The sequence below is a fragment of the Panicum virgatum genome, chromosome 4N (assembly GCF_016808335.1).
Source record: "Panicum virgatum strain AP13 chromosome 4N, P.virgatum_v5, whole genome shotgun sequence".
Taxonomy (NCBI): domain Eukaryota; kingdom Viridiplantae; phylum Streptophyta; class Magnoliopsida; order Poales; family Poaceae; genus Panicum; species Panicum virgatum.
In genome coordinates this window covers 10,249,483-10,318,740 of record NC_053148.1, presented here as the reverse complement: position 1 = coordinate 10,318,740, position 69,258 = coordinate 10,249,483, and the positions used below count along the sequence as shown (strand labels likewise).

The 69,258-nt window shown below is 46.2% G+C and overlaps 7 protein-coding genes, 1 long non-coding RNA gene and 1 pseudogene across 10 annotated transcripts; 3 read left to right on the top strand and 6 right to left on the bottom strand.

Annotated features, from left to right (window-relative positions):
- Positions 1 to 24,999: 24,999 nt before the first annotated feature.
- Positions 25,000 to 25,844, bottom strand: LOC120668418 (16.0 kDa heat shock protein, peroxisomal-like). The gene has a single exon (XM_039948119.1). The coding sequence runs from the start codon at positions 25,641 to 25,643 to the stop codon at positions 25,209 to 25,211; it is 435 nt and encodes a 144-aa protein (XP_039804053.1). The 5' UTR covers positions 25,644 to 25,844; the 3' UTR covers positions 25,000 to 25,208.
- An 829-nt stretch (positions 25,845 to 26,673) lies between these two features.
- Positions 26,674 to 29,775, bottom strand: LOC120669867. Its single transcript, XM_039949742.1, has 6 exons — positions 29,617 to 29,775; positions 29,206 to 29,537; positions 28,443 to 29,094; positions 28,152 to 28,351; positions 27,786 to 28,030; positions 26,674 to 27,703 (listed from the first exon to the last, which is right to left on the bottom strand). Exons 2-6 carry the CDS (start codon positions 29,493 to 29,495, stop codon positions 26,907 to 26,909), a joined length of 2,184 nt encoding a protein of 727 aa, XP_039805676.1. The 5' UTR covers positions 29,496 to 29,537; positions 29,617 to 29,775; the 3' UTR covers positions 26,674 to 26,906.
- Positions 29,776 to 30,877: 1,102 nt separating this feature from the next.
- Positions 30,878 to 34,799, bottom strand: LOC120670993 (plasmodesmata-located protein 6-like). Its single transcript, XM_039951184.1, has 3 exons — positions 33,841 to 34,799; positions 31,644 to 31,745; positions 30,878 to 31,498 (listed from the first exon to the last, which is right to left on the bottom strand). Exons 1-3 carry the CDS (start codon positions 34,703 to 34,705, stop codon positions 31,488 to 31,490), a joined length of 978 nt encoding a protein of 325 aa, XP_039807118.1. The 5' UTR covers positions 34,706 to 34,799; the 3' UTR covers positions 30,878 to 31,487.
- Positions 34,800 to 40,397: 5,598 nt separating this feature from the next.
- LOC120671307 (zinc finger MYM-type protein 1-like) lies at positions 40,398 to 43,542 on the bottom strand. Of its 2 annotated transcripts, none has more exons than XM_039951605.1 (2): positions 43,102 to 43,542; positions 40,398 to 43,018 (listed from the first exon to the last, which is right to left on the bottom strand). In XM_039951605.1, exon 2 carries the CDS (start codon positions 41,841 to 41,843, stop codon positions 40,491 to 40,493), a length of 1,353 nt encoding a protein of 450 aa, XP_039807539.1. In that variant the 5' UTR covers positions 41,844 to 43,018; positions 43,102 to 43,542; the 3' UTR covers positions 40,398 to 40,490. The 2 variants fall into 2 exon arrangements, with proteins under 2 accessions (XP_039807539.1, XP_039807540.1); XM_039951606.1 differs by having other exon boundaries at positions 43,102 to 43,540.
- Positions 43,543 to 44,785: 1,243 nt separating this feature from the next.
- LOC120671462 (peptide-N4-(N-acetyl-beta-glucosaminyl)asparagine amidase A-like) lies at positions 44,786 to 46,604 on the top strand. Its single transcript, XM_039951796.1, has one exon. It carries the CDS (start codon positions 44,839 to 44,841, stop codon positions 46,492 to 46,494), a length of 1,656 nt encoding a protein of 551 aa, XP_039807730.1. The 5' UTR covers positions 44,786 to 44,838; the 3' UTR covers positions 46,495 to 46,604.
- Positions 46,511 to 48,256, top strand: LOC120669110 (annotated as a pseudogene).
- A 6,137-nt stretch (positions 48,257 to 54,393) lies between these two features.
- Positions 54,394 to 56,860, bottom strand: LOC120668999 (probable peroxygenase 4). Its single transcript, XM_039948821.1, has 6 exons — positions 56,554 to 56,860; positions 56,255 to 56,368; positions 55,325 to 55,410; positions 55,123 to 55,217; positions 54,875 to 55,000; positions 54,394 to 54,719 (listed from the first exon to the last, which is right to left on the bottom strand). The coding sequence occupies exons 1-6, from the start codon at positions 56,618 to 56,620 to the stop codon at positions 54,569 to 54,571; spliced, it is 639 nt and encodes a 212-aa protein (XP_039804755.1). The 5' UTR covers positions 56,621 to 56,860; the 3' UTR covers positions 54,394 to 54,568.
- A 276-nt stretch (positions 56,861 to 57,136) lies between these two features.
- LOC120668998 (probable peroxygenase 4) lies at positions 57,137 to 63,009 on the bottom strand. Of its 2 annotated transcripts, XM_039948820.1 has the most exons (6): positions 62,740 to 63,009; positions 62,367 to 62,525; positions 62,134 to 62,219; positions 61,031 to 61,131; positions 57,601 to 57,726; positions 57,137 to 57,507 (listed from the first exon to the last, which is right to left on the bottom strand). In XM_039948820.1, exons 1-6 carry the CDS (start codon positions 62,762 to 62,764, stop codon positions 57,348 to 57,350), a joined length of 657 nt encoding a protein of 218 aa, XP_039804754.1. In that variant the 5' UTR covers positions 62,765 to 63,009; the 3' UTR covers positions 57,137 to 57,347. The 2 variants fall into 2 exon arrangements, with proteins under 2 accessions (XP_039804754.1, XP_039804753.1); XM_039948819.1 differs by lacking the exon at positions 62,740 to 63,009 and having other exon boundaries at positions 62,367 to 62,704.
- A 2,218-nt stretch (positions 63,010 to 65,227) lies between these two features.
- Positions 65,228 to 68,665, top strand: LOC120669000. Its single transcript, XR_005672652.1, has 4 exons — positions 65,228 to 65,429; positions 65,532 to 65,779; positions 66,488 to 66,584; positions 68,400 to 68,665. It is a non-coding gene; the product is annotated as an uncharacterized LOC120669000 (long non-coding RNA).
- The last annotated feature ends 593 nt before the right edge of the window (positions 68,666 to 69,258 follow it).

Here is a 69,258-nt window from a genome sequence, read left to right as displayed (position 1 = left end):
ACAAAGCCCACAAGATGAGATCGAGATACTTCGGGCAAATAGAGATTTAAGGAAGGATTCTCCGTCCTATCCTTTCCCTCGAAGAAATCTCGAAGATAACGACGTCCAACGGGGGTGCAATCGTGAAAGGTATAAATTCCAGAGGACTCCAGAAGACTTGGGGAGAAAGGAAGACGTGAGGCGGCGAGAAAATTGGCCAGGCCGACCGGCCTAGGCGCATTGAGCCGGCCGGCCCAGGCCCTTTTTAGGGAGTCTCGGCCTCCCCTTCGACCTAGGGTTTCCTGAGGCTATTTAAAGACCCCTCCCCCAGGTTCACGCAGAAGATCAATTCGGGAGACGACGCCAAGGAGCAGAGAAGATAGAGGGACACCTCTCGGAGAGCCGATGGTCATGCTAGTTGTCTAGGTGCTTTCCTAGCCGACGTGGGAACCTTGCAAGGAAGACCACGTCGGAGTTCTGGAGCTAGGATCATCAAGATCAAGGTAGGGCCCCGGTTGTGATCTTGTGATGTACAATCATTCATGGTGAAGTTACTTATGATTCCGAATTTTTAGTGACCATGATCTCTCTTTCGATTTCGTTCTTTTCTTTGGGTTTACTTCATCCTAGATCTATTATCGACATAGATCGCTTAGCATGATCTTGTAGTCATGGTGGCTAGAGGTTCATGGCGGAACTACCAAAGGGGGTTCGACTTGCTTCAGGGTGCTTTCGTCCAAAGGGGGGCGTCGTGACAGGGCGTTGCTTTAGTAGATGGGGTATCGAAGGATCGGATTGGAGATTTTGGGTTTAAAGATGCTTTTCATTGAGATTCACATCTATCTTGCTTCACTACATCTAGCTGGAACTACAACATATGCATGATCTAGGTGATCTAGATTGGTTATCTCTAACTTTCTCTTGCTACCTTCGGTGTTTGCTGTTTTTAGTAGATTAGATTTGTTTTACACCACCTCAACACAAAGGATTCTCTATGTTAGTAGATTGTTTCTTGTATCTTTGGTTCTGTGGATTGATAACCCTTGGGGGAATACTCTAAGGGAAAAGCTACACGATCCCGTGCGCTTGTGGTATATAAATTGGGGTGCTAAGGAGCGTCAACAAGCTTTTCTGGCGCCGTTGCCGGGGAACCATCGATTTAAGATCCAATCTTACTTGCATTCGTAAATATTTCTTTTTCTTGATTTTTCTTTTTGACCTTTTTAGATCTCTTATTTTTTGTGCTAACTAAAAAAACGGATCTATTCCACGAAAATTAATCTAATCTAGAGTTTGCTTTATTTTTCTTTTATGTTTTAGATCTTGTATATTCATCTTTTAGATCTCGTATATATTTTTCTTTTCACTAACCCCTAACAGGAGATGGACGGGAGCCTCTCCAACAAACCCGAAAATTTTGTGGAGGATCCAGAAAAAAATTACAGGCAAAGGAGACGAGAAGCACGATCAAGGAAGCTGGAACTAGTAGATCCAAAAGAAGAAGTCGTCGGTTCATCGTCTTCACCTCAAGCGACTCCACCAACAAGTCCAAAGGAGGCGCCACTTCACCGAGGGATGGCGCTACCGGAGCAGGAGCGTACGATCGGAGAGCTATGCACTCCGGACATTCGGGACTTGCCGATCCAAAATCTCGACAACATCGGAGTTCCATTCGAGATCAAGAATTCAATCATAAGGATGGTGCCAAGCTCGCCCTTCACTAGAAAAGAATACGCTAATCTACATCTTCAAGCGTTCCTCCAACTATGCAAGGGATGACTCAAGATCAAATGAGAGCGAGGCTCTTTCCATTCTCTCTACATGGGAGAGCGCTACAATGGTTTCATTCTCTACCGGCACACATGGTGCAAAATTGGGAATCCTTGATGAAGGAGTTCATGACGGAGTTCTGCTCGCCGGGCAAGACCCAAATTTTGCGCAACAAGATTGCTACATTCGCGCAAGCCCCGAAGGAGACTATTGCGGAAGCCTATGAGCGCTTCAACGACTACATCCGCGCCGTACCTCATCACAAGTTCTCAAGGGAAGATGTGGTCCAGAAGTTCTTTCAAGGCCTCACTACTGCATCAAGGGGGATTATTGACGCATCGGCAGGAGGATCGATCATTGAGCTCACGCTGACTCAAGTTTTCAAGCTATTCAAGAAGGTGGCGGACAATGACGCATGGGCATCATCGGGGCGCCTACAACCACTCCAAGCCGTGGGCGCCGCGAAGAGTGTATTGCAAGTGGAACGTGAAGAAGTGCTAGAAGGGAAGATCGGCTCGCTCATGAGAAGGTTGGAGAAGATGGAAGTGGAAAAGAGAAAAGCCCAAGCTATTGATTTGAAGGCGGCCGAAGCAAGGTCTACATGTGAAGAATGTGGAGAATACGGCCATGTCCAAAAGAATTGCCCGGAGGAAGCCAAGATGCTCGACTACATGAAGAAGGGAGAATGGATCCCGCAACACAACTTCCGCTACGGGCAAGGTAGACCTCAATTTAATGCAAGCTCTTCCATTCAAAACTCGGTGCCTCTTCGTATACAATTGAAGGAGTTCATGGAGGAGCAAGGCAAGATCAACAAGGACACCGTCACCAAGGTCAAGGCTATGGACAAGATCTTGGAAAACATTGATGGCAAGGTGACAGAGGTCGGGAGCTCTAACCTTCAAGTACTCAACATGATGAAGATGCTAGAAACACAAGTAGCCCAGCTCGCCGGACGCCTATCTAGCAACGAAGGAAAATTGCCCGGGCAACCTCAAGGTCCGGAGACGGCAAAAGCAATTCAAACTCGCTCGGGAAAGGAGACCGAAAAACCCGAACATGCGGCGGGAGCAAGGAAGCCTAAGCCAAGAGTTGAAGTGGAGACCATCATCAAGGAGAAGGCACCTACTCCTACGCTAGAGATAGTCACCGAAGAGCCGGAGTTTGAGCTAGATGATATAGACACCAAGATTCTACCGCCAAGGCCACGATACCGCAAAGGTAAACATGAAGATGAGCAATTCAATAAATTGTTGACATGGTACGCAGGTTGAGCATCAACATGCCGCTCTTGGATGCTCTACAAGTTCCAACATATTCTCGCTACTTAAAAGACATCATGGGAAACAAGCGCGAGATACCGCCAAGCACCGTCAAGCTAACCGAGGAGTGTAGCGCGGCAATCGCTAATGAAGCTCCTGAGAAGAAGAGGGACCCCCGATGTCCTACCATCCCGTGTTCCATTGGATCTCTTATGTTTGAAAGAGCACTTTGTGATCTCGGCGCAAGTGTGAGCGTCATGCCAAAGAACGTGTTCGAGAAGCTAAGCTTACCGGAGCCGGAACCCACCGCCATGTGCCTAGAGTTAGCGGACAATTCCGTTCGCTATCCTTTGGGAATCGCCGAAGACGTGCCCGTGAAGATTGGAGAACACTTAGTCCCCATTGACTTTGTGATTCTCGATATGGGAGAAGGAAGCAAGGCGCCTCTCATACTTGGGAGGCCTTTCCTCAAGACCGCAAGGGCGAACATCAATGTTGGCAAGGGGGAGATCAAGTTTGACATCAATGGCACCACAAGCGAGTTCAAGTTTCGTCCACGCTTCGAGGTATGCAACATGATCAATGTCAAATATGTTCCGCCTCACCGCCGTGTCATAGAGGAGAAGCTGAAGAAAGAAGAGGAGCCGAACAAGAAGGAAGCGAAGAAGGAGAAAGAAGTCATCGCGTCCATCGCGACAAAGAAGATCGCTGCACCCGTCAAGATAAAAGCTAGAAGCACGCCTGTGAAGACCAAAAAGATGACTAACGTGGAAGACAAACCCGCACCAAGGATTGTGCGGAAGTGGGTACCCAAGACTGCAGCGCCATCACCGAGCATTGGTCCGAAGTGAAGAAGAAGAAAGTCTAGCTATAGACTATAAACGAAGCGCTTTGCGGTTGGCAACCCGTTCGTCGAGTCAAGAATAAAGCTGCCAGGAGTTCAACCCGTTCGTCGAGTCAAGAATAAGATGCCGGGAGGACAACCCGCAAGAAGATTTGGGTAAGTGAGTCAAGAATTTTGCTACGCAAGAACATGATAAACTTTTGAACAATTGATCGTTCGGTCAAACAATTCGATTTGGATTTTATTCGCTCGGTCATTTCGATGTTGTTTCTTATTTTAAATCAATGACATGAGCCATCCTATGATTTATTTGCCTCTTCTTGAGAAAGCCACATCCAAAATTCCATACCTATTTTTGGCGACCGTCCTCTCCATGACGGCCAGACCAAGTTGAGATAAAAGACAAGAGTAGAGCCGCGCTATGTTTATATTATTTAAATTCTTGATGCGTAGGTTCACTCAAACATAGAGAGAATTTTTAGTTTCATAGGACTAGAATTTTCCTAACTTTAATTGTTCCTTTTTTTCAAAAATTTCTCTCTCATTTTGGCAAAAATTAGAACCTAAACCCAAGACCCACGGTTGAATTCGAGATTGTTCGCTATCAATTCATGAAAGTGAACGGTTCCGGTGCAACCAAAATTGATGTAGTCAGAAAATATTTTTCGACTTACAAATGTAAAGATGTTTTGATTCCCCTCTGATTATTCATTTAAGCTCATTGCATGCTTTGAGTTAATTATGAAATTTCGAAGTTAGAGGAGGATTCAACATCTAAGCATAATTTGGAGAGGGTTTATGTGCTTGATTAACATCTATTGATCAAAGTGAGTTCACGGGAAGGAATTGTGCTCTCTACCTACCACCACATGCAAATGATCCAAAGAAGGGAGCAGCCATGCATGAGAAGGACATGAAATTTTCAGCAAAGATGGCACCATGTGATGAATGATGAAGTATGGGACAAAGTGAATGACACAAAGTGAAAAAATAATGTTGCAAGTGGACAACAAGGACAAGGAAGGAGTGGTGCATGGGTTTTGGATGGTGCAAAGCATAAAAGATGTACTGGACAGAGGCAAGAAATTGCGCCAGGAAGTCACCAGAGAAAGATGAAGTGGAGGAGGGCCAGGAACACCCTAGGCCGGCCGGCCTGGCCACTTTTTACGTCCCCTGGTGCTCCCCTTTCACAGGTATGCTCCTCACTCAATTCCTTGTTCGTGTTCTTCAAGTTCTTCACCCAGAAACATAAGCTAGAGCTCTGAAAAATTCGTCCACCAAAATCAACTCCAAAAATCTTAGAAAATTCAGCACAAATCCTAGTTTGCTCCGCTCTTCGATATATTGTTCTCCCACCGGCAAGAAACACCCGGTGTGTTTATTTTTGAGTGTGTGCAGCAAAGAGTTACCATGAGTGGCAACATGAAGTTCGTCACTGGGAGGAGAAGGACGTGTTCATCAACACCCGATGCATCGGCAAGTTCTTCACGGAGGCACTCGGTCTCCGGGTCTCCACGGAGCATGGAGGAAGATAACCCCGCACCGAGGAGCGACATGTTGCTCCTTGGTGGGATGAGAGACCCAAGAAGCTCCTCCATGAGATTCACTGAAGGGATGCCACCTCCTCCACGGCGTTCGACAAGGTCAACCGCACCACCGCCATACAAGCCCAAGCATTCCGAATATGGGTTTACCATCTTGTCAATGGAAGAAGAAGAAAGACTCAAGTTCATGAAGGGAAGGCTGCGAGCAAACTACGATTTTGATGATGAAGCATTGGAGAAGTTGGGATTCCATCATGACATCTACAAGCTCTTGGAGAACATCGGTTGGAAGTTATTTTCCGACGGTGTTACGGTAGACATGCAAGAAGAAGTGGCTTTGGAGATGTTCATGACACTAGAGAAAATAACAGAGGTGGTGGATGATGAAGAAGTGCCATGTCTGAAATTTCGGCTCAAGAATGAAGAAAAAGTCATCACCTATGGAGAAATAGGGAGTTTGCTCGGGTTCAAAAGCAATGCAAATGAAATGGTGGAAGTCGAAGACGGAGAGCTCGATGAGTTTTGGACGAAGATAGCAAAAGATGTCAATCGCCAAAGGAAGAATATAAGTAATGTGATCCTCCAAATATTTCACTCTTGGGTGAGCAAAAGAATTCTCGGGAGGATGAGAGAATCAAAGGTCACCGACCAAGAATTGAATTGGATGTATGCAGCATTGGTGAAGAAGAAAGTGATTGATCCCACCTACATCATGGTTGAAAGATGGATTTGTGAAGCATCATCCGGCACGGGAGAAGTTGGTTCGGGGTGTTATCTTACACTAATAGCCCGAGCCATGAATCCGGGGTTAGCGGTGATCCAAAAATATTATGTCCCGGGAAGAGATATAGGGATTGAACATTTGAGGCAAGGCCATTATATCGAAGGGGATGAAAAGAAGGGATTCACTATTTCCGAGATGGATATTTCCCTCCCCGATCAAAGGCTTAAATTATTCGCAAGAGGAAGGACCGATTGGCGAGTTGAAAACGTCGGAGCAAAGGTGAAGAAAACAAAAAGAGGAAGGTTGATTGAAGGAACATCGGCGTCGGCACAACAAGAAAATTTAGAAGTAAAGCTTCCACCACCAAGTTCCGCTTATTGGAGGAATGAATTTCAAGGTGCATCAAGTGGACAAGGACACCCGCAAGGATGGACGAGTCAATGTGAAGGAAACCAAGATCAAACATGGGGGCATGGTATGGCGGCGCCTCCACCGGTGTACCCGGCGCCCCCACCATTTAGCAACTATGGCTACCCACCCCCATCATACCAAGGAGAGATGCCCGACCCGTCATTTGGAGCACAATTTTTTGACCTCCCTCAACCGGAACAAGGAATGAGAATCATGGGTGCCTATGCAAGAAGAAACATGGAAGACATAGGCGCCATCCGAAGGCACACAAGCCAACTAGAAGATGGAACCGCGGGAATTGCATATCAAATGGGACTTCTAGGCCTAGCGCCACTGGAACAATTTGATGGATGAGCATTTCAACAATATTATGACCAAGGGTACAACGCAAGAGGCAATCAAGGAGAGTGATCGACGACAAGACCATGAATAAAATGCCCGCACGTGTGGTTTGGATTTTTCTATTTCTTTCCATTTATTTTCAGCATGTGTGCAAGGTTGTGTTTGCGTAGCAATTTTCTGTTTTATTTTCAGCATGTGTGCAATTTGCTTTCGTTTGCTTTCAACACCATGATAAATAAATGCATCACCCACGCTTTAATGTTATGGTTAGTAATGATGATAGAAAGTTTGTGCCATGTTAAAATATGATGATCGTTGCCACCTTGTCTACTTTCTTGTGCTTGGTTTGTGCATGTTTAAACTAATGCTCTCCCTAACATGATCTGAAAAATTAATTAAATGCCGGCTAATTCAATTGTGGAGGTTATGATAAATTAAGACCCACATCTTTCTATTCTTACTCTCTTACTTAAGCTTGTCAAGGAAAATTTAATTCGGATTTAATTTTGAGCTAACCTTGTCAATGATACCTTTTGCAATTGCTCTACCCTTCTAAAAGCCTAAATGTTATATCAGGACAAACCATAGAGCAAGATTTATTTTCAAGTGAATTAATTCAAGATTTATCTTCTTTGGTATGGGACTAAGAAGCTGACCATTCTGTATTTTTGTGTACCTCTCTTTTGCTAGCCATTCTATCCATGCATTGTGAGTTTCTACACCGGGAACATCGCAAACCTCGCTGGATATCCACCCTTAACCAAAAACATCTTTTTGTGAAACACCTCCTTGACCACAACCTATATATTGAGTATATATTATTATTTCGATGGCAAAACAATGGAATCAAGAGCAAAATTCAGTTAAACATAAGCTTGGGAAGCATCAAAGAATTCGCAGCAAAAAAATCCGAAGAAGTGGCAGCCTACAGGCAGTAGGCCGGCCGGCCCAATACCCCTAGGCCGGCCGGCCTGGGCCTTTTCCTCCTCTGTTAGCTTCAATCTTTTACGAGGAGATGCCCCATTGAATTCCAAAGTTGAGTCCAGAGAATTGATACGAGATTTGTGCACTCACTCCATCAAATTATCATCACTTCATTGCTTGAGGACAAGCATGGGGGGAGGTGGAGTAAGTGCATTGTGTTGCCAACGGTTCTGAGGAGCAAAAAGAAAGAAAAGAAAAAAGAAAAAAATGATGATGAAAAGCTCCTCGGTTCCGTTTGCTTTATTAAACTCCAAGTACTTTGAAGATTATTCTATACTCAATTATTCCAACCATGTGCAATCCGATAACAAGGACTTCAGTTGTGTCTTGGGATCAACCATTGCCATTTGCACATGTCCACCATCTAAAGTGTGTGTTTCATTCTCTCCCTCTCCACAAAGAAATTATTTTCCAATGGTCTTTTTGACGAGTCTCAGTAAATCCATAAAAAATATTTCTTGTTTTGATAATATCTTGATTATAATATCTTTTGTTAGGACTAACCTTTCCAGAGCTCCAGATAAAGCCTCACATATATGAGAGAAAGAAAGGAGAAAGTTCTAGCAAGTTTGAGAGACAAGATGAGCTGAGAGTTTCCATGAGCAAATTGCAATGAGGTTTAAATTATTGATCTTGGTTTAGTATTATTTATGGAACTTACTTTCTTAATTCTGAGACTTGTTTAATTTTGAGAGCATGTGTTTAATAATTGTGGTGAAGCATTTAACTTGTATCTACCTTCCACATTGAAAAAGCTGGTTACAACTTGAACTATTAACTGCAAAATATTTTTGGGAGCATTGTGTTTTCTAGTGTATGATCAAGTGCAGGGATTGGACACCGAAAGGCAATACTGATTTTTATCAAAGACTTACTCGAGGACGAGCAAGGTTTAAGCATGGGGGGAATGTTGGCGCTCCTTAAGTATCCATTTTATCCCCTGTTTAACTTTGATAATGGCATGAATTTAATATCAAAATCACTAACTATCCTAACCTCGGCCCGATTATTGGTCGTTTTCGCATTTGCACATATATTTTGGAGGTACTTCGTTTTTTGCAGGTTTTCGACCAATTTTGGAGCATGAAATGATGGGGCCCATAATCATGCAATAACACGAAGAAAGACAAAGGCCAAAGCCCAAACAAAGGACCAAAGGCCATGACGACTAGAAGCCCGTTCATGCACATCCACCCTCCAATGGAGCCCAAAGGACAAAGCCCACAAGATGAGATCGAGATACTTCGGGGCTAAGCAAAGCAAATAGAGATTTAAGGAAGGATTCTCCGTCCTATCCTTTCCCTCGAAGAAATATCGAAGATAACGACGTCCAATGGGGTGCAATCGTGAAAGGTATAAACTCCAGAGGACTCCAGAAGACTTGGGGAGAAAGGAAGACGCGATGCGGCGAGAAATTAGGCCAGGCCGCCGGCCTGGACCCATTGAGCCGGCTGGCCCAGGCCCTTTTCAGGGAGTCTCGGCCTCCCCTTCGACCTAAGGTTTCCTGAGGCTATTTAAAGACCCCTCCCCCAGGCTCACGCAGAAGATCAATTCGGGAGACGATGCCAAGGAGCAGAGAAGATAGAGGGACACCTCTCGGAGAGCCAAGGGTCGTGCTAGTTGTCTAGGGGCTTTCCTAGCCGACGTGGGAACCTTGCAAGGAAGACCACGTCGGAGTTCTGGAGCTAGGATCATCAAGATCAAGGTAGGGCCCTGGTTGTGATCTTGTGATGTACAATCATTCATGGTGAAGTTACTTGTGATTCCGAATTTTAAGCGACCATGTTCTCTCTTTCGATTTCGTTCTTTTCTTTGGGTTTGCTTCATCCTAAATCTATTATTGAGATAGATCGCTTAGCATGATCTTGTAGTCATGGTGGCTAGAGGTTCATGGCGGAACTACCAAAGGGGGTTTGACTTGCTTCAGGGTGCTTTCGTCCAAAGGGAGGCATCGTGACAGGGCGTTGCTTTAGTAGATGGGGTATCGAAGGATCGGATTGGAGATTTTGGGTTTAAAGATGCTTTTCATTGAGAGTCACATCTATCTTGCTTCACTACATCTAGCTGGAACTACAACATATGCATGATCTAGGTGATCTAGATTGGTTATCTCTAACTTTCTCTTGCTACCTTCGGTGTTTGCTGTTTTTAGTAGATTAGATTCATTTTACACCACCTCAACACAAAGGATTCTCTATATTAGTAGATTGTTTCTTGTATCTTTGGTTCCGTAGATTGATAAACCTTGGGGGAATACTCTAAGGGAAAAGCTACACAATCCCGTGCGCTTGCGGTATATAAATTGGGGGCGCTAAGGAGCGTCAACAGGAGACGATGTGATGAGGTTGCGGATCGACAGGAGGTGATGACCCGGCAGATCCTCATACGATGTGCTGGACGAAGAGGCATAGGATGCAGCGTTGGGCATCCCGATGGGGAAGGGCGATGCCGCAGCCGTGCCCCCCCTGGGAGGCACTAGAGCTGCAGTCGATGATGGTGCCGGCATAGCAGGCGCCGAAGCACGTGATGACAAAGCGGTGGCCCCGTTGGTCGCGACGCTGAGCCATGACATGGCAACCTCAGCCCACGTGGGGGAGCTGAGGCGTGCCGCCCGGCGCCGCTCTATGCGCACTTGTCGCGAATGCTGGCCCGAGCGCCTGTTGCGCCGGGCTGGTGAAGTTGGAGTGTCCGGGTTGCGTCTGGGTGAGAGGAGCTCCAGGATGTAACCGTTGCCGGTTGCTCTGAACTCAAGACTCCCGAACCAGATCAAGTATCCTGCTGGGAGCGGATCCGAGACGCCCATGGGGAATGGGTTGGATCTACTCGCCATCCCTGGAGATCAAATGGGAACGAAAGAGAAAAATGTCACGCAGCGCGTCCCCTACCAGGCGCGCCAACTGTCGGTGTCCTGACTCGGCGGTCCGGATCCCCACTAGTGATGATGCCGTGTGTTTCCTCGTCCCAGATGTTGATGCAAGAGGCAACACAGTAACGCACGGATTTATCCTGGTTCCGGCCGCGGGGCCGTACGTCCAGAAAGGGGGTGTGCGAGGGCCCTGTATTATCTTGCACCGGAAGTGCCTGTAGTAGGGGGTACAGGCGAGGCGAGAGAGGGAGGGAAGCTCCCAAGTCTCTGCTAGAGGAGAAGTCGATTGAGGCGAGTGCCAATATCGGGTGCTTGGTGGTGCTGATTGTTGTGTTCTATCGAGTGGGTCTGACCGCTCGCCGACAACCCCCTTAAAGGAAGCCCGTCTCCTCCTTTTATAGACACAAGGAGGGATGGTGTACATGCGCAGGGGATCGTGGAAGTCGTCGTATTTCCCCCGAATCGCGGGGGTGCAGTGGTCGAGCACTGTGGAAAGTACACTGTGGGGCGAGGCGTCGGGCGTGGCAGTCGTCCTGGGTATCGTCCTTGGCCTTGCGGAGATCGCGCCGGCGTCCTGCTAGCCCCAGCAGGCAGCGTGGTCGTCGCTGTAGGGTGTACCGTCTTCCAGATATGGCGTGGTGGCATTCCGTGGGCCCTGCAGGCCAGGGTCTTGCATACACATGTGTGCCAGCGGTAGTGGGGCACGTGGCGGTCCCGGGGCCCCCTGGGCGGAGTGCTAGCGCGTGCACTAAGGGGTCCGGGGGTCACGTGGAGGTCCCGGACCCCTCGAGGGGGGAGGTCCGGGCCTCCAGCTGCTAGAACTGAGCATCCCTCCTTGGGAGACACGTGGTGACACCGGACCCCTTCCTGAGTAGGGGGCGGGTCCGGACAGCAGGAGTTGGCAAAATAGTAACAGGAACTGTGCCGAGCACGTCTCGTCCTGCATCGTAGGTTCCCACAGTGCTGCCACAGCATCCGGGATGGCGGAGCAGTGACCGGAGTTGGCGGACGGGACTCCGGTCACAGCCACTGTGGGGAATGGCGGCCTGACGCCGTCTGTCCTGGGCACTGTGGAGGAGTGGTTGGCATTCAATGCCTCCGTACGACGGGCGGGTGAGCGGAAGGGCCGTTTGTCCTTTATGTCGAGGGGTGGCCTCGAGCGAGGCGGAAATGATTCGCTTTGCTCGAGGGTAGGTTCGGTACCCTCGAGCGAGGCGGAGATGATTTGCCTCCTCGAGGGTAGGTTCGCTATCCTCGAGCGAGGCGGAGACGCGGGGCACGGTCAAGGTTCTCGATGGGAGCCCTCGTGTGAGACGGAGATCACCCCGCAAGTTCGAGGGGGATGCGGATGGGCCGCATGCTGGGCTTCTTTTGAGTTCTTTCTCTTCCAGATTGGAAGGAGGCCGTAGGCCTTCGTGGGCTCAGTTGCCTAATATGTGTTTGTGTTTTTAGGGTGATCTTAGAACCCTGATTAGGGTGTCCCTAATCGTGGTCCCCGACAAAAATATTTCAAACGAGATATATTTTTAAAATATTTAATCTAACTATCTAATTAATACTAGTGGAGATGTACGTGCCACATGTATATATTTAATTTTTCTTCCATCAAGCAACGATGACATTTATTTTTTTACAAAAATAATACACGTCTTTCTTTTTCTTCCATAAAATAATGATGTCAAGTATTATTCTTCCAAAATAAATAATAGCGCGAATTTGGGCGAATACATGAGCAAAGAAAAGTAAAATGTATAGCAAAGTAAAGTAATACGCGATACAAAAGGTGTGTATAGAAAATTGCTGGTGCAAAAGGTATAGCACTTCGGTAGAAACATTTTTCTTCTACCAAAAATGGATCTCCACTCCCTTGCATCAAATCTTTTGGCCTGACAAGTGGGACCCTCGTGAGGGATACGATAGCCTGATATTGGTGAAAAAGAGTTTAAATTGCTAAGAAAAAAGAAAGAAACACAAAAAAATTTGAAAAGGAAACAAACCTGCCAAGTGCGAACAGGCCCAGACCTTAGTATGATTTCCTATTCTTCAGCCTGTTGTGTAGCTCTGCTAGCTGGTTTGGGCCAAAAATAAGTGGGCCGTAACTAGGCTGTGCCATCCAATAGCTTCCGGTAGATATAGGAGCCCCTGCCCAGCTGAGCTGCTTTGCTTAGCCAGCAGGCCAGCTGCACGGGCGCTGGTGGCCCATGCGAGCAGCCTAGCAGGCCGGTGGGTGGTTCACGGCCTAAGGTGAGGAGCAAGTCGTTTTTTTTCATTTTTATATTTTTCAAAATCGTTTTTTACAGATATATATTTTTGATTTCAGAATTTACAGGTTTATACCCCTGCCGCCCGTCAGGGGGGCGGCAGGGGGCCTACCGCCCGTCTGCGGGGCGGGCGGCCCCCTGCCGCCCCCCTGCCGGGCGGTAGGGGCCTATATGCAATTAAAATTTGTGTTTTATCGCATGGAGGCCCCTACCGCCCGGCAGGGGGGCGGCAGGCTCCCACCCCCAATATAAAAGCCGAGGTCACCCCCCAGGTCCCTCCACACCTACATTTACAGCAAACAATATCCATAGAGGGAGAAAGGAGAGACGTGGGGTGAGGGAGGGAGTTGCAACAGCGAAGCCCTGCCAGATTTTGGATCCTACCGCAGGTAACCAATATTTCTCAACTTTGTCATTCTAATTTTTTTATATTTTTAATTCTATAATTAGTGTTTTTTATAATTGTAACCGCTTAGGGTTCGGATTGGTAGTTATAATTGAAGTCGTACCATGGTTTTAGAAACTGGTTTAATTAAAATTAAGTCTTTGGACGGCCAGATGTGTCAAGCAAGGTGGCGTTTCAAGTTCATTACGGTGATTTCTATAGAATTACTCGTGATTCCTATGAAGTAAATCTATCATCATTGGAACGAAGACAGTGCAGTCTAGATAAACCCCTAGAGAGGAGTTTTGGTTCCATACGCAAGTAGCTTCACGGGAAGTTCAATGTGAATCCAAAGACTCATTTGCTTACGGTTCATACCGTGACTTCCTGGGAAACAAATGGGGATTTCTGGGAGTTGACGCTTATAAGTAGTATGGAATAATGGAAACATTACATGCAGGCAGCTCTTCAAAGAGGGTGGCCTCTCGCAATGGTAATTCAGATTCATCAGAAGGTCGGTGATTTAGGTGAAGGATCAACACACACAACATATGAGGTGAATGAAGAGTTGGAAGAGGATAAAGAAGAAGAGAACGTAAAAGCTACAGAACCAGAACCAGAACCACAAGGTTTAGCAGATGAAGGCGAGCGGATACCTGGAACTGTGGAGGACATGGAGAAAGAAGACCAGGATGCACAAATAATAGAGCAATGTGGGGACTCATAGGACAATGAGGACGATGAGTGCTTCCCAGTATCGTACCATTGAAGATGTGAAGGATGATGTGAAGGTCTGGACTATATCTCTGAGGAAGGAATTCAGAGTGTTGAAGTCTAGCAGCAAAGAATACGAGGTGAGGTGTGCAGATAGAGACTGTACATGACGAGTGCATGCCTACAAGGAGAAGTTCAAAACACACTGGAAATGTTCAATTGTTACACCACATACTTATAGATTGATAGGTGTTGTGGGACATCACCGTAATATCACATCTACTTTCGTGGCCAAAAAGATGTATGGGGTGATTCTTGACAAAATGGATTACGAGCTTGCATTGATAATTAGGGACATTGAACAGAATTTCTAGTATGTGATCAGCTATGCAAAGGCTTGGCGGGCTAAACAAAAAGTGTTTGAGATGCGGTTTGGCACTTATGATGCTTCATATGACAACCTACCTCGTATGCTTGAAGCAATTGTGTACAGAAATCTTGGAAGTACTTATGATACATACAATGTACCGAGCTTGTCAGGGGGGCCAAGTATTTTGCTGCGAGCTTTCTTCTGCATTGGCCAGATGTTGTCAATAGGTGATGTGTGAGGCATATGACTGCTAACTTTTATGAGCGGTTCAAGAATAAGGATCTGATGAATTTGTTCAAGCGATTGTGCACTCAGAATCAGCAGAAGAAGTTCGATGCTTTGTGGGGTATAATTGATGACATGAGCACTGAATTGCTTAAGAGCCAGGCATCATCATCCAGCAGGAGACGTTCTACAGATTCAGTAGTTGGACATGCTAAGCCATTTTCACAGTAGATTGATGGTGCACCTAAAGAGAAGTGGTCACTTCTGTATGACACAGATGGGAGGCGTTACGGGATCGAGACGACCAACCATGCTGAGTGTTATAATATGGTAATGCGTCGTGTTCGTGGATTTCCTCTTATTGGCATTGTTGAGTTCATCATGTATGGATGTGTAAAGTATTTTAGGGAGCGGTACGCATCAGCCGCTTCCTTACTTCATGATCCAGGAGTGCGTTTTTGCGGAAGGGTCAATGAGTACATGCAAAAAAAGATGGAAAAGACTCGATTTCACTCAGTTATATCGATGGGCACAAAAGAGCAAAGGTTTGAGGTATCATACAGGGACAGGACCGGACAGGGTGTCCGCAGACAAAGGGTAGTTCAAGAAGTTTTGATAACCATTGACGGGAGGGTGTTCTGCAGATGTCAGAAGCCAAAGGTGCATCACTTACCATGCTCCCATGTCATCGCGGCTTGTTCTGTATCTGGCTTAGATGCTGCGTCGTATGTTTCTCACTATTTCACAAAGGAAGCCGCTGCACAGACTTGGTGTCATGAGATATACGGCATCGGTATTCTAGGACCATTCACTCAAAAAAAATTCTCATCCAATGCTCATCCCAGATCCAGCTATGAAGAGGGGCATAGGCCGATGGCAGACGCGTCGTATCCAGAATGGAATGGACGAGTCCGAGGTTGGAAAGAAGAAAAAACGTTGCAACTTGTGTGGAGCAGACGGTCATACTTACAAGAAGTGCCCACAGCTTTCAGTACCCACTGCTGCTGCCGAGGCTGGACCTTCCGGGAATCCGACGGATGGATCGGCTCCACCTACAAGAATTCACCGCATCTAGTTGTGCACGTAACATCTTGCAATGTATTTGTATGTACGAAACTAAGTATATTATGTATATACTATGTCTTGATGTCTTGTTTAATTAGTTGGCAGTGCGTATTTCTCTCGAATTTGGTTGTAACGAATGAAACCTTCAATGTAATATGTTATGTGGTATTTTGTTTAACGTTCTATTTATATTTCGTTCATTCTATCTTATGTGGTATTGTATCATAGAGACACACGAGGTTCAAGATTCATAAATAAATATAATCATTGCAATCAAACATAGCAAACATATAAGTATTACAAATTTACAATTAAACATAGCAAATTTGTGTTTTATTGCATGAAGGCCTCTACCGCCCCCCTGCCGGGCGGTAGGGGCCTCCATGCGATAAAACATAAATTTTAATTGCATATAGACCCCTACCGCCCGGCAAGGGGGCCGGCCGCCCCGCAGACGGGCGATAGGCCCCCTGCCGCCCCAGGGGTATAAACCTGTAAATTCTGAAATCGAAAATATATTTATGTTAAAAATGATTTTGAAAAATATAAAAATATAAAAAACGCGAGGAGCAAGCGTGTGCAGCAGTGAGCTCTTTTGGTCTGTTTTTCATTCTTCCCTCACTTGGATTTATTGTCGTCTGGTTTAGATGCAAAATTCCAAAATTCCAAAATTATTATATCAAATGTGTGCGGCACATATATAAACTAATTACATAATTTTGCTTGTAAATTACAAGACGAATCTAATCAGCCTAATTAGATCATAATTAGACACTAAATTGCTACATTAATTGCTACAGTAAACATGTACTAATGACAAATTAATTAGTCTTAATAAATTAATCTCGTAGTTATAGATGAGTTCTGTAATTAGTTTTGTAATTAGTCTATATTTAATACTTTAAATGATTTTCTTTTAAAAACTTTACGGCGTGCATCTAAATAAGGCCTAGTAATGCTTGTGGTTACTAATGTGTCATGGTATTTTTTTGCGACTAATGTGTCATGGTATTCTTGCATGCTTAATTAACTTATTTTAATTAATTTTTATTCTTGCTAATATTAGTCAACCCGTGCATGCTTAGTAAAGAGTGTTTTAGGTGGTATTTATTTCTAGACTTTTGGAAGAGTCTTTCCAGTATCTCGATGAATTGTTGCTTTGCTTAATTGATTGTTTCCGTGTTGGGTCGAGCTTTTCTAACGGTTTTCTTTCGGAGACGATGTTCTTCTAGAATGCAAACGAAAATATAAAAATGGAAAATAGTTTTTTTTAGATAGATCTTCATTAGTTACACAAATAAAGGTTGCAATCTTGAGTAACTATAGGGGCTCGACAGAGATCGAGCATCGGTTGTGCCATAATTTGCAATGGTACAACCTTTTAGCGAGCTGTGCTAACTCATACGCCACAGAGAGTTACGTCACTTGCTACATGTTTAAAGACTATCAAGGGGTCTCCCAACGAGTTCATTTACTTCCCTGATGATAAACAGTTGGCTGAAAATAGTTGGGTTGGGGCCGGGGCTAAACCAGCCAGCCAGCTCCAGCAGCACACGGCCGCACGCAGAGAGATAGGAAAGGCATTTCCAGCCAATCAGCCCAATCGTTTCCCGTCAACCGAACAGAACGAATGTCATATGCTAGATGTAGAAGCACTATATATAAATATATAGTGAGATGGCTACTAATTAGGTGGAGCTATGGTGGATGCGCTCTAAGTTCTTCGTCTGGCTCGTTGTCCGTTGTCGTTCTGTGTTCAATGCGTGTGTCTGTCTTCTCCTTTTATAGATGGGAGGAGCCTTCAGGCTTAAGGAAGCGCTGGACACCCGGCGTCTTCAATTATCCTTCTTTACTGTTGCCTGGACAGCTGGACGATAACGCTGCCTTCAATAATTGTACTGGCTACAGTAGAACTCACTATTGATATTACTGTTTATTCCTTTTGCCTTGTCCACTTCCTTCACGTGATATTCTCTGGATATATTCGAGAATCGATGCACTATGCAGAGCACTTCTTGTGATTATGAAAATTATATGGTACTTGATTATGCAGTATGGGTGTGCGATACTATTCAATGATAGCGACCTTCGTGGATGGTGGACGAGTGCGTGATTATTATGCGGGTGATTAGCAGAGTAAAAATTCAAGGCTATTGAGGCAGCAGCTATTGGGTGATAGCGACGTATGCGGATAGTGCGTGATTCAAAATATCAAGTACTATTCAAATTCAGAATATGAATAGCGCTCGAACACTTCAACTGAGTGACTCAGGCACCCAAATTCACTTACTATTCGATGCACTATGCAGAGCACTTCTTGTGATTATGCAAATTATATGGTACTTGATTATGCAGTATGGGTGTGCGATACTAGTCAATGATAGCGACCTTCGTGGATGGTGGACAAGTGCGTGATTATTATGCGGGTGATTAGCATATTAAAAATTCAAGGCTATTGAGGCAGCAGCTATTGGGTGATAGCCAGAGTGTTTGTTTGATGTCTGCGACATCAATCATTCGGGCGTGGAAGACTATACACCAAATATATTCTCGAATATATCCAGAGAATATCACGTGAAGGAAGTGGACAAGGCAAAAGGAATAAACAGTAATATCAACAGTGAGTTCTACTAGAGCCAGTACAATTATTGAAGCCAGCGTTATCGTCCAGCTGTCCAGGCAACAGTAAAGGAGGATAATTGAAGACGACGGGTGTCCAGCGCTTCCTTAAGCCTGAAGGCTCCTCCCGTCTATAAAAGGAGAAGCCAGACCCATGCATTCGACACGGAACGACGACGGACAACGAGCCAGACGAAGAACTCAGAGCGCATCCACCACCACTCCACCTAATTAGTAGCCATCTCACTCCCATTGTAATATAGAAATAAGGGAGCTGTTGTAATCGCCATTCGCCTGTATGGTAATCCACGGTTGTGTAAGTGCTTGGGGCTTCCCGAAAGGGAAAGCCGTATGTAAGTTTGCTCTGTGGAAATGGATTAATCTTTCCTGTGATTTTCCCTGCTTTCCTTTGAGCTCGTGCATACGGGGTGATGTCTCTACGCTAGGGACCCTAGAGGAGAAACCTCTGCGTTGAGTTGCTCTCGTTTAGCCCATGGAGAGGCGTTTGAGAGAGCCTATGTCCGCAGAGAAGTGTTCCCTTCGGGTGGAACTACCTGGGGAGACTGTAGAGCCTGAGTCCTGTGTACGCGTGGCCAGGGTTAGTTCAGGAGAAGACCGGGTAGGACTAGTTCTGAAGCAAGCTAGCGATGCATGCGGCAAGTACCGAGTAGGATTTACACAAGCATAAGACACTCCACCGGCTGAAATTTTGGTTTCGCCAACCTGCCAAGATCCTGAGAAGCACGCATTACCCATACTCTGCAATCACTAATCACGCACTATCCGCATACGTTGCTATCACCCAATAGCTGCTGCCTCAATAGCCTTGAATTTTTACTCTGCTAATCACCCGCATAATAATCACGCACTCGTCCACCATCCATGAAGGTCGCTATCATTGAATAGTATCACACACCCATACTGCATAATCAAGTACCATATAATTTGCATAATCACAAGAAGTGCTCTACATAGTGCATCGAATAGTAAGTGAATTTGGGTGCCTGAGCCACTCAGTTGAAGTGCTCGTGCGCTATTCATATTTTGAATTTGAATAGTTCCTGATATTTTGAATAGTGCCACGAATTTGAATAGTAACTGCTGAATTTGAATAGTGTCGTGAATAGTAACTCGTGATTTTGAATTTGAATTTCGAGAAATCCGTTTTCCTGTGCGGTGTCCGTTTGTTTCCCCCGTACTGGTATCCGAGCCGAGGTTATTAAAATTTGAATTTAAGGGAATTTGTGGTATATTTTAGAGTACAAGAATCAGTAGAATATCTCAGTTGTGCTTAAAATGGAAGCTTTAGATGATGAAATTAAGCAGTACGAGTTTAAACTAAGTAAAATTCCTGATGAATATAATACTTCTATGTTATGTGAGTGGTCTGCTATTAGAGAAAAAGAAATTTATTTCATTAGAAAGATAGCTTATTTAAAAAAGATATCTAAAGAAAGAGAGCTAAATGATAAGAAATATAAAGCGTCAGTTGTGATAAAGAAGTGGGAAGATGAATCAAACCCAAAAAATGTACAGAATCATAAAGCCAAAAGGGATCCAGACACTCATAAAGGTAATATTATGATAGATAATGTGTTAAAAGAGGACAAACAACCAGAGTCTATGAATGAACCTTTAGAAAGTTATGTAGACGAAGAAAATAATGCCCAGCAATACAGAGACTTTATAGAGTCTCTAGATGATGAAAGTTTATATAATCTAGATAATGTTATGGATGCATTAGAAATAAATAGTGAAAGAATTAATACATTAGAGGAGGTTAAAACTGAATTAATGGATCAAGGAAATTGCGATCATGATTGGATACAAGGAAGAGGTGACTATAATATTAAATGTGCTTTCTGCATTTATTATCCTAGTCAAGAAAATAGATTTACTTGTAGTATATGCTTAAAGCAAGCATGTGCTTCATGCTTAAAAGCTGGAAATCAAAGATGGAGACAGGAAGTAGAATTAGAAGAAGAAGATAAATTATTAACAAGAAGAGTTAGAAATTTAGAAAATAGAATAAATAGTTTAGAAGTGGAACTAGAAGAACTAAAAAGTAAGTTAGAACTCAGTGAGAGGTACAAAAGGCTGAAGAAAAGGCTGGTAAGAATATTGAGTTAAAGGATCAGACGATAATAAGCAATAAGGATAATAATGCAATACAGTCAAACAACAAAGATAATAGTACCATACAGTTAAAGGATGCTATAATAAACTTTGGTAGCAAATATATAGTCAAATTGCCATTTAAAAAAATTGTAGGAATAAGAATACCTGTGAAAGTAAAATTAACACCTACTATCACTTACAAAATATTAGCATTAGTTGATACTGGCTGTACTAAAAATATTATGCATGATAAGTATTTTGCGAGATGTCCAGAAATAGTTCATACGATAGATCAAGAAAAGGCAGATATATCCACTGATATGTCTGGAATAAAGAAGCTTCATAATCAGTTAGCCTACAATATTGAGGTACAAATAAATAATACTAAATATATTATGGATGAGATTACAATAAGAGACCTATCTATGATACATTATGGTATGATCTTAGGACTAAGGTTTTTACAATTCTCGTTGCAAACAACGATCATACATGAGCAAGAAATTACATTTATTCCTTATCAAGATAATATCCCATACATAACAGAAGTGCGTAAAACTATAAGTTCTAATACCGGAAAGTCCAATTTAGAACTCCAAGGAGCTGATGATAATGACCTTGATAATCATACAGACGAGGAGTTAGGTGAAAATATAGAAGAGTTTCATATGGCAAACTCATGTATAGAATGTTTTAGTTTACAATCTTTTGCACCCAATTGGTATAGAGATATAAAATCTAAAAGAGATATAGATAAAATTGTGCAAAGATTAGAAGATATTCAAATAATTGGAGAAATACCAATGAAATATTGGGATAAGAATGGTATTGTGTGTAAAATTAATATAATAAATCCTAACTATATAATTAAGACAAGTCCTATTGAAGCTACACCTAAGGATATAGAAGAATTCAAGATGCATATTGAAGAGCTTTTAAAATTAGGAGCCATAAGAGAAAGTAGAAGTCCTCATAGGTCAGCTGCATTTATAGTAAGAAATCATGCAGAAATAGTTAGAGGAAAATCAAGATTGGTTATTAATTATAAAAGATTGAATGATAACACTATAGATGATGGTTATAATATCCCTAATAAGCAAGAATGGATCAATAGAATACAAGGAAGTAAATATTTCTCAAAGTTTGATTTAAAAGCTGGGTTTTGGCAAGTAAAGATGGCAGAAGAATCAATAGAGTGGACAGCTTTTACGTGTCCTCAAGGACATTTTGAGTGGCTTGTTATGCCTTTAGGATTAAAGAATGCCCCTGCTTTATTTCAAAGAAAGATGCAGAATATCTTTAATGAAAACCAAGAATTTATACTGGTCTACATTGATGATATGTTAATCTTTTCAAAATCCTATAAAGAACATATAGCTCATTTAGAAACATTTTTTAGAAAGATAGAGCAGCATGGATTAATACTTTCTAAAAAGAAAATGGAAATATGCAAAGAAAAGATAAATTTTTTAGGTCATGAAATTGGGGAAGGAAAATTTTATTTACAAGATCATATTGCAAAGAAAATTTTACAGTTTCCTGATGTTATGAATGACAAGAAGACATTGCAGCAATTTTTAGGAATAGTGAATTATGCTAGAAATTATATTGAAAACTTAGCCAAGTTGGCTAGACCATTGTATGCAAAGTTAAGAAAAAATGGGCAGAAGCATTTTAATTCTGAAGATATAAGATTAGTAAGAGTTATAAAAGAAAAGGTCAAAGAACTAAAACCTTTAGAATTACCTTTAGATGACTATTATTTTATAATAGAGACTGATGCATCTGAAATAGGATGGGGAGCTATATTAAAACAAAAACCGAACAAGTACTCTCCAAAAACAGAAGAAAACATATGTAGGTACGCTTCAGGGAAATATAAACAAAAACCGAACAAGTACTCTCCAAAAACAGAAGAAAACATATGTAGGTACGCTTCAGGGAAATATAAGTTAAAGACTATAAATAACACTGATAGAGAAATTTTAGCTATAATAAATGCAATAAATGCTTTTAGATTATATTTAGGATTCAAAGAGTTCACAGTAAGGACAGACTGTGAAGCTATATGTAAATATTATAATAAAGTCAATAGTAAGAAAAGTTCAACTAGGAGATGGGTTTTATTTGAAGATATCATTACAAGAAATGGTTATAAAGTAATCTTCGAGCATATAAAAGGTAAAGATAATACCTTGCCTGATATATTTTCACGGTCATCTATTTTGCAGGAATGAAGAAAGGAATGAGTCCTACTGGTGGTGAAAGTTTCAGCTTTGGAACTGAAAACAGATTGAGAATCTTTCCACCAAATATTTATAAATTTAAGCCTAAAGACCATATTGTCTTAGATGAAATACAAGAATTTGTTTTAGATAATTTTTGGTTCCAATATAATAATAAGAGAGATGATAGAGGTTATATGCTTGCAATATTAAATAGTTTAGCTGAATATTTTCATATGATCAATGGGAAGATACAGCCAAAAGATCTATCGAGCAACATAGAAAAGAAACTCATATATGTCATATATATAGGGGAAAGACACCAGGAATATATGTAACATTTGAAGAAGTTATAGCTCAGCAAATAGAAAGATAAAAAGATGGAGGAATATCATGGAAAAAATACCTAGATATTGATCAAGCCCTATCATATGCAAGAAATATTTTAGGAATAAATTATTTCCTAGAGCCTGCAGCAAAAGAATATATTCAAAAATACAAAAAGGCAAATGAGGTAAAGACAAACTTGCCTGGAATAAATATAAGAGAAGATGGACCTTCAAGAGTACCCACATATAAGGATGTTGTAAAAAAAGAAGCATCAAATGAAGAATATGTTGAAAAGAAGATCAAAGAAAGGCTAGATTCAATAATTCCTCAATTGAAGAAAGATATAAAAGAAGAAATATGGCAAGAAGTGAAGCATGAAGTAAAGGAAAATTTTGATGCCATAAAGAAGGACTATGAAGAAAATATAAAGAAGGATTATGAATCAAAAATGAATATGCCAATATCTGATGATGATATGCTGGATATTCGTGGTCATGGGCAACAACAAGAGTATTAAGAATTATATATTATGAAAATTAAATATGTGTTAATATTTAAATAATTGCCAGTGTTGATAAGGAGTTATTAACAAATCCGCTGTGGGATAAACATGCCAGAGTGTTTGCTTGATGTCTACGACATCAATCATTCGGGCGTGGAAGACTATACACCGAATATATTCTCGAATATATCCAGAGAATATCACGTGAAGGAAGTGGACAAGGCAAAAGGAATAAATAGTAATTTCAACAGTGAGTCCTACTGTAGACAGGACAATTATTGAAGCCAGCACCGCCGTCCAGAACAGTGAGTTCTACTGTAGCCAGGACAATTATTGAAGCCAGCGTTATCGTCCAGCTGTCCAGGCAACAGTAAAGGAGGATAATTGAAGACGCCGGGTGTCCAGCGCTTCCTTAAGCCTAAAGGCTCCACCCGTCTATAAAAGGAGAAGCCAGACGCACGCATTTGACAGAACACGAACCAGACGAAGAAGAGGAGAGAAGACACCGAGCCTAATACTCAGAGCGCATCCACCACCACTCCACCTAATTAGTACCCATCTCACTATCATTGTAATATAGAAATAAGGGAGAAGCTATAATCGCCCTTCGCTGTAAGGTAATCCAAGGTAGTGTAAGTGCTTGGGGTTTCCCGAAAGGGAAAGCCGTATGTAAGTTTGCTATGTGGAAATGGATTAACCTTTCCTGTGATTTTCCCTGCTTTCCTTTGAGCTCGTGCACACGGTGTGATGTCTCTACGCTAGGGACCCTAGAGGAGAAACCTTTGCGTTGAGTTGCTCTGCGTTGTGTAAGTGCTTGGGGTTTCTTCTCTAGGGTCCCTAGCGTAAAGACATCACCCCGTATGCACGAGCTCAAAGGAAAGCAGGGAAATTCACAGGAAAGCTTAATCCATTTCAACAGAGCAAACTTACATACAACTTTCCCTTCCAGGAAACCCCAAGCATTTACACAACCTTGGATTAACTTACAGGCGAAGGGCGATTACAGCTTCTCCCTTATTTCTATATTACAATGGGAGTGAGATGGCTACTAATTAGGTGGAGTGGTGGTGGATGCGCTCTGAGTATTAGGCTCGGTGTCTTCTCTCCTCTTCTTCGTCTGGTTCGTGTTCTGTCAAATGCGTGCGTCTGGCTTCTCCTTTTATAGACGGGAGGAGCCTTCAGGCTTAAGGAAGCGCTGGACACCCGGCGTCTTCAATTATCCTTCTTTACTGTTGCCTGGACAGCTGGACGATAACGCTGCCTTCAATAATTGTACTGGCTACAGTAGAACTCACTGTTGATATTACTGTTTATTCATTTTGTTTTGTCTACTTCCTTCACGTGATATTCTCTGGATATATTCGAGAATATATTTAGGGGGGTGTGTGTATATATATATATATATGTGTGTGTGATCATCGTTTTTGTTTATTTACTAGTATAAATCTATAGTAGCAAATTCAGCGTCACTGTCACACGTTACTGTATTATTCAACTGAGGCATAGTGCTCGTTGGCTCGTGGCCTTTGTTTTTTTTTTCTCTTTTACAAACTCCATCAAATTGCATCGCAGAGACAAGTTCGAGTAGTCTTGATTTTTACTGCTGCATACTGGAAGTCTGGAACACTAAGAACGCAGTTGGCAGCAGCATCACCATCGTTGATCAGCTCAGAGCTTGCTGTGGACAGCGATGGGCCTGGGCTTGGGCCGGGCCGGGACGGGCTCCTTGGGCACCACGACGGTGAGCACCCCGTTCTCCACGCCGGCCCTGATCCCGTCGACCCGCACGTTCTCCGGCAGCGCCACCGCGCGCGCGAACTCCGGCTTGCCGCGCTCCGCCACGTGCCACACCGCCCCGTCCTCGGCGTCCTTCTCCCCCTTCCCCGCGGGCGGGGTGCCCTGGACGGTGAGCACGTTCCCTTCCTCGACCTGGACCTTGACGTCGTCCTTGCCCAGCCCCGGCACGTTGATGCGGAGCACGTGCGACGCCGGGGTCTCCACCCAGTCCATGGCCGCCGCCGCGGAGGAGGACCACTCGACGGCCGGGAAGGGCCGCGCGTGGAAGAGGCGGCGGAACGGGCTCCCGAACAAGAAGTCAGCCATTGTTGTTGGGACTTGGCACTCGCTGCTTGGAGCAAGAAAGCTCGAGATCGGAGCGGAGCTGGATGGAAGGGATGAAATAATCGTGGAATTCGTTGGGAGGAAGGTGGACGAAGGCTTAAATTATGAACGCGTACACGTCAGAAGATGGTTCCAGAACCAGATAAGGAGGGACAGAGCCGTGGCGAACGGAACCGGTTCCTCTGCAGTACTGCAGAGGGAGTCGGTGCCACTGACCTGCGGGCCCCATGGTTCAGGGGGCCACAGGTCAGTGGGAGAGTCTCCCTGCAGTACTGCAGAGGAGACTCATCCGTGGCGAACGATGTAGAGAGGGGCACTGGGGAAGCTTCTGGTTCTGGAGCATGGCTATTATGTATTATCCCATTCTCACAGCAGCTCACAAGTTGTTGCTGGAAAATTCTTTATAAGCTAGGGCCTTGTTTGGTTCGCGCTACAATCATAACGTGCTATGAATAGTAACAATTTTTACCATTAATTACGGTGTTAAACAAAGTCAGTTTACAAAACCAACTTCAGAACTCCGCGCTAGTGACTCTGAAGAATCTAACGAGGTCTTTGACCGCGCGTTTAGAGGATGGTTACTGTAGCATCATTGTAGCTAATCATCAATTAATTACCGTCATTAGATTCGTCACGAAAAATTACACCCATCTCTAAAATTTTTTTGCAAATAGACTTCATTTAGTACTTCATACATGCGAGATTCTCTTCTCTTCTCGAGAAACATGCACGCTAGTTTTGTTGCCAAACCAAACAAGGCCTAGATCAAGCACAATCTAACCTGTCCAACTACATAAAGATGAACCCCTGCTTAGATGATCAAATCAGATCAAATAATAACAGGAACTTCAACTAAAATTTAAACACAGGACACATTGCGCTAACCAAACTTCAGAACTAGTAGCAAATTACAAACTCAGTGCCTCAGACCCAGATAGATGCTCAGATCATGAATTCTATACTTGCATCAGGAAACCCGAGACCAAGTGAATAGCACCGAGTGACAAAATCATACGGGAACAAGAGAAACTGCTCCAGTGGCTTCCTTTTATTGCCGGAATAATATGTTATTACTAATACTAGGAAGGACCAGAACATGGAAGCTGATATCATCCAAGACCTAGGTTTACAACTCACAAGTAGGAGCCACTCAGACCAAAAGTAACACAAGAATAAAGAAAAGAGGACAGTTAGTCATCTAATTACAGAGAGGGACCACAGTATGACTCTGGCAGCAACACATTGTTAACCCGAGAAAGTAGACAACCTCTTCCTCTTCCTGTTCTTCGTTGGTGTCAAATCTCTTTGCAAACTTCTGTTAGAGCGAGGAAGAATGACTGGGCTGGTGCGCTTGGTGGCTGTTTGTCTCCCTCTTCTTCTTGTCCATTGGATTGGCAATTTCTCTGCAACTTGGGCGATGCCATCGGAGGTGGCAAGCTCAGCTACATGTTGGATCCTCTCCTGCATTTGCATGACCAATGCTACTGACAGGTCGAGTGAGAATGAATCATCCGTTGGTTTTTGCCACAGATCAAGCAGGGCACGCTGAAACGACTGCAATGATAGTGAGGGCTGGAAGTCCTTGCGCGCCCCGCACATCATGTTAACCTTTAGAGCATGCTTGCACAGGTTACCCTGCATTGACCATGAACAATCACAGAGAGAGAATTCAGAACCAGGATTCCATACTGTCCGCATCTGACTGGCATCCTTCTGGCTGGCCACTTTGGCTGAACGAGGTTCATTGTTGTCAAAGTGTACAGCTTCATCAGGTATCTGCAACGCCTTTTGCCATGAAGTGGATGCAATATACTCTGCTTTCACCTCAGGAAATGAACCGCTCTCATCTGCAAATAGATTGATCCAGTAGATGGAATGCAGCTCTGTTGTGAGCTTGTGCACTAACCAGTCTACTCGTTGGAGAGCATCCAGCAGCACATCATCATATGCTTTAGCCTTCAGCTTTAGATGGTATGCTTCAATGGCACCACATGATTCCTGACTTGCTAATGGAAGATTTCTGATGGAGTCAATCCACATCTCTACCATAAGAGGAAATTTATTATCATTTACGTGATAGTTTGCATGACAAGGTATATTATTACAAATGGCTGAAATACTTACCCAATTTGGGAACCCAAAATGACTTGAAATATTTCATGAAGGCAGTTTGATCAACAAAGTCTTGAAACAACTGCTCTAGGGCATTCATAGGATTTTTCTCACTCCAGATACTGTACACAATTTTGCCTAGTTGAATAAAAATTTCCCGCTGTACCTCAATGTTGCTGCATTTCTTCAATATATTTTTAAGCCAGGTTCTCCTGATGTGCCACAATGAGAACAAAACTGGGCAGGCAAATACATCCCTGGAACAAGGGCAATAAATTACTATAGCAATGCCTGCATTTACATCAACAAGGATGCAGAACTGGCTACAGCTCAATTAAGTAATTGGTTTCACTACTGAAGATAAGATCAATGTCATACCTGATTGGGTCCAACTCTGTAGCTGGATCGTCAATGATGAACCCACTGATTCTCCAGGTGGAATCTATAGAATGTATCCGATCAGTAAGTGCCCTCATCCATTTCAAGGTATCCTTCTTAGTAACTGACCGGGTTATAATCCATGCAACAGGAAGAGCGTGCTGCATTGAGTCAAATACAAGTAGTGTGTGCAATGGATACTGCAGCAAAGAGTAGAATATCAAACGAAACAGCCTTATTCCTAACCAAATATCAAGGAATCACAGCATATGGAAGATTGTTCTGCAATACCTTTAGCTTGCTTACACCAAATGAGGAATGCGAAGCCAAAAGGCTCTGATGACCAAAGCGCATCATTTGCTGGCATTGCCATTCTGTCTGGATTCCCAGAATGAATGCATCAGTCTCGGTCGAGTCCTGATAGAAGAATACCGATTTCTTATTTCTGTCAACCCACATTCTGATGCTAGCTTGATCATCTAGATCCAACTCATGTGTAGACCTCTTGATGATCATCCCAAGCTTCTGGACATACTGTGAAGCAAGGCTATCAACCTTGGCATCTGAGCTACAGTAACGTTGTATCCCTTCTATATGTGTCTGCAGAATGTTCTCTTCTGGAACACCAAGATAGATCAGTGACATGGTCTGCTGCTGGATTTCACTCCCAACGTACGGCACCCTCCTAGCACCAGGCCCGATGGCATCCTTATCCAGGGGCCCATGGCATATGAAGCCAGACTTGTTGACATGGCGCCTCTCGTGGTAGATGATGAGCAGCAGGGAAGGGCGGGCGTACAACCGCTTTATAGCGAAATGGCAAGTGCAGCCTCGCATTGACTGTGGGCGTGCAGCACGGTTCCTCGTGTTGAGCCTGAACTTTCTGCTGGGCAAGATTGTCCCTCCCTCCCCATAGTTCTCAGGACCGAATGAGCACCAATATCTGAAATGAATTTCAACACAAAAGTACATATCAACAGTAGAAACTACTGCTAGGAATCATCAAGGAGTAAACTGAAATGAGTTTGAGCAGAGCAGAGGAGAGCAGACATACATCCTGTGGAGGAGGTACTCATCGCTCCGGTACTCGCTGAGGCTGCCCTCCTCGCGCTTGCGGCTGCGCTCGATGTGGAAGCGGGTGGGGCACTCGGGGTTGCTGCTCTCGCCGCTGATGAAGGCCTCCATCCGGTCGTAACGGATGAGCGCGACGTCGACGCAGTGGTGCTCGGAGCTCGCGTACTTGACCCAGATGAGGTCGGCGGCTGAGAACTCCTCCCCGGGGGGGTTCTGCACAGGGAGGTCGCTGACCGACCGCGCCACCTCCTCCCCCATCCCCTGCCCCATTCCTTCTACTGGTCAATCGACTCAGCTCGCAAGAGAATCCATCTATGCAGCAGAAATAGTTTTGTTAGGGTTTGGGGTGCTCCGTCTGGCACAGCGGAAGGAAAGAGAAGGGCGGGCATACCTGGTGGATCCTTGTCGCCGGAGAAGGCTGGGCGAAGACGTGACGAATGGCGCCGCCGCCGCCGCTCGCCCAGTCGGCGCCGCCAGGGAAGGAAGACCAAGGGTCAAGGGAGTAGATAGTCACAACAGAGAGAAGGGCAAAGGGAGAAAGAAACAGAGATGAGCAAGCCCTGGGCCCTGGGCTCTGGGCCCTGAGCCCTGGAGCCCTGAGAGGGAGGGCTGTCAATGAGCCGAGCTGGAGCGAGCCTGCCACCTCAAACCGGAGTCGGTAGCATCCCGAGCCGAGGTAGATCTGAGCCTGATCTCAATTCTCAGCCAAGCTCGAACTCGGCTCACGATAAAGCTCGCCAAGGCTCCGGCTCGACTCGAATAAGCTCATCTAGTGCAGAATATTTTTTTAGGAGAAAAAGAAGAACGTTTTTATCCTTTTTTAGATCATGACAAAGTGGTTCAGACAACAGACATACGTTATATGTGGCATCATGGCCCGAGAAAAACGCAGATGTAAGAGTTAAATTTAATTTGACAAATGGAAATAAAAACAAAAAAAGAGTATTTGAAAATTTAACCTTATTATCTTATGTTAGTTATACTCTCTTCTTCTACTTTTATAAGACACCACGCATATTATAATTCAAATTTTGCAATGTTGTTCAACAGAAAAATATTCTGGATTCGTCGCATGGACTAGGGCAAGAGGAAAACAATGGCTTCGTTCACATGGGCTTTAATCCGGCCCGACTAAAGAAATTGATTTCGTAGCCCAACACTTTTAGCCCAGGCTATGCTTGCCTTCTACACACGACAAAAGGAGATCTGTTTTCCTGAGTAGAAAACGTAAACTTCAAACCTGCTACTGCTAGGTCATTGAGTTGAGAATACTTAAAATTCCAAATGTCTTCCCTCCCGTCATGTACTAAGTGCTTATTCTGTGCTACCTATAATATAAGCACATTGCTCTACCTGAAGCATCTTATATATATGCTGTCGCATACTCATAGTGTAGAATTTTTGCTGAAGAGTGGGGGAAAAAGACGAGGTTGCCTCGGAAAACAACAACATTATAATGAATGAGAGTGATGCTGCTCGTAAGCACGCCTTTTAGCAAATAGGAGTACTAACTCTAGTCTCTAACATCCAGCCGCTAATGAACTTTCATGCCCTGCGTACCCACACTCATGAGCAATGATGTAACACAGCACTAAGCAGAGCACTAAGACAAGTTCATCCATTTTCGTACAAACTCCTCATGATGGCAACCATTGTCTCACAAAAGCTGAAAAATGATTCAGCTCCTCAACCTCCATACCAATCACTATATTAATTATTTGCCATGCATGCCATTCTCAAGGATACAAAGTTCCAGTAGCCAATAACCTCAAAGCTACTAACAATAATATACATATATAATAATAATAATAAATCCACATCATCATCACCAACTGTAAGAGATCGATGACACCAATAACGCGACACCATCAACTTGGACATGAACCACATGCTGGCTACATACGTTCCCCAGATAAAAACGCTGTATATATATAAGTATATATGTATATATATAACGAGCAGATGCCACATAAGTTTTTTTTTTGGTGGTGAATATGCTTCTCTTAGTGGCTAGAGTAGCTGGTACGAGTTGGTAGCGGCTGGAATCTTCCCCTTTCATGTTTCTGCACAGCGGACGCCTTTCAGCTAGCGTCGTTTCAGCATGGCTTTCCCTTTGTTTCGGCCGATAATGAGTAATGACAGGACAAAAGAGGCCCTATAAAAGATATAAAGATGCAGATGGACTAAAGCGGTTTTTCAAGCAAAAGCCACCGACCGATCCGATCTGGAGCCGAGTCGTGACCATCCTGCTGCATGCCGCTCTTAGCTTTTGCCTGTGTATGGTTCAGGTAAAAAAAAATGCAGTAAGTTCAGGTAAGAGAGATGCCATGAATGAATGTCAGTCATGGACCCGATCGAGCAACGGATCATGGGTCAATCAAGAATTGACAGTTTGGAGCTTGTGTAAGTAAATCTTACCGCCGACACCGCCGGCCCTTCGGACGAAGGAGAGGAGGACGATGACAATGGCGACTGCCGCCACGAGGCCGATGATGATGGCAAGGGTTTTCCCGGATTCATCTGATGAACATTGTCACGCAGATATAAGGGAGCAGCAAACTGTTACTAGCTAGAACTCAGACTAATCCACTAGAATTTATTTGATTGTACTCCTATCTAGCATTCTAGCTGTAGCTTTGTGCAAAGTAGGGTAGAAAGGAGGTTAAAGCTACACCCCAAAAGCAGAAAAGGCTGGGGTGCAGTACACTACTACTGGGACACAGTGGGATACCAGAGATATCCTCTGCTGTGCTTCAGATTCCAATGATGCAAAGCTGGATCATTTTGAATGCACTTTGTGATACACTGCTGGGGCTCAGAGCAAGGTTAAGAACACAAGGAAAGCGAATCCACTTCGTTCACAGCTTAGCTAAAGTGCAGGCGAAAGTGAAAGACGAAAAAAAAATAAAGCCCTTTTGGCCTCCTTTGGTTGTTATATACCTTTGCACAGTTTGGACATGTACTGATTGTAACTAGATGCATCTCTAACATCGCATATACTGTAGTGGCACGACAGAGCATGCGGACCACAAGTTAGTGTTGAGCTTTTTTGCATAAGAAAAAGGTCAATGCTGAACTTTTCTGTGCTGACTACCAGTTCTCTATACAATGTATAATGCAGTAACATTGCTAAGAAGAACATGTTCTCTGTTAAATCGAAATGCCGAATCCTCAAGTTTTTGTTTATATGATGTGAGGTGATATGAAAATTGTGGAGGGACATCAGAACAGGGTGACTGGTGCCCTAATAATTGACACACTGGTAGTAGAGATTATGGAGAAATGTGGAGCTACGGCTGTACAATCCACATTCCTGCAGCCATGCATGCAAGCCAAATTTCTACTGGACATGCTACATTGAAACCCCTAATCTCAGCAAATTTTGCTGGGACAGAGGGTGGCAGTAAGCCAATATAAGTCAAGTTTTTGGACCATTCAGCTGCATGCCTGTATCGTCACTTCCTAACCATGTAGCCAACTGTCCAAATTTAATCGTCTAGTTGTTAGTAGTTACGGAAAAAGGGATCTATGTCCATAATTGATTTCAGATCAGTTGCTTGTGAACAATCTTGCTGCATGCTCTTACACCCTGTGTCCAATGCCTTGTAATGTAAAATCTAAAGTTTTGTGTTGTGCTATAATCGAAAATAGCTAGGATTCATTTCAAAAAAGAAAATCCCCCCTTCTCGAGAAACCTGAAGAGAAGATGTACCAAACTTTGGCACTGTACTAAACAACACTCCCACTACAAGTCTAGAAGTCCTAAAAGAAAACTGTGGAAAGATCATCCGTGCACCCATCATGATACAATGACGTAAAAGGACTATTTCCAGTAAATGCCTAGTGTAAACAAAGTGAACCTACGCGTATTGCGGTGCTAGTGGGCAGCACTTGATGGTCCAGTTGTGGTGTGCAAGATCCAACAAATATTCAGGACCAGCTGTGGCGCAGGGGCCAACGTGGTTCATTTCTTCAGAAATCTACGTGCCCAACGATGTGATGGTGCACGGATCGAGAAAACGGTGAACCGGAAGGATCCACGCTGTAGTTCATCAATCATCAAAGGCCAGAAAAGACTGGATCGGTTGACTGGCCAAAGCAACCTCTTGCTCGGCACTGATCACGATCACAAAATTGATGGTTCAGAACATGAGTTCAGGGTTCAGATTCCCGAGCTGATGATGAACCGAACAAAGTCATATGAGATAAGAATATACTGGGTCAAAAATACGGTTACACTAAGACCAGTCTTAATAGGGATTTTATGAAGAGTTTCATGGTATTAAATTTTATGTCACATCATCAATTTTGTTGATATGGTAAGAAGAGAGAAGAAATGAATTTCATGGGACGAGAGAGGAGTTTTATCTCATGAAACTCACATGACAATTACCTAGTTTCCAATCTTGATAACTATGCGATAAAATTGTGCACTAAAGACTGGTCTAATAGCTAATGTATAACAAGTTTGCGTGTACTTTGAAACGACACATAATTCAACATGATGAATTCATTGCAAACAGTTCAATTCTCTCGTGAAATAGGAAAAGGAATTCACAGTTGAAAAGGTGCAGTGCATTGTAGACACCAAGAAAGAGTGTAATAAGCTGCTTACCGTGCTGGCCGTAGGTATTTGGCACGAATCCGCCGTACGCGTAACCATTGCTTGCTCCTCCCACGCCGGCGCCACCGACGCCGTTGCTGCTGCCGGTGCCGCCGGCGCCACCTCCGACCGGTACGCCGCTGCCGCTGCCGGCGGCGGCATTGGACCAGAAGCGCGCGTAGCACTTGCCGAGGTACACCTCCCCGGCGGAGGCGTACCCGCAGCCGGCCTTGAGCTGCGAGGAGGCGGCCGAGACGCAGTCGGAGCACGCCTTGGCGCCGAGGTCCCCGACGCACTGCGACATGGCCTGCACGTACCCCGCGGCGCCGGCGCGGTACGAGCCCTCGTCGGCGGGCGCCGAGGCGGCCACGAGCGCGCCGAGCGCGGCGTCCCTCATGGCCACGACGCCCGTGTCGCCGGCGCTCTCGCCGCCGCACTTCTTGAACAGCACCGTCGTGTCCTGCTTCCCCAGGAACGAGTCGTTCCCGTACCGCACGAAGCAGGCGCGCAGCTGCACCGCGGCGCCCGCGGCCGCGTTGCAGAGCGAGGAGAGCTTGGAGGCGGCGGACCTGACGCAGGCGCCGCAGACGGCGGCGGGGAGGTCGGAGCGGCACTGGTACACGGCGGCCAGGCCCGTGGCGGCGGCCGACGGCGAGGTGTAGTTGGCGTAGGCCGTGTAGCCGGCGCTGTTGACGAGGGACGACAGCGCGGTGTCCACGTCCGCCGCGTACTGCGACCCGGGGTCGTAGCGCGCCTGCGAGCACCCGGCGTACACGAACGCCGTGTAGTCGTCGCCGCCGCGCGCGGGCGTCGCGCACGCGAACAGCGCGAGCACCAAGAGCGCCGGGAGCGCTGCCGGTGCAAGAAGCTTCGACATGCTTGCTTGCTTGTCTTCGGAAGACGAGGGCCGAGGCTCAGAGAGTGGAGTGTGGAGAGCAAGAGGCGGCAGGGGGTGGACTGTGGTTGTGAGCGTGGAGGGGTGGGCTTAAGGGTTTATAAATGGGGGAGCGTATCTTATGAAAACTAGCTATCATGTGTAAATTTTGGAAATTTCAATCAAGACCTTTGGATGGGCATCCGATGGATAGGGGTGGAGGTGGGACAATTTTGCAAATAACCACCTGCAATTAGCCTTGCTAATCTTGTTTTTTTTTGCAAATCACCCCCGCAGCAACCCCGTCCGGCGCCTGGGACGCGTCGTCCGTGTCGCTTCGTTTTGACTCCGCCTCCCGCGATTCAAGACGCCGCCGCCGCCACCCAGCGAATCACAGACGCCGTCGTCCTCGTGGGACTCCGCCCGCTGCCCCTTCGTTTCTCGCCGCGCCGCCGGCCCTTCGCGAGTTGCCCGTTGTCCGCCCGCCCGCGAGTCGCCGACGCAGCCCTTCTCCGGCGGGGGGCCCTCAACACCATCGCGTGCGCGGTGGCGATGGAGTGTAGCAAGGCCGGGACATTGATTTAATGCCAATGGCAAGTACATTGCGTCGACAGTGATCAGCACAAAGAACAAAGAGTGGCAGCTTCATGGCCGTGATGAGCTTCAGCAGACAAGCAGTAGGAGGAAGGAGGAGCACGTAACAGCAGCTCGTCCCAGGTGGGCAGCACCAGGGGCCCGAAGGCCCTGATGTTGGCCTTGAGCGCGCCCCCCTCGATGGCCATCAGGTAGGTCCTTGTTCAGGTTGATGCCGCGGTGGTCCTCGGCGTCCTCCTGGAATACGCACTGCAGGTAGGCGGCGTCGACGCGCGCTGGAAGCCATCGCGTTGCCGGACGCACGGGCGCATACTCGATCGCAGACTCCATGGCGTCGCCGAGCTCCACCGCGTTTGCGGCCGGCGGCGTCTGGAGATTCACTGGGCGGCGGCGGCGTCTTGAATAATGGGAGGCGGAGTCGAAACGAATCGACGCGGACAACGCGTCCCAGGGCGCCGGACGGGGTTGTTGCGAGGGTTGAGTTGCAAAAAAATGAGATTAGCAAGGCTAATTGCGGGTGGTTATTTGCAAAATTGTCCCACCTCCACCCCTATCCATCGGATGCCCATCCAGAGGTTTACAAAGTTTGCACAAAATAGCTGGTTTCCGTAGGATACGCTGACAGTTAACGGTGGCATTCTTTTTTTCTTTTCCTTTTCTTTGCATCCGCAAAAAAGTGGTTGGCGGGCCTTTGTTTTTGGTTATTATTAATTGTATTATCCCAGTTTGTAGCGGGCTAAAAGAACGCTTGGGCTGTAGTCCATGGAACTGCACCTTTTCCTCAGCTAATGTGTATATATCCAGCATCTCAGCTTGGAGCTAAAGCATATAATATTCGTTACAGGTCAACTATTCCAATTATGTGTCCGCCGCCTACAGGCCCACTTCTTTGGTTAACAGGGCATTCAACTAGGGACGAGACAAAAAACGAAGAAGCAATATGTTCTTAGTGGAGACGCTTGCATTATTCATGCTATTCTTGCTTCTCTCCTTTCAAATAGGAAATATATGTGCAGAAAGTTAAATTATTTTGGGCTGAAAGAAGAGTACATATTGCATATCGAGTATTTTGCTCTCATGAGCGTCATCTTTTTGACATCACAGATCAAGAATAATTATTTGAAACCATGCATGTGCTTCAATCTATATATATGTATTTTATTGCCTGATTGCCCATTTTTTTGAATCTTCCCATGAATTCTTATTTCTTTACAATGTTATTATATTTAATGCCACATTAATTATTCAGTTCAGATACAACAGTTCATCTAATCATTATTGCCTTTTGCAGATTGGGGGTGGAGAAGAGATATAAGTGAAATGTATTATGTTGAATCATTCTGCAACTACAACAAGTGAATGGAAACCAATTGCTTCAAGATTTGTTCTGCTGATACATTCTTAATAGATACACTAATGATAGAGTGTATTATGCTCAGCATTGCCTCACTTTCAGTGGGTAAGAGTTCGATTTTAGATTGCATACATACATGTTCTTAATTTATGCAGCCACCATATTTCAAAATAGGAAATTTATTCAAGAGTGAACAATAGAAATAAATAATATAAAATGTCAACTGCGGACAAGATTAGCCTATGTGTGTCGAAATGGCAGGCCTTCGTTGTAATGATATGTGAAAACACCGCATTTGTACTTTATGTGCTATGCCTGCATTTTGTTGATCCCACATTGAGCCTTCGAGGATTCTGATTTTTAAATATACTAATGATTGCCATTGATGAAATAAAAGTCTATATCACCCCCTCATCTATGTTGGGTGGACTATATAACCCCCTAACCTATGAAACGATCTATATCACCCCCTGAATTTTTCAAAACTGGTCAAATTACCCCCTAAAGTAGTTTTGAAAAATCATAGTAAATCACAGAAAAATCATAAAATAGAAAATCCAATTGTGTTGGACTCCAAATGAGTAGATCTACATAGTGAACGTATAATATGGTATGCTTTAGTACAGTTTTTACAGCTATAAAGAAAAGTATAGATCTAAAGCTACAACAAAAAATATATACTAAAAGCATACCATATTATATATTCACTGTGTAGATCTACTCATTTGGAGTCCAATACAATTTGGAGTCCAATACAATTGGAATTTTCATTTTATGATTTTTCTGTGATTTACTATGATTTTTCGAAATTGCTTTAGGGGATAATTTGACCGGTTTTGGAAAGTTCAGGGGGTGATATAGACCGTTTCATAGATTGGGGGCTTATGTAGTCTAACCCCCATAGATGAGGGGGTGATATAGACTTTTTCCTTATTTTCATTGATGCTGTGTTCTCCTAGATAGTCCCAACTCCCAACATCGGTATGATATAGCCATCATAGTCTATTTATATGTTTTCTTCTATCAAACCTTTCTGTGTTCTTGAATTGAGCAGTTTTGAAGGTTCAAAGAGCCCATGATTAATTTTGATGTGTGTTGTATACAGATGCACTCAGAATGACTATGGTGGACTACAGAGAGAAAAAAGGTTTACCTAAGCAGACATGCTTCCTTTATTTCATTTATTTACAGGTAATGCATGTGCAGCTATGCAAAGAGTCTTACAAAACATATTCACTAAAAAGGAATCGCATCAGTATGTCAACTGATTTTTTTCATGTGGTTTAGAGCATCTCCAAGAGCTCTTGTATACTTGATGAGTTAGCTAAAAGAAGAAAATTTTCATCAAAACTTGAATCCAACAGACTTTGTATTTTGCTCAGCTAGCTATCATGTTTTCTATTTATCCCCCTTCGCTCGGCAAAAAAGATGACATGTCCCGCTCTCCATCCTTTCGTGGCCCCACTTCCCCACACACCTACTGCAGTTCGCGCCCTCCCCGCGCCGCCCCTGCCGCCGAGCACCGCCGCTGCTATCCCAGGCCACCGGCGAGCGCCACCCCCACCATCGTCGTCCCGAGCACCGCCCCGCCGTCTTGGTCCGCCGGCGAGCGCCGCCTCTCCCACCGCCGTTCCGGGCCGCCCCCAAGCACCACCCCCGCCGTCCTAGTCCGCCGGCGAGCGCCGCCCCTCCCACCGCCGTTCCGGGCCGCCCCCCGAGCACCGCCCCCACCGTCCTGGTCCACCGGCGAGTGCCGCCCCCGCTTGTCCCTAGCCGCCGCCGAGCGCCGACCCCGCCGTCGAGCGCTGTCCCTGCCACCACCGTCCGGGGCCGCCCCCGAGCACCGCCGCTGCTATCCCAGGCCGCCGGCGAGGGCCGCCCCCACCTTCGTCATCCCAAGCCACCGTCGAGCGCCGCCCCCAGCCCCGTTGTTTCAGGTCACTGCCGAGCTCTTGCCTCGCCATCTTGGGCCGCCGTCGAGCACCGGCCTCACCGTCCCTGGCTGGCGAGCGCCGCCCCCGCATGGAGGAGCCCGCGCTCAGCCTGGGCGCCCTCGCCGCGCCGGCCGCCACGCAGTTGAGGACCATCGGGAGTTGACCCTGTCCTCGTCGACGCGCCTCCTTAGCTGCCTTCGTTTGAGGTACACAGCCTCAGGCAAAGCCATCGCCAACCCTTGGACCCTCTCTCGGCCGTCAAGCCGGCAAAGCGAGGGTCGGTGCTCCTAATGCGCCGACTCGGTGAGGTTGGCGCATCTCTACCCTCGGCGGCTTCGGCAGAGCAAGCGTGGAGAATTTGTTTCGCCGCACCACATGGATGCAATGCGGGATATACTTCCGATGTTGAAGAACATGAGCAACAGCTCTCCCTTCGTGGGAGGGAGCGTTGACTAAGGGCTACGCTTAGAGCCAGTTGTTAGGTTGTACGGAATGTGAGTAGTTCACATTGGAGTTTATCTTTCGGGTTGTGTTCAGCTGGCTTGCCGACTTATGTTCATTTGGAGTCCGTTCCATTTGAGTTGTAACCGAACACTGCACTAATTTTTTTTGTCTTAATACAATGATACGTTGCGCGCGTATTCGAGAAAAAAGAGGAGAGGAGAGGAGGTGGAGAAGAAGATAAGAAAACGAGTATGACGTGTGGGCTCAACAGGCACAATAACATATGGAGAGTGTAGTTTTAAAGAGTCTGTTGGTTTGCTCACGCTATCGGAAGTCTTCTATCTTTTTATAAAGGTTGTAAAACTTTAAATTTAGCTAAAATTATAGAAGAGCTCTTGGAGATGCTCTTAGGGATTCAGTTTAGATTTCTTCTCCTAATGGTATTTATTGTTCAAACTGCTATTTCAAATCTATTGTAGCCTTTAAAGTCTGTATGCAGTAATGACATTCTTCTTAATTAGACCAGAGCACCATTTTATCGTGTTGCGAAGCATTAGTTCAAGAATTACATTATATGAAACAGCCATACCCCGCGCAACGCGCGGGGGTACCTGCTAGTTCATACTGGTATCCCTTGAGTTCAGCTGAATGCCAACAATGAGCACCAAGAGAAGCTAGAGAGGAATGTGTACAAATTGCAATGAGTCACTATACAACTATGCCTTAGCAAACTAGATGTATTCTCCGTAGTTTTGTTTCTATATATACACATAATTCCAGTTTGCATTCTTCCTTATTTTGCATGTCATAATGTACCTGCATTGAAGATTTTTCACATGAGTGCTCATGATATTGTGCAGTATTACGCTACTGTTATCTCAATTTTGCAATATCTTATTTCACGCATCTAAAGATATCTTTTATGGAGCATGGAAATTATCTTGAGATAACAGTGGTCATATTGATTGTTTTAAGCAATTCTCCCAGGAATAGTGCATATAGTGGTATTTCATATGCATTTTATAAGTGATGTGTGGGCTGATCTTTTTTCATCAAGAAACCAAGAATGCTTATATAGAATATATGTTTCAAATGAGTTGATGTATGCGGTTCAATCGATATTCTTTATTGGTTGGATGTCACATTTAGTTAACATTCCCACATATTCTTAACTGTTTGAAATGTCGGGATTGAAGAACGCCACATGGCTGACCTCATCCGCAGCTCCGAAAGCTCCGAATGTTCAGTAGTGGTGGCTGCGCGAAAATGAAGTGCGGTGAGATATGGCTAGTATCGACGGGCAGACAGTGGCGGAGGCAGGAATTCAAGATTGGGTGTACATGTGTATTACCGAAATCGAACAATCATCGCACATAAAAGATAGAGCTTCATGAAAATAAGGTTAAAGTTACATGATACAATACAAATAGTTCCTTAATCTATTATCCATACAATAAAAAAGTTACAAATTAACTCGACGAGGTGGCTTTTGGAAACGGGAGATGATGTCTTCATCAGCAACACGTAGGAAAAATTCCATCTCAATAAATGGAACCAAGCAATCATTTAAGTATTGATCCCCCATGCTATTTCTTAGCTTGTTCTTCACAAAATTCAAAGCTGAAAATGCCCTTTCGACACTTGCTGTTGCAACTGGTAGCAACAACACTAATTTCAAAAGCTTGTACACATATGCGTGTATGGCATGTTTATCTGTTTCAACAAGTAAGACTGAAAGCTCATCAATATTCTTCACCTTCCTAAATCTTTCATCACCACGCACATCAATAATGAATTTACCAAGTTGATAGGATAGACGCCTCAACTCGGTGACTGAGAAATCTTTGGGATAAAATTTAGCAAGTTTCATCAAGTTCTCCTTGTCAAATGCAGCAAATGAATACTTGGGATTGAATGATGACATATAGATAAGCAAATCAGTGTTTACCTCATCAAACCTATCATTGAGCTCCTTAAGTTGCCTATCAATGATGCCTAAAAACATGTCAACTTTGAAACGATGATAATTTGTGAGTTTGACATACTTCCTCTTTGACCTTCCAGCTGCCTTGTATATGTCATCCATATTGGGAACATCTATCTTGCGCTTCACACAAAAAGAAGTAACATCAGCAAGAAAGCTCTCCCATCCATTATCCTCCCGCAATAACTCAAGCTGAGTCTTTGTCAAATATATGAGAGAAATGGCATTGACAATGTCTTGATCCCTCTTTTGCAAAGCACAATTAAGGTCATCTGTGTAGCCAAATATGGTGTCCAACAAATGTGCAAGGAACACAAATTCAAATGACTCAAGTGAACACAAGGCCATTTCAGCTTTCCCTGTTTCTTTGTATTCAGGATCATCTCCAATTTCTTGCAGCACCTTTCGGATAGGCTCATACATGAGAATAATATGTTGTATCGTTTTGTAGTAAGACCCCCAACGAGTATCTCCAGGCCTACCTAAACCCATTTCTTGATTCAAACCACGGCCACTTTCAATTTCACCCAACTCTAATGCTTCAATAACATGCTCCGCTTGAGCAACTCGAAGCATTTGCAACCTCTTACAAGAATTCCCGATGGCTGCCAACAACAACCCAAGTTGCTCAAAGAAACATTTGCAATCTTGATTTTCTTTGGCAACAGCCACAAGGGTTAACTGAAGCTGATGTGCAAAGCAATGCACATAATAAGCTGAAGGCGACTCATCCATAATTAATTTCTTTAGGCCGTTAAGTGCACCTTTCATGTTGCTAGCACCATCATATCCCTGCCTACGAATTCTAGACAAGCTCAATGAATGATCCATAAGTAGTTTCTCAATAGCATTTTTTTCAGTGTCAACGAGGTAGTGTTCTCCACATGGACAATACCAAGAAATCTCTCAACTACCCTTCCTTTCTTATCAACATAACGTATGCAAAGAGCTAATTGTTCCTTTTGGTACACATCACTAGATTCATCCGCAAGTATTGCAAAGTAGTCATCACCAAGATCTTCTATAATAAGTTTAGTGGTCTCTTTGGCACAACAGTTTATGAGCTCTTTTTTATCATAGGGGAGGCCAGCTTGCAGTTCTTTGGAGCATTCTTTAGAACAACCTTGTTAACATCCTCAAAACTTTCTGCTAGCCAATTTAGAAGTTCAAGAAAATTTCCTTTGTTAAGAGACTCGTCACTTTCATCATGTCCACGACATGCTAATCCCTGTCTCAAAATAAACTTCAAGCACCTAAGTGAATATCTCAAGCGAGCTTTGTACATGGCCTTTTCTTCTGTGGTTAGTTTCTCTAAAGCATCTCCAATTGATGTTCCACTTCTAGAGAATAAATCATGTTTCTCTTGAGCGAGACAGTGAGACTTGCAAGAACCATGTGTGTCAAATTTACTTGTTTGATTCCAAAGACTAAAGCCCCCATCCACAAAACTATTTCCACCTTTACAAATTTTATTCTTGAATAGATAGCAAACAAAGCAAAATGCAGCATCTAGTTTCACACTGTACTCAAGCCAATCATAGGTATCAAACCAACTCGGTACAAAGCGATGCCAACCGCCAATAAATTTCCTTGGAAAATCATGTCCTCGAGGTTGATATGGCCCCAATGCAATGTATCGTCTTCTCACGGTAGCTTGATCATTAACATTATAATCTGATATGGCAATCCTCTCCCCAGGTCCCAGGATCATGTGGAAGCCAATCAATATCATAAAATGCCTCATGATCGTCATCATCAATTCCCTCATGTTGGTCTTCATGGATTACTGTTGCATCTCCCACAACTTGAGGCTCTGTGCTTGCCACTTCTGGTTCCACTTCAATTTCATTATGTGTTTGCAAGTGAACAGAAGGGGTATCACTTTGAATTCTACTTTCCACAGTTTGCAGTAATGGAGTGGAGGCACTGGCTGTAGATGATTTGGGTTTAGCTGCTGCTCTAGTCCACAAAGATTTCAAATCAATAACTTTCAATCTTTTTGGTGCCTACAATTAAACAAATATGCCACATCAAACTACCGAACCAACTGAATGACTGAATACACCAAGTCACATATGCAATCACGAACCTTTGATGCTGCAGCCTCTGAACTTCTTGTGGCCGTAGTTGATGCGTACGGCATCAGTTCAACCTGCTCGACACCAGCCATTGGCTCACCATCCTCCGCATTTGTGCTTGCCGTGGCCGGCGATGCTTCCGGCGCATCCGCAGATTTCGCGCCCGCTGTGGCCGCCGTGCACTCGGCTGCCACAGTCGCCGGCTGTGCAGCAACAGCAGGCATGGCCCTGCAGCTGCCGCCGACGCCGATTCGCCCTCCGTTCTGTGGCTCCGTCAGATCTGCTGCCAGAGCCAGCAGCCAGGTGCCGGCCGCCGCCGAACTCCAAGGGCAAGGGCCAACCCTAGCTAGCAGCAGCAGAAAATAGAAGAGGAGAGGTCGATTGAGGAATGAGGAGAGATCTCGTGGAGAGCCCCGAAGGGGATTGGCATGAGGGTGAGGCAGTGTAGCTTAGATAGCAGGCCAGCACACGGGCCTAGTTCTCTAATTTGGGCTCAAATAAACATGATCTAACTCAATTATATATTTATATATATATATATACACACACTTACTAAAATTTTTTTGTCCAAATTATTGGGTGTACATCTGTACACCCATGCACCTCAATTGGCTCCGCCCTTGCAGGCAGAGAAGCCGAAGCATAAAACAACCAGGGGGGGCATGGAGCCCCTCCAAAGCCTCCTTATAAAGTTTAGCCATGGATGAAGAGAAAGAAGAGGAGGGAGGGGAAAAGAAATTGACTTCAATCCTGCCCCGCCACTAAAAACAACTGTTTCCGATCAAACTGTACTGCTCATCGGAAGAGCACGCATACTAGACACTTATGGTCAAATCTACTGATTGGAAGGCGTAAAAACCAAGAGATCTATACTGGTTCGCCTAGGACGGCGTCCAGTGATGAGAACAACGTTCTTCTTGTTGCATACGGGGACAAGGTCTCGTAATGTGCCACAGCTTCTTGCAGGCGTTGCAGGCTTGCAGTTGGCATGGCAATTGCCAAGCAACTGGCTCTAGTAGCTCTCAGCGGCGAAGTTAACTACGTACTGTTGCCGTTACCCTTGTAGCTGTGGCGGCAGCTGTCATCGGTCGTGTTTTTTCTTTCTTTCATGATTTCATCCATGTAGGATCTTAGTTGTTTGCTTGCTCTACAGTCTCCTCAAAGATGAAAGACTTGCTCAGAAGTGACGCGTGTGTTCAACAGGTCATTGGACTAGGGGCTCGATTTTTCCATTGGTAGGCAATAGACCGGGAGGCGCCGCTTGAGCCGGTGTACGTATGGCCACCGATTTCACGGCCTTACCCCTTGTTTATTAGATGCCTTCAAAATTTCAAAATTTTACAAGATTTTCCATCACATCGAATCTTTGAACACATGTATGAAGTATTAAATGTAGCTAAACAAAATAACTAATTACGTAGTTTGTCTGTAATTTGCGAGACGAATTTTTTGAGTCTAGTTAACCCATGACGGGACAATAATTACCAAATACAAACAAAAGTGCTACAATATTTTACATCTAAAATTTTATGCATCTAAACAAAAGGTTATTTTGAATTTGAATCCATGGAAGACTTTGAAAGACTTTCCAGGGTCGTCCATGAATGGACGCATCCTCCAGGTTGACGTTGACCTGGTGGTCCGTCCGTCCATCCAATAAAAAACGCTCTGCTTCATCAATCTTCCCGCAAAGTTTTAAGCCAAGCTTGCCTAAGAGTTGCCTCCCCACTGATATCAAGTTCTCAACCATGGCCGTCTCCTGCATTCACCTTGTCCTTCTCCTCTGTCTGGTCCCAGCCACCGTCGCCTCACCACGTCGTAATCTACGCATATCCCCTACCGACTTCGCCGCGCTCGACGCGGTCGCGCCGTCCCCCGCCGACGCGTCGCGGCCGACCACCTTCTTCGAGGTGGACCGCCCGCTCCGCCCGCCGCCGGGCAGCTCGGGCCCGTGCTCCACGCTCCTGCTCTCCGGCTCCTTCGCGTTCACCTTCACCAAGCCGCCAGCCACTGCCGCGTACTCCGCGCCGCCCTGCCTCGCCGCGGCGGGTGGACGCGCCTCGGCGATCTCCCTCGCCGTCCTCGAGTGGCGCGCCACCTGCCAAGGAGTCCAGTACGACAGAATCTTCGGCGTCTGGCTCGGCGGCGCCGAGCTCCTCCGCGGCAGCACCGCCGAGCCGCTGCAGAACGGGGTCGTCTGGTCCGTCTCCAAGGACGTCACCAGGTACGCGTCCCTCCTCGCCGCCGGCAACTCCACCCTCGCCGTCTTCGTCGAGAACCGCGTCGACGGCGGCCTCACCGGCGTGTACTATGCCAACGTGACGCTCCACCTCTACTTCCGCCGCACGCCGACGAGGCCGCCGCCCGCCGTGTCTCCCGCCGACCTCATCGTCCCGATGTCGAGAGGCCTGCCTCTGAACGACGGGCTCTGGTACAAGATACAGAACGCCACCGACGTCGTGTCCACGAGCGTGACGTTGCCATCCAACATCTACCGCGCGGTCGTGGAGGTCTTTGTCTCGTTCCACGGGCACGACGAGTTCTGGTGGACAAACCAGCCCGGCGCCGACGCCAACGGCCCGTTCCGCGAGGTCACCGTCCGTGTTGACGGGGTCCTCGCCGGCGCCGCGTGGCCCTTCCCCGTCATCTTCACCGGCGGCGTCAACCCCCTCCTATGGCGGCCCATCACTGGCATCGGCTCCTTCAGCCTCCCGACGTACGACGTCGAGCTGACGCCGTTGCTCGGCAAGATGCTGGACGGCAAGGCGCACGAGTTCGGGCTCGCGGTGACCAACGCCGTGGACGTGTGGTACGTCGACGCCAACCTCCACCTCTGGCTGGACCCTGGGAGCACCGCGACGGCGGCGGGCCTCGTGAGCTACATGGCGCCAGAGTTAGCGGCGACGGCGACGTCCTCCCGCACGACGGCGAGCCGGCAGATCTCGGCGACCGGATGGGTGGAGTCGTCGTACGGGAACATCACGACGAACGCCACGCAGACGTTCGCCTTCGACAACACCAACACCGGCGACACGGTGAACCAGACGACCGTCGCGCACGCCGGCGTCGCCGCCATGGGCCGCGCCGGCGTCCTGTACTACTCGGCGCGGACGCACCATAGCTTCCCGCTTCTCTTGGACTCAGGAGCGGATCAGGTGACCGTCACGCACGGGCTGGAGGAGACGACGGTAGCCGCCGGGCTCTGGTCGTCGGGGCCCAGGTACCAGTCCCTGCGCAACACGCAGCGGAGCAGCGTCGTTGGGGGTGGGGCGTCGTGGGGCATCCGGCAGACGTACAGGTACGAGGCCACCGACGGGTGCTACTCGAGGAACGTGACCAGCAGCGGTTACAGCATCGTGTCGGATCAGTCCAGTGAGGCGTGCGTGAAGGGGCCATTGCGTTGATCTACAGGATCAAGCAATGAATAAGTTTATATATTGCCAGTTTATGGAAGTCTACATCACGCAGTTGTAATTTCAATCCATGGAAGACTTCCAACTCGTTACTGCTCTTAGTTTTTTTTTTTGAAGGCCACCGTCGCCTCACCTCGGAGCCTACGCAGATCCCCGGCCAACGCGTCGCGGCCGACCACCTTCTTCGAGGTGGACCGCCCGCCACGCGGCAGCTCCGGCCGGTGCTCCACGCTCCTGCTCTCCGCCTCCTTCGGCTCCACCTTCGCCAAGCCCCCCGCCGCCGCCGCGTACTCCCCGCCGCGCTGCCTCGTCAAGGCGGGCGGCCGCGCCTCGGCGATCTCCCTCGCGGTGCTCGAGTGGCGCGCCGCCTGCCGGGGAGCCCAGCTCGACAGGATCTTCGGCGTCTGGCTCGGCGGCGCCGATCTCCTCCGCGGCAGCACCGCCGCCGAACGTCATCGTCTGGTCCGTCTCCAAGGACGTCACCAAGTACGCGTCCCTCCTCGCCGCCGCCGGCAAGTCCACCCTCGCCGTGTACCTCGGCAACCTCGTCAACACCACGCTCACCGGCGTGTACCATGCTAGCGTCACGCTCCACCTCTACCTCCGCCGCACGCCGACGACGAAGCTGCCGCCCGCCACGGCTCCCTCCGACCTCATCATCCCGATGTCGCGAGCGTCACCTCTGAACGGCGACCTGTGGTTACCGATCCAGAGCGCCGCCGACGTCGCGTCCAAGAGCGTCGCGCTGCCATCCAACACCTACCGCGCGGTTCTCGAACTCTACGTCTCGTTCCACGAGGAGGACGAGTTATGGTACACGAAACAGCCCGGGTACCAGAACGGCCCGTTCCGCGAGGTCACCGCTCCGCTCGTGTCGATGGTGTCCTCGCCGGCGCCGTGTTCCCGTTCCCCGTCATCTACGCCGGCGGCATCTACCCCCTCCTATGGCGGCCAATCACACCCATCGGCTCCTTCAACCTCCCGACGTACGACATCGAGCTGACGCCTTTTCTGGGCAAGCTGCTGGACGGCAAGTCGCACGAGTTCGCGTTCGCGGTGACTAACGTCGTAGACGTGTGGTACGTCGACGCCAACCTCCACCTCTGGCTGGACCTTGGGAGCACGGCGACGACGGCGGGCCTCGTGAGCTACGTCGCGCCGCTAGCGAACACGACGTCGTCGAAGTCCGCCGACCCCGTCGACACCCACTACCACGCGACGGCGAACCGGCTCGTCTCCGCCACCGGGTGGGTGAAGTCGTCGTACGGGAACATCACGACGAACGCCACGCGGACGTTCGCCATCGAGTACCTCCTCACCTTCGAGACGCTGGACCTGACCGTCGTTGCGGACACCGGCGTCGTCCTGATGTACTCGGCGCAGACGCACGGGAACTTCCCGCTCGGCTGGGTCTATCAACAGAATAGTCTAGCCGTCACGCACGGGTTGGAGGAGGCGACGGTGGCCACCGGCTGGTGGTCGCCGGGGCCGCCGTACCGGTCGCTGCGCCCCACGCAGAGCAGCCTCGTGGAGGACGAGGAGGGAGGCGGCAAGTCGTGGGGCATCCGGCAGACGTACTGGTACAACGCCACCGACGGGTGCTACACTGCTACTTGAGGAACGTGACCAGCAGCAACTACAGCATCGTGTCGGACCACTCCAATGAGTTCTGCGTGAAGGGGACGGCATCCGCTCCGTTGTCACCACTTTAGATCCTATATTTCTACTTGACTGCAACAGTACCCTCTGTATATCATCCTCAAAATAAATATTCTAATGTTGCCAAAAAAATATTCTAATACTCCTCTAAAAGATACCCTCTATTTTCCATACCCTCTATTTTCCACCCTCCGTACGCATCCCTCTCTCCCTTCCCCGGACGCCTCCCTCTCTCTGCACCACCTGGCATGCCTTTATTTTTGGTTGATCGTATTCCACAGTTTGTAGCGGATCGGCCCAAACAAACATTTGGGCTGGCCGAAGCTTTTCTAGCAGGCAAGCCCGTGGCGTAGGAGTTATATATCGCTCGCGTAATGGGTGATTTTTTAGATGATTTTGGCCCACTTACAATTTCAGCCCACAGGTCATGGCTGCCGCTCCTTCTTCCTCCTTGCACCGTTGTTGCACGTGGCCGTTGCTAGGGGCAGGTCTACAGTGGGCTAGGGGGAATCAAACTCCCCTACCTCCCCAAGATCCATGAGCCCCCCACCCCCACCCAAAGCTCCCCTCTTCATTATATTTTTGGGATGAAACATTGAAGAAGAAGAGGCGAGGACGAAGAAGAGAAGGGGAGGAAGAAGAAGAAAGTGGACATGAGCCCACTCTATATGCTCAGACTAGATTCGCCACTGGTTGCTAGGGTAGGGGTTTAGGCACTTCGGGTTAGGGTTAGGGGCTTCAGGTTCTCGGGGTCGGGTTGTCTCCGTCGTGCCCTACTATAGAGTGAGGTCTCCGGTGGTAGGGTAGCGAACGGAAGTGGCGGGTTGTGGGCGGGACGGCAAGGCGGTGGGAGCCGCTGGCCGTGGAGGACAACCTGTTGGCCTGTGGTTGCGTCTAGGGGAGTCACGACGAGTATGGCTTGAGGCAGAGGTGGAGATGGAGGTGGTCGGCGGCGCGGGGGTTAGCGCCGATCAGGGTCGGTGGCAGGAGCGGCTCCGAGGGTGGGAGCCCTCGGAGGCGGAGGTGGCGGAAGCGACTCTGAGGGCAGGAGCCCTCGGAGGCGGAGGTGGCTGGCGGCGCGGTGGCGAGCGCAAGCAGAGTCGGTGGCAGGGGCGTCTCCGAGGTGGAGGTGGCCAACGGCGCGGGGAACAGAAGCTTCCTTGGCTCCTCGCTCGTGAGCTGCCCTGCTCATGGGCCGGTGCCTTCAGGTGAATCATCACCTGAAGTGATGCCTATTCGCGCCCAGCCCATGGTGGACCGTCGAGGCAGCCGCGCCGGAGAAGGCAATTTCGCATCTGACCACGACAAATCCTATTAACAAAGATACAATATAATTAGCTAGAAAGTTATTCTTCAAAACAGAAGTTTGTATGATGGAAATTCATAGACAGACTTCAAAAGATGATACAGGTCCTGCAAAGCTAAGAAAAAAGAAGTCACCTTGGAAGGTTTCCAGAGGAGACTGCGAAGGTAGGTTATAATTAGGGGTGCTTATGCACCCATGAAAATTTTGCAAAAACGATGATACCTAAGAGCATGCGCATCCTTCTTCAATTTGCTTTTGCTTTGCGTTATGATGCCATGTTTGTTCCTGTCGAGGAAGGATACATGCTTGTGCAGTTCTGTCATATTGAAGCTAGAACCGTTAGCTAGCGCCCTCGCACTCACCTTCTCAACTTAACAAAACACAAAGAAAGAAAATAGATTAGTAACTTAATGTGGGATTGAAACAGGCGACCGAAGAGGGTGAATGAGAGCCTTTAAAAATCTCGGTGAAGAACCGACTTCAATTTACTGCTCAAAACATCTCTCTTCTGATCGCCAAGATAACATGAGTCAACTAGTGACATGCTTAGGAATCAAACTTCCACTGAAAGAGAAGCTAAATTACTTCTAAAGCATCCTAATTAAGCATGCAAGGATTAACTAAAAGAAGACCAGATACTAATTAAAAACTAGTTAATCAAGCAAGCAAAGTTTATCAAGAACTAGAGACACGAAGCTAATTAACACAAATCATAGAACATGAATTAATTAGTAGCTAGCTAAAGCTTATAGGAAATACAAACCAGGCCTTCAATCTTTGAGTGGGCTTCTTGTCTCTTGGGCTTGTTGCCCACGTGGGCGCTACCCCGCGAATTTTTTTAATTTTTATATTATTTTATTTCTGATTTGTCAAAAATATTTGTCGAATTTTTTTTTACAAAAATGTCATCCTGCCGCCAGTTCAACCGGCGGAATGAAGGTACCGCCGGATGAACCAGCGGCAGGTGCACTGCAGAAAGCATACCGCCGGTTCATCCGGCGAAAAAGTACTGTAGCGATCCACGCGGACACTGTAGCGACTTACCGCCAATTCAAAAGGCGGTACTGTATCAATTCACTGTAGCATATTTTCAAAAAATTATAACAAATTCATATGGATTCGGATGGTGATAAAATTTATACGAAAATTATAGACCTCGAGGAGATCTACAACTTTGTAATTCAAACTTTTTTCATTTGGAATCATTCTGGTGTTTAAATAATCGACACAATATTTAGATCTAAAAAATCAGATCTAAACAAGTCGTGCTGTTCATCGGGAGTGCACCGGGAATCAGATCTAAACAACTTTATAATTACAACAAGTCTAGCGTTGTTTAGATAAAAAATTCCCGGTGCACTTCCGATGAGCAGCACGACTTGTTTAGATCTGATTTTTTAGATCTAAATGTTGTGTCGATTATTTAAACACCAGAATGATTCCAAATGAAAAAAGTTTGAATTACAAAGTTGTAGATCTCGTCGAGGTCTATAATTTTCATATAAATTTTATTGCCATCCGAATCCATATGAATTTGTTATATTTTTTTAAAAATATGCCACAGTAAATTGATACAGTATGGCCGCTTGAATTGTCGGTAAGTCACTACAGTGCCCGCGTGGATCGCTACAGTACTCTTTTCGCCGGATGAACCGGCGGTATGCTTTCTGCAGGGCACCTGCCGCCGGTTCATCCGGCGGTACCTTCATTCCGCCGGTTGAACTGGCGGCAGGATGACATTTTTGCCAAAAAAAAATTCAGCATATATTTTTGATAAATCGGAAATAAAATAATATAAAAATTAAAAAAAAGTCCCCGCCTGCGCTGTGTGCTCGGCCCTTCCTGGGCTTGTGGCGGCTTGTGGCCTGCTGCCCTGTTGGCCAAGCAGCCCACGCGCGCCCCTCGCGCGGCGCGCCTACGCTTGCGAGTCGCCCTGGGCATTCGGTTAGAACCGAAGGGTTCGGTTACTCGGTTCCTATAGAAGTTTGGTTCCTAGAAAATAAGAACCGGTCGGTTTTTTTATAGTCAGGAACCGAGCAAATTCGGTTTCGGTTAGTTCGGTTCGGTTTCGGTTCTACCCGAAGAAACAGAGACAATCTCTCAACACAGTTCATAAAATCGGAAAAAAATAAAAAAAATCCGAGCGGAGGGGTCGCTGCGGCGCTGCCGAGCCGTGCAGGAGCTCGTCGCGCGCCTGCCGAGGTAGGCGCTGCCACGGTGCCGCCGAGTCGCACACCTCGAGAGGTGTCCGCCGCCGCGCCTGCTCTGGCCGGCGGGTGTGCACCGCCGCCCCTCACCCGCGCGCCGGGAGAAGGGTGGAGGATGAAGCGGTGGCGGCCGGGCGGGAGCTAGACGTGGGTGCTGGATCCAGGCGGGGATCGACGGGCGGTGGCGGCCTGGTGGAGAGGCAGGGCTGGAGCCGGACGTGGCGACGAGACGATGAGGCCTCGTGGAGGACGAAGCACTGGTGGTCGGCCGGACAGGCACTCGGCGGAGCTGGCGGCGGCGGGCAGCTGGCGGCGAGCGGAGGTGCGCTGGTGGGGTCAGCGCGGACGCCGGACGGGACGGGGGTCGGGGGGGATGCCGGGACCGCGCGCGGGGTGCCGGGGTCGCCGCGTCAGGGTCTCGCCGCCTTGGGGTTCGCCGGCCGGGTCGGGGGTCTGGGGGTCAGGGGTGGGCAGCCAGGCGGCCAGGCGGTGGCTGTCGAGTGGACTGGGGGTCTGGGACTGGCCGGCTGGGGGTGGGGTGGACGGGTATGTTAGGGTTTTGGTTGGGCCTTAGCCCAGGTTGATGTCTTCATGGGCTGAATGCATATGTGCTCGGTTCTTTGGTTAACCGGCCTAGGAACCAAAACCAAACCGAGTATTTCGGTTCTTGAGAACTAGGAACTGAAATGGAACCGAAGTTCTTGATTTCGGTTCCGGTTCTTGGTTTTTTCGGTTCAGTCCTCGGTTCTCGGTTTTTCGTGCCCAGGACTACTTGCAAGCATCTGCTTGCTGCACGGTGCTTGGGCAGTTGGGCGCCTCTGCCGCACGCGCTGCACTCTGCCCCGCACCCCTCTGGTTCCTGGGCACAAGAACAGAGAAGCAAAAGGGGAACAAGTAAACCTCCAAATCTTCAAACTTAAATTAGTCCCATAATACTTCATGAAAGGAAACGAAACTTGAGGCAAACATTCGTGACTACTTGACCCAGTAGATTCATAAAAAAAGCTTTACGAAAAAATCGAGTAGAACTCGCGAATCGAAAATCACTCAAAAATACTCAAAAAATGTAATAAAAAAAACATACGCGATTAGGCAAGGAAGAACAGAAAAATCACTTAGCGTGGACTTGAATCTTCAAGTGCGGAGAACATAAGGAGGTTAGGGCCATCATTCCTAACAAAATCTCTACACAAACTCTAACCCGAAAAATAGAAAATAAGAGAGGAAAAATGAAGCTAGGTTTGGAGGTATTCACTCCAACTGGCCATGCCTTTTCTATAAGGTTCTCAGCGAAAGACGAAAATACTACTATGCAAATAACTACGTTATATATCTATGCAGGGGCAAAACGGTCCAATTTTTGGATGAAGCATCGGACGGACACGACACCTTTACGATTTTGCTTCGCCTCGACGCAACCTTCGTGATGGCGCCACGTACCCATCATCTTCACCAACCGGACGCACCGGACGCGCCCCCGGTTTTGAGGCACAAACAGTCATACCTGTCTGTCTAGTGGTCTTGAAGTCCAAATCACCCAAACCATCCATATCCGCTTGGCTGACACGCGACCATCTTGATATCGATGCATGTCCAGTATTCGCCTGCTTGACTCGACCGACACCGTCTTCATCCATCCATATACTCTTGCTCTTCAGTGTACCATGTGGATCATCCGTGACTCCATCCGAACTCCTCAATCTCTCAGTCCAAGCCTACTCACGTTCGTCATTTACCACCCTTGATCCATCGGCACGAACCTTTCGCTCGACCTTCACTGCATCCGTCGACCGCCACGTCGCATCCTGCGCCTAGACACCACGAGCCAAGAGACATCAGATGCACACAACATTGTTAATCGCTCATCATCTAGAATTGACCACCATTGATCCTCACTTAATAGACTCACTCCAATTACTAAACTGATTCGATAAGCTACTGTCATGTTGGGCTAGGAGCATCGGCAATTTGGAAGAAAATGTCAAATCATCCTTGCAGAAAAGGCTGCATGTTAACATCACGGACAGAATCGACCGCAGCGGTAATAGGGAAGCAGCAGCCGGCCGGCCACCCACCATTGCCACCGGCGAGTTTGGTGTCTGATCGTCTCCGGTTGGTATGGAATGGGTTTACCTGGTGAGTAGTGACCCGTGACTGGCTACCAAACTGATGATGGATTGAGGCATGTGGATTCTCTCTGAAAAGGGGAGTAATTTGAATCATCCATCTGTTAAAATTTAAAAGATAACATGTAGAGAGAGGAGGGTACCATAAAAAAGTGTGAAATCACAGAGAATGGGTTTGGTAGTTACTCCTAATGATCCGTATGCATGTATCTCTGCTCTCTTGTTATGCAGTCAGACTGTTGCGCTACATGTACATGATATGCCCTGTACAGATAATCGTCGGCATGTCATTTCTTCTTGCTGGCTTCCTGCAGCCAAAAGCTGAGGCCAAGTTTTCATTTTTGAATGTCAATTTGAGCCTGTGACCAATTTGAATGCTAATACCATTCTTCAATTATTGGCGCATGAATATTTAATTCATATAATCTAGCCAATTGACATTGTTGTGTTCGCTTGGCTGTGGCTGGTGGCTGGTGTTGATTTGTTATGAGAGAACAGTACTGCTGACTAGCTGATGGCTGGTGCTGATTTAGTATGAGAGAACAGTACTGCTGGTTGGTTGGCTGACAAGCCAAACGAACACAACGTTGTGTGCATGAACTACGAACAGGAAGACTTCTCATAATAACTAATGTTGCAGAATGAACAATATTGATTCTTTCAATACAATCTAATGACTGTAATAATACACTATAGGTACAAGCAAGTTATTGGACTTTCACAATTGCTTTCGTATATATTATATTGCATCTGAATGCTGAACTCAATCACATATCACTTCGTGAAGATGTCCTCTGTTCCTCCAACTTGTAGAACACACTGCCATCATATATACCTCTCGCACTATCCTTGTGAAGAAATCCTTCATTATCACTTGCTAGCTTGTATATTAGTCCCCATTCTTTTTCAGGCGCAGCCCTGTTTTTACAGGGAAAGAAAGTTTAGATAAGATGAGAATCATTTTCACTTTTGTTGGGTGTCATATTCAAAAGGAGACATCTATCAAATCTAGCTATACCACCCCCTCTGTATGAGGTTCAATAGTAATTTATAACGCTATATTACAGAATTACCATGATTGAGGGTCTACTGGATCTCGGTTTGCTAGAATCATCTCCTCGATCTCCATGGATGTTAACGCATCTGGTCCAACCTTTGCATGCTTCGTGAAAATTTCTTCAAACTTTTCTGGGACAAACCTACAGAAGTTTTGTATGTTTAGCATGCAGGTAGATTAGAAAAATAAATGAAGAAAACTAATAAGTTTAACAAATATATGTATGGTTGTCATGTTTGTATGTATAATGTTGATCTGAGCTACCTTCCTTTAGCATCATATGCGCCTGTATCACTTCCATGCATTGCTTTATGGATAAACTCTACGTATATTGATAAGTGAGGCAGTGGTGCATCAACCTGCATTGAGTTGAAAAAGGTTGAGAAAAAAAATTCAGTTCCTTACGTGTGATGAATTAACATATCAAACTCATTTGTGCAAGAGACTAAGAAAGTAGGGGGTTTACAGGGCTTGTAATAGCACCAACACCGGCACTGACGGATGCAGCTGTAGCCCTGGCATATTCCACATCACATCCAATTGCAACATATCCTACGGCGCCAAGTGTCAGTTATCAAAGTATGTCAGAAAATTTTACACAGTAATTAATCTTCTAGAAATATTTGGATTTTTCTGATTTTATGTTTTCTTTGGAGCATTTGTGTTAATAAGCACTCTACCTCATCAACGATTGCAATAGAAAAGTTTCGATGACAAGGACCTGATGTGGATATGCAGAATACTGTAGGAATTTCCGTGAAGAAAGAATCAGGGGAGAATGATGAAAAATATAGTTAGTTAATATATGCCCATTCTATGAAAAGAGCGTAGTTTAGCGGGTACAGTTTCTTGTTGTGAAACCTACCCACACGGGTTTTGAGTCCTCAACTTGAATTTATTCCAAAATTTAATCGGCGTTATTCTTTAAATGGCAAGCGACTAGCCCTTCAATAGCCAGACACGTGTATATGAGCATCTGCATCTTTATGGTGTTTCGGGAAAAAAAATACAATTCGGTGCCAACTGATGCAAGTGAGAAACTTATCCTTTAGCTACAAACAAGAAAAATTCAAAAATAAAAAGGCAAATCAACATAGAAGCTGAAGGAACCGCTAGGAAAATTTGAGGCAAGCCATCCATTTCAGTCTTGGAAAGTCATGAAATGTCACTTTCTAATTCTAGGTGCAGCCAAACAGGCCGGCTCAAGAAAAGGATTCCAATTCACCATATGTTCAAACAGGCCGTTATAGAAAAGAACAAAGGTCTAAGTCAATATCTTGTTCCTCTGATTTAAGCACTAACTTGAGCACTCTTCATCTATCAAATTTGACTGGAACATGATTTTTCAGAATTTGCTGTATAATCATTAACCATAAAAGCTAGTAGTTTAACGAACCTTCAAACATCTCTGAAGGTGTAATGATGCCATCTTTATCCCGGTCAAAAAATTCGGCATGCTTTTGGAGTGCAGTCATGTTAGCAAAATCAATCCTTGCTTCCCCATGGTTACCTTACATAATACAACAACAATAGCAAGTGAGAAAATTGAAAAGTGAAAACCTCTATGCAGCAGTATCTTTGCTAGCTGCAGGGGCTATGCCAAGACTTGAGGATGATAAACTTTCCCCTAATTCTGCTAGAACAAAAATGAAATTAAAGATACAGAATAGAAACCCATACTAACTGTCAACTTACAGCTGAATACCCACACAAGCAGGACAGCAGTCACTGCTGTTGCCGGCAATGGTCGCCAACCCAACATCACCACCGGTTAATCCTCCTGCAGATCAGATATTCAGATGTGTGTGACCGTGGGACTGCACCTCACAGCAGGTAGCGTCCCATGGCTCTGCTTAAGTAGCTCTCGGAAGAACTAGCGATAGAGCAGAGGTTATCGTGGTAGTTGGTACTACTAGTACTTTGCTCATTTATGATTGATGCAGATGTGTTCGAAATGTGGAACAAGTTGAAGCCGCATGGGTGCCTATCGGATATGTGGTGTTCGTTGTGGATGCTTGGCAGAAGCTACAACCGTATAGCCAGGATTGGAGCGAGACCGAAGGGCAATGTATCTGCGTCTTTTTTCCCCCTTTTAGTCTACGTGTAACTTTACTAGCCGGTTAAAAACTCGGAGAAAAACGCAAAGAAGAGAGTGAAATTATAAATTTGTATGAATGAAGCTCCAATATAGTACTTATGATACCAAACCCAAATTACAAATTTGTACTTTCTTTTACCTTTATAGTGACAGTAAATATCTAAATAAAACGAATATGAATTGAAAAAATACGGGAGGCTACAACTATGAATTATCTCACTCAACTTAAGCCATAAATACTTGCAGTTTCTTTACATGAAGGCTCTTATTACAGAAAAGCTGAATTGACAAACATACAGAACCAATCAAACTACCGTTATAATTCGCTGACCCACATTCACACCACAATTTACAAATCCGTCCACACAAGAGAGTGTTTGCGATGTTTTTATCACTTCTTCTTTCTCAATTCCTTCTTAGCCTTCCTCTCTTGCTCCAACCTTTCAAACAGGCTGCCATCATAGACCGCCCTGACAGTATCCTTGTGGAGAAACCCATCCTTGTCTTTGCACAGAGAATACAGCACCTTCCACTCCGTGAAGCCACCCAGCCTGCGACAGTTTTTCCAAAAAAAAAAAAGGTGAGCTCAAATGAACATCTAATACATGGACGCTATGTTTTTCTTACTCGTGAAGAGAACTTACCATCCTTTGAAGTCTTTGGGTTCCCTGTTTGCTTGGAGCATCTCCTGCAGCTCTTTTCCTGTGAGAGCATCAGGCTTGGTGTGGGCATACTTCTTGAATATCTCCTCAAACTTTTCAGAAACAAATCTGCTAGTTTTTGTAAATGTTTATGAGAGATATGTTCTTTTGCAAGATAAGTCATGGCATATTCTTTTTCTGTGCCATGACTTGTCTTTCATTAGGCAAATTTTGTCTTATAAAATTAAAAGCTTATCATAAAATATTAATGCAGTGAAAACAAAGGCACCCAATTCCATAGGATCTGCACTAGTGTCCTGGTATCCTTTCCTTGTAATTAGAGTGTTTCTGATAGTTGGAGAGAGTATATATTTCCTACACCATGGTCATTAACTGGTACTGATATACACTGGTTCTATTTAGAATACTCGAATGAACAGGATTATGAACTGGTACTCGAATGAACACTGTATGTAGCTTTTAACAGTGGAAAAGGCATGGACAACTCGTCATCCTCAGTCCTCACCCATATGGCCTATCGGAGGGGGATCATATGAAATTAGATATATGTCTTCCTTTGCCCAAAAGTTTTGTGACTCCATAGATAATTCGATCAGTTAGCTAGATAGGCCATTGTACAAATTTTTCTGTGACTGTAGAAAACTATTAGAGATCCTTGTTCTTTTGCGAAGAGGATAACAAGGCAGGACATGTTCTATTTGTATCAAGGTTGAAAGCATCTAGACCCGTGGATGCTATAAGGTAAGTTTCGGTGATTAGTGACAACGTTTGTGACTAACGTGTGTTTTGAAGGAACAATCGGTTAATCGTTAAGTCGCAAATGAAAGGAGACCCCTCAAAATTAACATTCAACGACACGGACACAAATTCACAAGATTAAGGACCTTTCTAGACTCAAGTGTCACAAGGAGATGAAGGACACTTGATTTAGTATAAGTTTTATAGTTTTTAGTTCGTGACCGTACTATAAAGAGGGGTTCGAAGTTAGTAGCTTGACCATTCTATGAGTTGGCCTTAGTTTTCATGCACCCTTGCTCAAGATCAGATCAAGATAGGCAATGAAACTCAGAAAGACACTTGGAAGAAGAAAGAATTGAAGAACCATTCAAATCCAAGTCAGAAAAAGAAAAACAGAAAAAACACAGTGTGCTCAGATAATCCGACGCCACTATGGTCGGACTATCCGACCAGTGCATTCGGATTGTCCGACGCTGAAGAATGTGCGTTAGACTATGGGTCGGAGCATCCTTTAGAGAAGCTGTTTTCCAGGGCTCCAAACTTCCTTCACGTTCGGTAAATCCGATGCCATCAAGTCGACACGTCGGAGCAAGCCTCGGATCATTCTCCAGAGAGTCTGTTTTCAGGCTGGGATTTTCTCTTCAGAATCGGATGATCCGACACATGGATTAATGAGCAGTAGTAATGATCAAACCATTTGCTTTGGAATTCAAATTCAAACAGCAACATCGGATGATCCGACGGTTCATTCAAAGGGCATCGGACTAAAGTCTCAGACAAATGACATCAGCAAATGTTTAAAATATAACGGCTACTGTGGAATTCTCAGTGGGGTCGGATGATCCGACACCCTTGTCAAGATAGGGTCGGATTATCCGACGCTTACTGACTTTTTCCAGAAAAGTTGGTAACGGCTATTAGGTGATCTCTAGCCTATATAAGGGGGTGCCTCGAGTCATTTGAGCTGCCTTTTGAACCCTTGAACACCTGAGGCCACCCTTGTGCTGAGAGAAGACATCCAAACACTTGAGATCAACCATTTCCATCAAGAATTCAATCCTTGGAAGACTGCAAGTGTGCTAGAGCTTAGGGCCGACTTAGTGATGGTCGAGTGAAGGCTTAGGACTTGTTACTCTTGGTGTTTTGATGGCACCTAGACGGTCTTGGTGATTGGAGGCTCTTGGTGAGCTCTTGGAGTTTGTGGGAGCCCCAAAAAGAAGAATGGTACACGGTTAGAAGCCCACCGTTCTGGAGATGGAGAAGGGGTATTCTTAGTGATCACTTACTCTTCGTGATGCAAGAGGGCTTAACCCTTTGTGTGTGCTCCAACATGGATTAGGGGGGAGCATCAACTCCTCGACACCACGGGAAAAAATGCGGTTGTCTCTTGTCCTTTCTCCTTTACATTCAAGCAATTTACTTAAGTTGTTTCAGTTTCTTGCTCTTTACTTGCTTGTTTGAAACTAGGACTTGCTCTTGATAGTTTGTTTCCTTTGGGCTAGGCTTTGCTTGGTAGTTTGATCAATCTAGGATGATGGCTATGTTAGTGTGCTTACCTACCTAGAATCATCATGATAGTGTGCTCTAGATGCTAGGTTCTTAAATTATAGATTTGGGCAACACTAGAGATAGGTTAAGGACGAATAGAATTCGAAAAAGTCCCAATTCAACCCCTTTTTTTGGGCCACGATCCTTTCAAAGGTTCATATTAACAGAAACATGTCTTGGCCTACGATAGAATTACACAGCGAAAACAAAGGCATCCAACTCCTCATTCAATATTTGTGTTAGTGTTTTCCTATGCTTTTCTTTCAGGTGGGAGAGGGGGGGGGGGGGCAGTTAGTGCCACTTGGCAATATATAGCTGACTGGACACATTGTTTTCCCAACATCAAGATCATGATCATGGAGAGCTGGCATAACACAGCTGGTCCAGATATGTTAGGAGGAACTGATCAGCTAGGGCTGGAACCCTGGTTCCGGCAATTATTCAGTAGGGGCAACCCCCTCGGTCCAATCCGTAGGCCACCCTCAGTTTTTTTAATTAACTCATGACTACAACTTAGGAGTTGATGGAACCCAGAGTTGTAATGTTTCTTTTGTTAGCATGTACTAAATTGACTCCTTACTTCATCCTCACGCTTATTTAAATTGCCTAATATATATGCTGATGCTATAACCCATCCCATGGGAACAGTTTCTTATCACCTCGTTTGGCTCCTGATTCAGTTTACTAATGTACCATTCACCCCTTGCAAATGTTATCTTTTGTTCCATGCTTTCCATTTCACATATTCATACCAAACTGTTGCAGTAGTTTATAAGAGTGTTGCTTTAGACAGCAGAAACGACAGACATAACCCTTCAGCCCCTGCTGTCCGTTCCCTTTAGACTTTTTTTGCTGAATGTGAAGTGAGAATGCATCCATCTATCTCACATCAGAAAAGTTGCACTATTATTGTTGCTTAGTCTTATTACCGTTTTGCGTGTCACTTATAACACTACTTTATGGTTAGCAAGATAAATGATCAGTACCTTGCCATGACTGACCAGTAAAAGTGCAATAATCAGACCTCAACTGACCAGAGCTGGACACTTGTACAGCAGCACACGGACTATCTAAAGGTTTCATATGGATGGTGACAGATGGGAATCTTTTGAAAAAACAAAAGTACCTTCCATTGGCATCATACACGCCTGAATCGCTTCCATGCTTGCCCTTGTGAATGTTCTTCACATAAATGGGGAACTTTAAAGGCGGAGTCTTCTGGTTCTCCTGCAGCAGCGACACGAGAAACGCGGGAATGAGTCAGCATCAGAAATAAACACTAGAATCGAATCACACTTGTGTATGCATGACACGACTTCTTCAGAACAGTATATATATGTAGAAAAGATAACCAAAAGGTGGTAGCTTTACTTGGTTGAGTGTTCACAACGGAAATGCTGTAGTGGTATGTATGTGTAGTATGCCTTAACACATGGACCGTAGCTTTATGCCTGCCTTTTCTTTTGCTTTTATGAAGAGAAAAATGGCATCTTTCTAGTTATAATGCGTGCTGGCATAGTGTGGCCTGGCGTGTATCTGGATGCTAAGGTTTGTCCTTTTCTCGTGCGGTACTTATCCGATCATATGGCATTATTGTTAATCTCCAAGAGAAAAGAATAATGGTTAGTTTACGGTTGATCATAATTCTGTGACAATCTTCCTTAACTCTAGGAGAGGCTAGTCAACCTCCAAGTCATGTACTCATATGTAAACAGCCTATGGTGCTAAATCAATTATACTTGGAGCAACAAACCAATTCATATTTCAAATGCTATGCTGAACTGTCCTATAGAAGCTACATAGAAACATGATCAAAACAACATGGAGAATTTAGGACTCTTTGTTGTCCCGCTTTCTGTCAAAACAGTAGAGCTGTTTAATTCTTCTACTGTGTAATCACTAACAAAATTGTGAATCTATATAAAGGGAATGGTGACTAAAATCATTCTTCTGAACTGGAATCATGGAACGTTAACATATATTGCTGAATTTTCGCTCTGATGATCATATACAGTAAAATGTCAGGGAACTGATCGAGTGAAGTTCACAGGCGGAGCTGGACATATATATGCACGATTCAGAAACGCAACTACATAAAAAAAATCAATGCATGCTTTGCCGCACAGAGATAGAGACACAGATTGACAGACAGTGGCAAACACACGCACAGAAGAGAGAGAGAGAGAGAGAGAGAGAGAGAGAGAGAGAGAGAGAGAGAGAGAGAGTTACCGGTTTGGTGTTGGGCCCAAGTGCGGCGTTGACGAAGACGGCGCTGGCGGCCGACAGCGCCACCCCGCAGCCGATCGCGCGGAACCCTGCAGCATCAGCACGAAAAAGAAATCAGAAGGCCCTACGGCCTACGCCGCTGCCACCGCCACCTAAGGCCGGTCCGAGCCAGCAGGGAACCGCCGGTGCAGCGAGATCGATCGGCCGGCGTGCTTTAATTCAGATCGGCGGCTGACCTTTGTACGTCTCGGAGGGGTAGATGACGCCGTCCTTGTCGCGGTCGAAGAAGGCGGCGTGGCGCTGCAGCGGCGTGAGCTCGCCCTTGTACACGTCCGCCATGGAGGAGGAGGAGGAAGAGGACTGCCCCGTGGTGGCGCCGCCGCCGTCGTTGCTCCCTGGCACCAGCACAGAGACGAGCGCGGCGGTTACGAGGGCGAGACAAGCGCCGCGAAGGACATGCCGAGCCACTGATCTTTGTTGGGTTTGCATGGTGCGTGGGGAAGAGGAACCGGTCTTCCTACTCCGGCTTCCTCTCTCTCTCTCTCTCTCTTACATGTATATATCCTGATGATTCTTCTTGGGTTGGGTTGGGGGGGCTGGACTACTTACCGGTGTCTGCAGCTTTGCCGGCCATGGAGGTTGCGGGAGACGTTGCAGATCGACGAAGCCGTGAAGAGTTGCAGCTACGGAGACGAAGAGGGGGATTGGGAGTTGGAGCCTTGGAGAGAGAGGAAGGAATGTGGCAGCCTGGCAGGGGGATGCGGCTGGTTCCGAAGCCAGGTGGTGGCGGGGCGGCGGAAGGGGAAAAGAACCGAGCAGTTTGCGATGGGATTGTGGAAACGGACGCTTTGGTGCGCGCTCGAGGGGAGGGGATTGTCGATTGTGCGAGAGCGCGGCAGCCGGGGGCGTCAGCCGCTAAGCAAGCCACAACGCGCGCGCGCACGCGTACGTCGCCTGCCGAGAGCTGCTATGTCGCCGCCACGCCCGCCCGTACGTGAAACGTGGAGTCGTGGACCGCGTGGCACGAGGCGCCATCGGTGGAACGCCTTCGGTCCGCGCAGCGGATGAGGCACGTTCGACCTGGTTGGAACTTGGAAGGTAGTACGAGTATTATGCGAAATAATAAGTCAATTTTTATTTTTTTGGTTTTTTTTTCTTTTGACATCACTTATTTCAACACCAACCATACGGTTATTATAAGACTATGCGCACTGGGTACGCTACGCGGTATGCTAGTGCTGCATGCAGTACCGCTTTAGAGGAAATCGACCCACAGCGTGTGCTGTAAACCGAGCGCTAAACAACAGGACGGCGCTCGCGCCCGCTATGTCTAGCGTGATAGAGGATGAATGGTACGCCCCCTCCCGGCCCCACCTCGTCTCAAGCCGTTGGTCCTCGCCGCCGAGATCCGTCCGGCCGCCACGCAGGGCCTCCATCGCCGCCGCCGTGCAGAGGCCGCCGCCGCACCACCGAGCCGAGGCCGCCGCGCGCTGCTCCTCATGGTCTGCGCGGGGGCGGCCGTCGCTGCTGCCGCGCCGCGCCGTGCCTCCGACGCCCCCCGCCGAGCTCGCCATCCGCCGCGCGCCGTCGAGCTCGACGTCCAGCGCACGCCGCCGAGCACAGCGAGCACGCGTGCCCGCCACGCACTGGCCCGCGCCGCCCCGCTCGCAACAGCCGCCACGAACCGGAGATGAGGGAGGAGGGAGGCCCGCCGCCGTAGATGAGCTCGAGGCCGCGACATCCGAGCCATAGGTCGCCGCGAGCTCCGCCGCCGCCCAGATCCGCCGCTCCGACCCGCCTCGCCGCTCCGCCCCGCCGCGACGCGCTCGACCGCCGTGCGCTCGGCGGACGCCGCCACCGCCGCGCTTGGCCGCCGCGGCAGGCGCGCAGGGGCCGGGGCGGGGAGAAGGCCACTGCCGGAGCTCGAGGAGCTCGGCGCGGCAAGGGAGGGGGAGAGGGAGGCCGGCCTCCACGGGGCGAGAGGGGGAGGAAGGGAAGGCGGCGGCCCCTGGTCACCGGCGAGGAGGGAGAGCGCGACGCCACCCAGATGCCACCGTGACCACTCCACCGCCCGCTCCTTCGCGGCCGCGTGCAGGAGAGAGAGGGGAGGCCGGCCGCCGCCGCCGGGGCTCGGAGCAGGGGTGGAGCTCGAGCAGGGCCGCGCCGGCGCTTCCGAGGGGGATGGGGGGTGCCGAGAGAGAGAATGGGATGGATGATGGGGGCAGTCGGTGGGGTTAAAAAAGATAATAAAAAAAATCTGAAGTGCGGGACCCATGAGTGGTAGTTGATACGAAGGATGAATACAGAGGATGAATGTATGCAGATAAATTAGATATAGATGAAAGAATTTTGATAATCAGATAAAAATATTTTTTTAGAGGATGAATTTAGGGTACGACAAGTGCGGATAGCCTAAACACCGTGCTCGGAGTATATTTCTCTTTAGCTGGGCTCCAGCTTTAGCTCCCCTTATTGGCTCCTCCCAGCAAAACAGATCCGGTGAAAAGCCCTCGAAATCCTGCTCTCTAAAGCCATTTGGTGGAGGAGGAGAAAAAAAAACTAATCTCCAAAAGTACATGCGGGTGGTGTGGACAGAGGCTGGCGATGCGAGCAGGAGGTTAGCGGCACAGGCGGAGGCAGGCAAGCGCGGCCGGCGGAGGCAAGCGTGATCGGCGGAGGCGCGCGGCGGCGGGAGCCGAGGAGGGCACACGAGTAGCCAAGGTAGGCGCGTGGCGGCGGAGCCGAGGAGGGCGCGCGAACAGCCAAGGTAGGCGCGCCGTGGCGGGAGCCGAGGCGGGCGCGTGTGCAGCTCGCACGGTCGCCGCCGGGTGCTGAGGAGGCCGGCGATCTGCGATAACATTCGTGGCGGGGGAGGCGCGGGCGCAGCCCGGCCACGTCACCTAAAAATCTGTGGTCGTACGATTTTGATCCTCCGGCTTGGTTCATCCCCCGCCGCCCTCGATGCCCCTCTCTCGTGCTTATCGGCAGACGCGTTGGCGGCCGGCGGATTTACGTGTTGGCTTTGCCGACGTTGCGGGGGCACCTGCGTGCCGCGCTTCGGTTTCTTTCGCTGGAAGCGACGGCAGCTGCGTGGCGCGTCTTCCCTTCTTCCGGGCAAGCGACTTGATGATTGAGCTTTCGTTTTCATCGTCTTCTTCCTCTTGAGTCCTGACCTCTTCCTCTACCACGGCGCCGCTCTACCTCGCCGGCTCCCTACCTGCAGTGACGAGCCTTGCCATCGTCGCCCGCATCGCAGCACCTCCTGGTCGACCTCCCCCACTACTTCGGCCCCCTGTACGGTAAGACCTTCTGCTACTGCAATAATTCGACCTTGGCCCCGGACCCAAGCACGCCGCAGAGCAAGATTGCCGAGACGCTCACATCCGCCTCCTTTCCTACAGTGCTCGGCGCCTCCCTGTGTTGTGCCCCCGTTCTGCGTCGGATCGGATTGGTTTGGTTTGGTTTGGTTTGGAGTCGACTCCCAAGCAATCCACCTCCCTAACCCCAGAAGGCCTATCCATCTTCGTTCATCCCTCAACAGATCAGCTTTCACGGCACCTTGTGCGGTGGATGTGGTGGTCGCTTTCTCATCCCCATCGTAACTCCGTCGGAGCTCCGGCCATCCAACCTGCAATCACCTCTGCTCCTGGTAATTACTCGACGATCCCTTTATTTCTGCAGAAGGTAGACGCAATCATATGACCCAATTAGCCTATTTGCTGATCCGATTCAAATAAACAGTCTGATTCTTTTAAAATATCTAGGCTTCGAAGAATTTCGTTGTGCCAATCTGGATGCCCGATCTGCAAGACTGCAACATAGGCACTCCTTCATAGTTCTGTTGCCTATTTTCTGTTTTGTGATTTAGTGCTGTGATATAGCTATTCACACATCTAAAAAGAATCAGTGTATACGTTGATGCTCAAGGGTTATGATGATAATTAATAGAAATTTTCCTCATATGTGCTCATATATTGCTAGATTGGTACCTGCACTTAGGTGAACCTCTGTACTGCTAGATTGTTTACTGCAACTTACAACAATGTTTATTTTTGCTAAACCAGCACATAGATCCAACTTACAACCTATTAGCTGCTGCTTAATTTTTACCAGATCACTTGGTACTACGAATTATTCAGTTGAGTTCTGTGGGCTTAGATTAATCACGAATTTAAAGAGGCAATGCAAGTATACACCTTGATATGATCTTTACATCGTGAAAGCTTGTTTACCTACCTTTTTTGTATATCTATTACCATTTCCTGACTGACTTAAATATTGTTTCATATCATGCTAGGTTTATATCATACTAGCTCAGTAGGTCACAAATGTTTACCTCTTTATTTTGTTGCATCAGGTTTATCATAGCATCTCATGCCCACACTCTGCAAAATTGGCATCTGCTCTACTAAGGTCATCGCTGTGCACAGGGAATCAATGCCAAGAAACTCCAGGTAGAATGCATTCTTTTCTCCATTGATCTGGTCATTTCCCTTTGTGACATGCTACCTTGTCCTCTTAGTTATTTCCACAATCTTATGTGTGGATCTCCAATTTGACGAGTGAAACTGGACCCGCTCATCAAGCCAAGAGGTCATGCTGCATAGGGCCTTTGGCCTCGCTAGATACCCAATCAGTAATATCACCATGTTCACACGTAACTGTTGGATATATTACTACCTCCATGTGTCAATAATGATTGCTCAATTCAAAGTGGTAAACCATAGGAATCCATGTGTGTTTATCAATCGATGTGGAGGCCAATACTATTTTCCAGATGTTTTATATTACATTTAGTCAATAAGGTAATGTTTTCTGATCCAATCATGGATGGTTCAGCTTTCCTCTTTGTTTTGTGGAGGCAATTATTTGTAGAACTTGAATATGCCTTCTGCTATAGTTCTTTCCTTCATCCTGATTTCACATTGCCTTTATGTACAAAAAACAAATAGAACCATAGAAGGAACCGTCCTTGATTTCATAGAGGGAATTGTCATTGACACATTAGATGACCTGACCTCATGTTGACTCCCTTCGAGGCCATATATAGAAATTAAGTAGAATTGTTTCTAGTTTCTGTGAGCTCACCTGTGTCTCTGAAAAGTTTCTTTTCTGAATAAGTTCAGCATTTCAGTCCAGTTTAGCAAAGCAAATTCCCAAAGTTATATAGAACAAAGAAGGTGAAATATGAGACGTCTATTCTAGTCAATCAATGTCCTTCTCAGTGATGTGAGTTGTTACAAATTGCATCTCAATCGCACCCTTAAGCCGTGTTTAGATCCAAAATCCCAAAATCCAAATTTTTTATCGCCTGCATGGTGTACTAAATATAGTCGAAAAATAAATCGCATTACACAAATGGACTGTAAATCGCGAGACGAATCTAATGAGCCTAATCAGGACGTGATTAGACACTAAATTGCTACAGTAAAGCTACAGTAAACATATGCTAATGATGGACCAATTAGGCTCATTAGATTCGTCTCGTAGTTTACAGACGAGATCTATAATTAGTTTTGTGATTAGTCTACAATTAATACTTCAAATGTTGAAAGATTCCCTTCCAAAATCCAAAATCCAAAGTGAACTAAACACACCCTTAGATTCCAAAAACAAATCCTATAATCTGAACCATTATATTCACTTTGCATCTTGGTCTTATCCTACTCAGGGTAACTAGCAAATCCAATAACGGGCAGTGCTGCTTTAACTTGCATCTTGGTCTTATGTACTCATGGTTACTATCAGTTCATTAGGTACCCCTTCTTTCAATTATTTTGCATTTTTCTTTACTGTGGAATCACGGTTATTGGTATGAAGATTGTAGAGCTTGTCTTGCTGTCTTGTTTTTATGTAGTTTGAACCCTAAAGTCTTATGTTAGTATGCTTCACAGTTAAATTGACCTACTAAGCATGAGGAATACAAGAGTAATTAGCTGGAAAAAATGGACTCTTCTCATAGATCAAGGCAGAGCTCTATTTTTAAATGTAGACACCGTCCACGTGTATTGTATAAAATTGAAAGATTGAAACCTCAGTTTTCTACCACAGTTTAAATGTAGTATGAAGCATTGCTCAAGAAAAAAACTTCTTAAAATAACATAACTGGAAAAAATATTGTTAAAAAATCAGCCGCAATACTTCTAGCACAGAATAGTGGTGTCCTCATGACGTATTTTGACTAAAATTCGTTTGTAATCAACTGCAATACTATCATAACCATTTTACTCATGTCATAATGTACACTAACAGATCATACCATTTTTCAGGAGAGCAAGCACCAGCAGGTCCTCGCCCTGTCTCCATCCACGCTACCAAACTTGGACTTTCTATAATATTGTGTCTACATCCACGCTACCATCCATGGACTTTTTGTAACAACACTCAAAACTGCTCATGATTATCTGTGTGTAAAATATATATGTATTTTCACACTAGCTACATACAGTTTATGGTTCGCCGTCCTAAATTACCTAGAATAATTAATGTTATATGTGATATATAGTATCATATCTATTCAATATTTTTGCATCCATCTTTGTTTCTATTACTTTGTATCTATTTAACATACAACCGTGTGGCTCCACGCGCGCATGGGGAGGGGGTGGCAGTGAGTGCGAGAGGCTAGGGTGGAAGTGAAGTAGCCAAGGTGAATAACGATAAGGTGGAGAGAGAAGGAAAGGAAAGAAAAAGTAAAGTTTTGTTTAGTTTCCAAAAAAATTTGAACGGTATCTGTCACATCGAATCTTCGGACATATAAATGGAGTATTAAATGCAGTTAAAAGAAATAACTAATTACACAGTTTAACTGATTAGTACTTGCTGAATTTTTAAGCCTAATTAGTCTATAATTGGACATTATTTGTCAAGTAACAACGAAATGTGCTACAATACCAAAATCCAAACTTGTTCACCAACTAAACACACCCTAAATAGGAAGAAAATAATAAAAAATAAAGATATTTAACTTTTTCTACGTATTTTAGACAATCAGAAAAGTTGTTTTTGTCAAATATTATATAAAATAAAAATAGTTCCACCAGAAAAACCGCTCTATCAGAGAAATCATAGCTGAAACTATTTCGGTCACCGCCGAAGTTCTGCCAAACAGGATCTAACAATCGTCAT

Bases quoted from the DNA above. Each gene is read 5' to 3' on its own strand.
- LOC120668418 (XM_039948119.1), bottom strand. From the start codon at position 25,643: ATGGCTGACTTCTTGTTCGGGAGCCCGTTCCGCCGCCTCTTCCACGCG.
- LOC120669867 (XM_039949742.1), bottom strand. From the start codon at position 29,495: ATGGGGCAGGGGATGGGGGAGGAGGTGGCGCGGTCGGTCAGCGACCTC. The intron at 28,031-28,151 runs GTATGACATTGA...CCCTTGTTCCAG, and splicing joins ACAGAGTTGGACCCAATCAG to GGATGTATTTGCCTGCCCAG. The intron at 27,704-27,785 runs GTAAGTATTTCA...CTCTTATGGTAG, and splicing joins ATTTTGGGTTCCCAAATTGG to AGATGTGGATTGACTCCATC.
- LOC120670993 (XM_039951184.1), bottom strand. From the start codon at position 34,705: ATGTCGAAGCTTCTTGCACCGGCAGCGCTCCCGGCGCTCTTGGTGCTC. The intron at 31,746-33,840 runs GTAAGCAGCTTA...AATGTTCATCAG, and splicing joins AAATACCTACGGCCAGCACG to ATGAATCCGGGAAAACCCTT.
- LOC120671307 (XM_039951605.1), bottom strand. From the start codon at position 41,843: ATGGATCATTCATTGAGCTTGTCTAGAATTCGTAGGCAGGGATATGAT.
- LOC120671462 (XM_039951796.1), top strand. From the start codon at position 44,839: ATGGCCGTCTCCTGCATTCACCTTGTCCTTCTCCTCTGTCTGGTCCCA.
- LOC120668999 (XM_039948821.1), bottom strand. From the start codon at position 56,620: ATGTTGGGTTGGCGACCATTGCCGGCAACAGCAGTGACTGCTGTCCTG. The intron at 56,369-56,553 runs GTAAGTTGACAG...GTATTATGTAAG, and splicing joins GCTTGTGTGGGTATTCAGCT to GTAACCATGGGGAAGCAAGG. The intron at 54,720-54,874 runs GTAATTCTGTAA...CTGTAAAAACAG, and splicing joins CCAGTAGACCCTCAATCATG to GGCTGCGCCTGAAAAAGAAT.
- LOC120668998 (XM_039948819.1), bottom strand. From the start codon at position 62,619: ATGCAAACCCAACAAAGATCAGTGGCTCGGCATGTCCTTCGCGGCGCT. The intron at 62,220-62,366 runs GTCAGCCGCCGA...CTGATGCTGCAG, and splicing joins CCCCTCCGAGACGTACAAAG to GGTTCCGCGCGATCGGCTGC. The intron at 57,508-57,600 runs GTAAGTTCTCTT...AAACTGTCGCAG, and splicing joins CCCAAAGACTTCAAAGGATG to GCTGGGTGGCTTCACGGAGT.